Source organism: Lissotriton helveticus, chromosome 11 (genome assembly GCF_964261635.1).
Source record: "Lissotriton helveticus chromosome 11, aLisHel1.1, whole genome shotgun sequence".
NCBI lineage: Eukaryota > Metazoa > Chordata > Amphibia > Caudata > Salamandridae > Lissotriton > Lissotriton helveticus.
Window position 1 is genome coordinate 619781754 of NC_136072.1, and position 72089 is coordinate 619853842.

Sequence of the window (72089 nt, forward strand, 5' to 3'; positions counted from 1 at the left end):
GGAACAAGTAAAGTACCGTTAGGTTTTTGGACCAAAAAGTTACCTGATGCTGGTGAGCGTTATACACCTTTTGAGAAACAGTTGCTTGCATGTTACTGGGCTCTGGTGGATACCGAGCAATTAACTTTGGGACATGATGTGGTCCTGCGACCTGAAATTCCTATCATGCAGTGGGTTTTGAGTTCGCCGAAAACTCACCGAATTGGACACGCTCAGGAGGCGAGTGTGATTAAGTGGAAATGGTACATACAAGATAGGGCACGTGTGGGACCAAAGGGAGTTGCATCCTTGCATGAGCAGGTGGCGCGGGCGCCATCGGTTGAGACGGAGAGTCTCAACCGATAAGCCCTACGTTAAGCCCTCTACTGTTTAACGTTTATATGACCCCTCTACTCTATCTGGCGGAACATCTGGGAGCCAAGATAATAGCATATGCTGATGATACTCAGTTGCTATTCACATGGCCTAGGGGTGTGTCCGATCCATCAGCAGTCCAACATTGTCTGTCGGAAGTCTTTAGGTGGCTTGCACAAGTCCAACTTAAGTGCAACGAAGATAAGTCCGAGGTCTTATTCTTCGGCCCCTTCCCTGACAATTTTAAGGACCAGATTTGGCCCTCGGACCTGCCTTGTCCTAGTGCGACGGGAGGCCCAGCTAAGAACTTGGGGGTATGGTTCGGTCAAGATCTAAAATTTGCGGATCACATAAAAAAATTGACCGGCATCTGCTTTGGCACCCTGCGTGCCCTGAGGAAATTCTTTCCTCTTCTGCCTAGGGCAGCCAAGGAGTCTGTCCTTCGTGCTCTGATACTATCTCGGCTCGACTACGCCAACGCCTTATTTAGTGGTCTACCTGCGTACATGGTTCACCGCCTGCAGGTGATACAAAACGCTGCAGTACGTCTGCTTTTTTCCCTCCCAAGGAGGTCTAGCGTGCGTAGCCACTTACGCAGTTTGCAGTGGCTACCAGTTCCTCATCGAATTTTGTTCAAAATTCTTGTGTTGGCATTTAGAGCAGTCCATGGCCAGGGACCAACATATCTGCAGAAAAGGTTTTCATTCTACACTCCCAACCGTGCCCTTCGATCGGCCAACCTCTGTTTATTAACCACCCCTAAATTCAAATATGCACGTATGGGAGGCCATTCCATCTCAGTTAAAGCAGCCTCTGCCTGGAATGCTCTCCCCCTTTCTCTCAGAGCCTCGCCAACCATTGCTGTGTTTAAGAAAGATCTCAAGACCCACTTGTTCAATGCCCCTCTCATGTAGTTCATCCAGACTCTGTTTCAGCACTTCTGCTCTCAATTTCACTCACCGCGCCAGGATACCCCGTGGTAACAGAGCGCGCTACAAAAGTTTTAATAATAAAACGGAGAGTGAATGTTCCGTACCTATAGTACAGGAATCCCCTGTTAAGTGGGGTAAACCATTTGATGATTTGTCCGCGGAGGACAGAAACCATGTTTGGTTTACGGATGGTTCGGCAAGGTTCATAGGTACAAAACGACATTGGAAGGCAGTGTCCTATAATCCGATCACACAAAAGTTGCTGAGTACAACTGGTGAGGGAAAGAGCAGCCAATTCGCTGAGCTTTATGCTGTTTATCAAGTTCTGAAACAAGATTTACCTGGCACCTGTCATATTTTTACTGATTCCTGGTCTACTGCCAATGGATTGGCAGTTTGGTTACCGACTTGGCATTCCCGTAATTGGGAATTGCATTCAAAAGAACTGTGGGGAAAAGAATTATGGCAAGAGATTTGGGAAATGCTCCCGCAAAGTACTGTTACAATCTTTCATGTGGATGCTCATACCCCGATAGACTCCCTTGACAAATTCTTTCACAATATTGCAGATGAAAAATCTAAAATTGCAGAGGCACTGGTGGACATGCAGGATTCTGATATGGAAGGATTGGCGAAATGGGCCCACCAGAAAGCAGGACATTACCGAGAGAAAGTCACTAGCTGGTGGGCCGCTGATCGAGGAATTTATATTCCTTTAGATTTAATCAAAGACATTATTTTGCATTGTCCCATTTGTCAGCATGCTAGACGGCGGAAAGTGCCTCAAATTGTTAAAGGTCATTTACGTCGTGGGAAATTGCCCGCTCAAATTTGGCAAATTGATTATATTTGTCCACTCCCTATGAGTAAAAATTGTCAATACATTTGCACCATTGTTGATAAATACAGTGGCCTGTTAGTGGCCTTTCCTTGTAAACAAGCCACCCAAGTGAATACCATTAAAACATTGGAATTGATTATGCTTTATTATGGTGTCCCATTCCAAATTCAATCTGATAATGCATCCCATTTTCGTGGAAGATTGGTGCAGGAATTTTGTGTGGAAAATAATATTGAATGGGTGTTTCACATACCATATTATCCGCAGGCCTCGGGCCTGATTGAAAGATTGAACGGTTTGCTGAAAAATCAATTGCGAAAATTGACTGATGACAAGTATAAAAATTGGAGGGATTATTTGTTCCAGGCACTGTTAATTTTGAATAATCGTCCCTTTCTAAATGCTGAATCTCCATTGATGCGTTTGTTTCCTCCGAATGTTGATGCAAAGCCCAATTCTATTGGTGACACTGTGATGTACTGGGAAATTACCCCCGGAGCACTGGCTCCATGCAGAGCAACCACGGGGTCGGCAGGTCTAGACCTGCATGCCATGAATGATACTATTATAAAAAGTAAAGATCGAGTCATCATTGAAACCGGTGTTGGTGTCTGTATACCCACTGGAAATTTTGGATGAATCGCACCTAGATCGGGGCTGGCTGTGAAAGGTGTTCAAGTACTCGGAGGAGTCATTGACAGTGACTATCAGGGAGAGATTAAGGTGCTCCTGCTGAATAGCAGTGAGGTTGATTTACCGATACATAAAACTGACCGGATTGCTCAATTGTTGATAATGCCTGTTTTCAGTGGTGAGATCACAAAAGGCACTGCCCCAACGTTGCTAACTGTACGAGGACAAAAAAAATTTGGTTCCACGGATAATCCTGGAGCTAGAGTTTGGGTGCAATCGCCTAAGAATCCCCCTGAACAAGTGCAAGGGCTAGAGTAGTGAATAGAGCCTATTTATAAGGCACTTTGATATAATTCTGTATTCTCCTCCTTAGATTAGGGCTTACACACATAGGCTAGGGGATAGATTAGTTAGTATTAGGGATAATCCGTCCTTTAGTGAGGGTATTATTATACTTTCCATGGAGTTATGCTGAATTCGGGCCTGGTAGGCCTTAAACGGGAGAGACTCCATCTTTCTTTCTGCTCCTGCAGCTTGGGATGCTTCTAGGTCAAGTGTAATGTTTTAGTTATGAGGTGTTGTTCGCTTGGAGAGAACCGGTTCAGGCCGGCCCTTGTCGAAGGATTGTATTTTTCTTCATGCCGAAGACACAACATCAGGCCGGCCGGCTGGGAACGTGTCCTTGGTACGGGGAGGTACAAGAATTTGGTGGGCGGCAGGGTACTGGCCGGAATTTTCCATGAGGAGACACGCTTCTATATTAGTGAAAGCCCGAGACAGTTAGTTAGTTAGTCCGTAGGCGGCATCTAGCCGTTAGTAACAAAGCTATTACTTATTCCAGGGAAGACAAGCGCCATTCCAAAGGCGGAGAAGAATCGAGAAACAGATACTCTCTGAGTAGAACAGCCAGGGAAGAGAGAGTAGCCGATGAGAGGAAGGTTCCAGTGACTTGGAGAAAGGTGAAGGGAACAGCGCATAGCGGTGCAGACGTGTACCCGTGATTGCGGAGGTGTGACTTCAAGACGAGCCAAGCCACAGACGAGAAGGGAACCTAGATGACTGCTGAGCGCAGACTTCATATTAATAAGGTGATGTCGACCCTTTCTTACTAGAGTGCACAGCCTAATCTTTCACTTTTCTTTGCAGGTTATGTGTTGTAGTGTGGTGTTATATGATTGTTTATTGTAATGAGAAATAAAGTACGCCAGTTCTTTGTGAACCGACATGTGCTTCGTATTCTTGTATGAGAGGGTAACCTATTCTTCTAGTCAGATGCAACTATGTGAACAGATGCTAACCCTGATCAGGTAAGTGGTAACTGAATAAGGGAGAGAGGAGCCCCTTGAATTAGAGAATGAGTTGTACATTATCCAAATTGGCAACCGTTGTGTGATCGGTAATACTATAGTTCTATACCCCTGATGAATAGTGAGATTGATCCCTTTATGTAATGGTAATCATAGGATAAGCTGCTGCCGTCTGGGTAGGTTGTCTGGGTTCGTATGGGACCGCGAGATCGCCGCTGATGCTGCCGTCTGGGTAGGTTGTCTGGGTTCGTCTGGGACCGCGAGATCGCCGATATTGCTGCTGCCGTCTGGGTAGGTTGTCTGAGTTCGTATGGGACCGCGAGATCGCCGTTGCTGCTGCCGTCTGGGTAGGTTGTGTGGGTTCGTCTGGGACCGCGAGATCGCCGATTTTGCTGCTGCCGTCTGGGTAGGTTGTCTGGGTTCGTATGGGACCGCGAGATCGCCGCTGATGCTGCCGTCTGGGTAGGTTGTCTGGGTTTGTCTGGGACCGCGAGATCGCCGATATTGCTGCTGCCGTCTGGGTAGGTTGTCTGGGTTCGTATGGGACCGCAAGATCGCCGCTGATGCTGCCGTCTGGGTAGGTTGTCTGGGTTCGTCTGGGACCGCGAGATCGCCGATATTGCTGCTGCCGTCTGGTTAGGTTGTCTGGGTTCGTCTGGGACCGCGAGATCGCCGAAATTGCTGCTGCCGTCTGGGTAGGTTGTCTGGGTTCGTATGGGACCGCGAGATCGCCGCTGATGCTGCCGTCTGGGTAGGTTGTCTGGGTTCGTATGGGACCGCGAGATCGCCGTTGCTGCTGCCGTCTGGGTAGGTTGTCTGGGTTCGTCTGGGACCGCGAGATCGCCGATATTGCTGCTGCCGTCTGGGTAGGTTGTCTGGGTTCGTCTGGGACCGCGAGATCGCCGTTGCTGCTGCCGTCTGGGTAGGTTGTCTGGGTTCGTATGGGACCGCGAGGCCGCCGATTGCTGATATTATAAGAGGTCTGGGTATGTATCTTAGGAATTCCCTGTCCTTAGGTGGTAGATATATGTTGAAAACCTTGTAAATAGGCCCTAGGGAGGGGGAGGTGGTAACGTTCTGGCTGAGTTGGTAATGCTCTGATGAGCTGGTCCTATCTAATCTGAGAAACCAGGCAGAACAAGGGCATGGATGGCATTGGATTGGGGTGATTTTTGTGTGTTTTTCGATTTTTCTGGGTTGTTGTTGGGGCCTGGCCATATGGGTGGGGCCAATTTGAGGCCTGGTCCAGGCAGGGCCTGGCCATGTGGGTGGGGGTCAAGGGGACATTTTGAAGCCAGGCATTGTGCTTTGTGCCATAGGCCTGCACCCAGTCTGCCTTGCTTTGATCCATTATGCCCAGGGGTACTCAGTGGTGCATGGACCAAGGCTTTCTGTGGGCTCTCTTGAATTTAAACATCATTTAGGGCATGGATGGCATTGGATTGTGGTGATTTGTTATGTGTTTTTCGATTTTTTGGGGTGTTGTTGGCGCCTGGCCATGTGGGTGGGGGCCATTTTGAGGCCTGGTCCAGGCAGGGCCTGGCCATGTGGCTGGGGGTCAATGGGGCCATTTTGAAGCCAGGCAGTGTGCTTTGTGCCATAGGACTGCACCCAGTCTGCCTTGATTTCATCCATTATGCACAGGGGTACTCAGTGGTGCATGGACCAAGTCTTTCTGTGGGGTGTCTTGAATTAAACATCATTGAGGGCATGGATGGCATTGGATTTGTGGTGAATTTTGTGTGTTTTTCGATATTTTGGGGTGTTGTTGGGGCCTGGCCATGTGGGTGGGGGCCATTTTGAGGCCTGGTCCAGGCTGGGCCTGGCCATGTGGCTGGGGGTCAAGGGGCCATTTTGAAGCCAGGCAGTGTGGTTTGTGCCATAGGCCTGCACCCACTCTGCCTTGCTTTCATCCATTATGCCCAGGGGTACTCAGTGGTGCATGGACTAAGTCTTTCTGCGGGGTGTCTTTAATTTAAACATAATTGAGGGCATGGATGGCATTGGATTGTGGTGATTTTGTGTGTTTTTTTCGATTTTTTGGGGTGTTGTTGGGGCCTGGCCATGTGGGTGGGGGCCATTTTGAGGCCTGGTACAGGGCCTGGCCATGTGGCTGGGGGTCAAGGGGCCATTTTGAAGCCAGGCAGTGGGCTCTGTGCCGTAGACCTGCACCCAGTCTGCCTTGCTTTCATCCATTATGCCCAGGGGTACTCAGTGGTGCAAGGACAAAGTCTTTTTGTGTGTTCTCTTGATTTTAAACATCATTTAGGGCATGGATGCCATTCGATTGGGCTGTTTTTTTGTGTGTATTTCAACTTTTGGGGTGTTGTTGGGGCCTGGTACAGGGCCTGGCCATGTGGATGGGGGCCGTTTTGAGGTCTGGTCCAGAGCCTGGCCATGTGGTTGGGGGTTTAGGGGCCATTTTGAAGCCAGGCAGTGTGATTTGTGCCATAGGCCTTCAACCAGTCTGCCTTGCTTTCATCCATTATGCCCAGGGGTACTCAGTGGTGCATGGGCCAAGTCTTTCTGTGTGTTCTTTTGATTTTAAACATCAAGTTGGGCATGGATGCCATTGGATGGGGGTGATTTTTTGTGTGTATTTCGATGTTTTGGGTGTTGTTGGGGCCTGGTCTAGGGCCTGGCCATGTGGGTGGGGGCCATTTTGAGGCCTGGTATAGGGCCTGGCCATGTGGGTGGGGGTCTAGGGGCCATTTTGAAGCCAGGCAGTGTGCTTTTTGCTATAGGCCTGCAACCAATCTGCTTTGCTTTCATCCATTATGCCGAGGGGTACTCAGTGGTGCATGGGCCAAGTCTTTCTGTGTGTTCTCTTGATTTTAAACATCATTTAGGGCATGGATGCCATTGGATTGGGGCGTTTTTTTGTGTGTATTTTGATTTTTTGGGTGTTGTTGGGGCCTGGTCCAGGGCCTGGCCATGTGGGTGGGGGCCATTTTGAGGCCTGGTCCAGGGCCTGGCCATGTGGGTTGGGGTCTAGGGGCCATTTTGAAGCCAGGCAGTGTGCTTTGTGCCATAGGCCTGCAACAAGTCTGCCTTGCTTTCATCCAGTATGCCCAGGGGTACTCGATTCATAAACTTTATTCGATTCAAAATAATAGAATCACAGAAGTATACAGACCTTGATTTAGAAACATATTGACACCAATAGGTCAGGATAATTCATTCTACAATTTATACATAAAAAGTCTAAAAATAGAGGTAAAAATTTCCAAAAAGAATTTATACAAATATTACATATCAATTATCAATTAAACACACCCTGTACCAAAGAATATTATTATACCATATAACCAATTGCACCAACATATGACATTGATTTTTAGTGCATTTTATACCGACAGCAAAAAAAGGTATTAACCAAACTAACAGTGCCGTTTCCTAAATTGTAGTGACAGTCGTATGAAGCTTAACATGGCGCAGCATCATCCAGGTGATGATAACGATAACAAATAGTCATAACCCTCTTTATAGTTACATGGTCACCGACCTTTTAGGATAGGCTTAATAAACCTGCTTCTTGGTTCATTATAAAGAGAACAAAAAAGGACAAAATGAATAGTACTTTGACTGGTTTTGTTATCACAAGGACAAGGGGGCAGCCTCTCACACCAACCCCCTTGTTTTGGAAAGGCAAAAAGAAAGTGGAGTGTGTTTAATCTAAACCTTGTCAGATAAAAGCGCCATTGCTCATGAGTAGTAAATGTTAAATAAAATTGGACCTTCAATTTACCCGAACAATTTGTTGGCTGATCTGAATGTAACATACTTAAGCTATTACGATAACTTGTTTTAATTAAAGTTTTTAAATCCCCCTGCATATTTTCGGGATTGTCATACAAATGGCCCAAACCAATTCTATGCAGGGTGTCACTAACATATGAAAGCCATGGGATCTGCATTGCATGTTCAAGATTTTTGCAGTCCTGGAGGATGTCTTTTGAGAGCTGAAGGTCTTCTGACGACCATACTTTACCCCATAATAGTAAAGGGGAAACGCGGATGATGTCAGTGACATATTCCATTCCCATCTCAGTGTGGCAGAAACTATTAGATGAACCTGGTGGGATTGATAATAAACGCTTTAGGAATTTACTTTCCATGACCTGGATCATGGCTGGGCTTTCTATCCCCCCAAACCCCTGCCCCATAAGTGGCCACAGATAGGCACTTTGCTCTGTACAAGGTTTTTAAGTGTGGAACTGCTTTTTGTCCTAATTTACTGCAAAAGCGAAATAGACCCTCTATACATCGGCTAGTACTTTGTACACGCGCCTTCATCAAAGGAACCCAGCTCAGTTTGTTGTTAAATAAGTTTCCCAAGTAATTAAAATTGTCAACTTTGTCAATGGTAGAATTAATTACCATGAACTTACGGGTCTTTGTCCCTTTGGGACCACAGACCATTGCAAAAGATTTTGCAAAGTTTACCTTTAGGTCCAGGTCCAGCATAAAGTTGTTAAATGCATCCAAGCAGGTCTGTCTACTATTAGCTGAAAGACTCATTAGATACCGTATCGTCGGCATAATATAACATAGGAATCTTCTTGCCGTTTACTTTTGGGAAATACGAGCAATGTTGCAACTAAAACTTTTCCAGGCCATTAGTGTAAACTAGGAACAAAAAAGGCACTAAAATACAGCCTTGTCGCACACCCTCGGTTGAGGGGATAGATTTTGTTTTTTCCCCCCCTGGCCCAAATCTTATGGCCACAGTTGTAGCAGCGTGTAATCTGCGGAGCAGGGTAACCAGGGGTTCTTCAAAGCCCATGTCCTCCGTCATCTGCCATAGTTTATTTCTGCAAACAGTGTCAAAGGCACTGGATAAGTCCATGAAGGCCAGGTGGATAGAAGAACCCCTGGCCTTCATGTACTTACCCATAATTAGTGCCAAATTTAAACACTGTTCGGTCGTTCCCTTTCCTCTCCTAAACCCATATTGGGAGTTTACAATTAGGCCCATGGAGTCTGCCCATGTCTCCAATCTGGCCAAAATTATCCTCCCCAGTAGTTTACATGATGCATCAATTAATGATATTGGGCGATAACAACGTGGGTCGCACTTATCACCCTTCTTGAAAATCGGCACCACCACTGCCTCCTTCCAGGATAGGGGGATGCGACCAACAATAGCTGCTTTAAATACATTCAATAGCAATGGGGCCCATACAACAGTATTATGTTTAAAAAAGTCCAACGGCACCGCATCTGGGCCAGGGGCTTTTAGTGGGACACCTTTCCTCAAGGCCTCTTCCACTTCCAGGAGGGTAAGCGAAGAACTAAGCGGAGAAGTTGTAACCGGGAAGTCCACATCTTTTATTTCATCCTGCAGACCTATAAGGGGTACAGACTTAGGATGAAAATTTTTCCCATAATGGGCTTCCCATGTCTCGCCCGTTATCTGCATCACCACATTATCCTTGCCATCACTAGAAATGAAAGGACGATTTATCACTTCCCAGAAAAGCCTACTATCTTTTAAATCTGAGGCTTTCTCTAGGTCATCCCAAGCTAGCTTTTTTAAATCTAGCTTCTGTTTTTTAATTGCCTCTTTATAGGTGCTTCTCGCAGTTCTTACCAACTCCTTATTCCTTGGTTTTTGTTGCAAGGCCCTTTTTAATCATTTTTGAGCTGCGGAGCAAACAGCATCAAACCATTTAAAGCGCTTGGACTGTTTATTGACCATTGGTTTTTTAAGATGCTCTGCCACATTCCCACACAAAATTTCTAAATTCCTGATTATATTTTCAGGGTCTGTGATTGGTGACAAACAAAACTTAATTTCAGAACTATTGGCACTTAAGACCTCTACCTCCAACCCAATTGCATCTACTTTCTCCCACTTCAAAGTAACACCTTTATTCCTATTATATGTTATTGGTTGGTCCCAGATTGGATGCTTTGTAATAACGGGGGGGGGGCACAGAGTTAAAATTAGAGGATTATGATCGCTCACCGGATTTACATGCGTATCAAATTTATCAATATAATGTAAATGGCTACTAGATACAATGGCGAAATCAATAACACTCATAGAGCCTCCAGTTCCCTGGAAAGTTGGTATGGGAAGTAAATTTGGGGCAACCCATGATTCCATTATGCATAAGTCATTGATGACAATAATATTGTTTAACGCGTCACCCAGAGGTGTATTCTTAAAGTGTTGCATAGGGTGATCATTTAGATCTGCCAAACCACAGACATTTGACCCACCGAATTTACACAAGGAACAATCAATATCACCCACCCATAAAATAAATAATGAGGGTAAATTACTACGCGCCTTGGATATATCCTCCTGCAAATTCACAATTACAGCTATCTCATGATTATCAAAGACATTGTAGTACCAGTTAATCAACAACAAGGGGACGGGGAACAGGGATTGTAACAAAAGTAATTGATACCAGGGGGTATCCACTATCTTGGATGTTGTTAAATTATTTCATTTAAGTGAAATTGCGGTCATGATACCACCTTTTGCCCTGCCTGCCTGCGATGGCACAGCTAATACATTAAAAGATTGGAATCTATCAAGATCCTGGTCAGTTCTACTCCATGTCTCCTGGAGACACACGATATCATGGCTTCCTACATAATTCAGCCATGCATCATACATGAGGGGTACTCAGTGGTACATGAAACAACTCTCTCTGTGTGGTCTCTCTCTCTTCTATTAATTTAAACATCCATTTTGGAATTGCAATTTTTATTTTGGGTCTTTCCGTTTTTGGGTGTGTTGTGTTAATAATAATAAATGCCCAGTTGCAAATATTAATTGAAGCACGACATATGCAACATTTATTTAACTGATGTTCCTCTGGCTTCCTTTGTTTTAAGTGCACAAAGACTGACAAAATCATCCTCATCTTCATCACTTGCTGTAGTGCCAGGAAGAAGTCCTGCTGTGGTGTGTGCACAACGTCACGTGACGTCACGTGTGGTGTCAGCAGACAACTCTGCAACTCGTGCAACAGCGTCCTGCTGTTCTGACACCTGAAGAAGATGGGCCCAAAGAAAGGTGGCCGTAGCTCCTCTACCTAGAAAGTTGCCAGTGCCACTGCCCGTAAGAAGGAGCAGAAGAAGCAAATGGTGCCACTTACCAAGGAGACTGGTGTGCCGACAGACACTTTTTTGTAAGAAAAAAAACTACGCCTGCAGCAGCGGTGTCCGCCGGGGACCACGCTGGGAGCAACACCTCCGCTTCATTGGTCTCAGTGCCACCACGCCAAGTTAGGCCCAAGTCCATGAGTGCCGCAGAGGCAGCCTCTTTAATTGCTCTTTCACCATCGACCAGTGATGTTGGTGTTGACTCATCGCAAAGTAGCATCCAATCAACGCAGGGTGTAACTCATCTGACGAGTGTTCGACCACAGCCGCAATGACAACCACAGGTGCAACAAGGAGAGGCAGAAGGAGAGGCGCAATGAGTGGCGCAAGGAGTGGCACAAGGAGTGGCGCAAGGAGTGGCGCAAGGAGTGGCGCAAGGAGTGGCGCAAGTAGAGGCGCATGGAGAGGCACAACTTCCCACAATGCTTGTTCCTCCAGAAGTAGGGGCACATCAGAAAATCGAGATTCAAGTGGAGGTATCAACCGAGCAAGCCACTCCTCCTGATGATCCATTGTCTTCCAGATCCCCAGCAAGAAAAAGGTCAAAGAGGGCTAGTACAGGTTCTTCTTCAAGCCCCCTTCCTTCTGATGATCTAGAACTTTATTGGAACCCACCAATGCAGTCTGAGAGGGAGGCACGCCATGAGCCGACAAAGGTAGCTAAAAGGAAGGTTCCCGCAAGGCTTTCACTTATGGGTGATGACGACGAACAAGAAGTAGAAGTGGTGTATTCTGCTGCTGAGGAACAGTCTGACAATGAAGACCCAGTCATCACAGTCGTCACTCCAGCCCCAGCGGGCATGCAGCAGACAGACATTTTTACCCTATCCCGAAATGCTGCTGTGCAGGATGTGAGCGGCGTGGCACTGGTACCACCACCAACACAGGTAACTACTACACCAACACGATCTACAGCTTCCATATTTTCTCGTCAGAAGGGCCGGCAGGGACCTCCATCCAGCTCGACCTCCATTACCTCAACTAGTGGTGCTGTAAGTGCACAACAGAGTCAAATTAAGCCATGCCCATCCTCCACTACATCTGGAATTGAAAGTAGCACCTCCACCACCACCAGAAATCTCCAGTCCCCAGTTTGGGACTTCTTTAGTTTTAGCAAAAAGGCGGAATACCTAGTCATTTGTTCGATTTGTAAACAAGTAGTTAGTTGGGGTAAGCTTGGTACCAACTATGGTACCGGAGGCCAGAGAGGTCATCTCAAAAAACACCACATTATCCAGTGGGAGGCGCACCTAAGTAACATCCGGAAAGCCAAAAGTACAAATCCAAATGTAGACATTGATATTGCATCTGATGACGAAGAGGAGCTGATCATGCAGGGGGGAGGTGAACAACCGAGAGACATTTTTTCTGGTACACACAGTACCCCTGGCAGCAGCACTGCAGTGGTAGCACCCACACCCTCCTCTGCTCCAACAACATCAAGGCGGCACAGTAGTCTGGTAGAGACACCAATGCGAAAAAGTACATCAATGAGCCTAACTGGGTTGAAGAGGTCTGGATCCTCCTCATCACATATGAAAACGGTCCAGACCACCATTAAAAGCATGTTTTGGTCGGAGGCGCCAATTGAACACAAACACCCATCGGCACGTCTTTATAATGCAATGCTGGCTAAAATGTTAGCGCTGGACCTTCTCCCTTTTTCTTTCGTGGAAGGGGTTGGTTTTTGAGAATTTGAGGCAACAGTCTGCCCTAAATGGAAGGTTCCTAGCCGGTCCTATTTTGCCAGAGTTGCGGTTCCAGCACTAGATCAAGATGTGCTGGAGGTGATTGGGGCAGCTTTGCAGAAGAGTGCTGTTCACACTATCCACCTGACAACAGACATGTGGACCAGTTGCCAAGCCCTTGATTACATGTGCATCACTACACACTGGGTCTCTTTTACAGGGGTTAGAGACAAGATATCTGCAGGTGTTGACACTGCCACACTTTTTCAAGCTAGTCGGAAACATGCAACAGTAGCCATGTTTGCCATGGAGAAATCTCATACTGCAGTAAACATTTTGGAGGAGTTTAACAGTAAGGTTTTCAAATGGCTGCATCCAAGAAAGCGCATGATTGGTTATGTTTCCACGGATAATGGCAGTAATATAGTTAGGGCCATGAATGATGGTGGCTATTTCAGAGTGCCGTGTTTGGCGCATAGTATTAACATTGTTGGTCAAGATTTCTTGAAAAAAGAAAACAAAGTCAGCAAGTTACTGACCACCTGCCGAAGAATCTGCACACATTTCAACCATTCTTTTAAGGCCCGGAAGCAGCTGAGGATCATTCAACGTGACTGTAGAGTGCCAGTCAGAGGACTCATCCAGGAGGTGGCAACACGTTGGAACTCAACCTTCTAAATGCTTGAGCGTCTGTTTGAGCAGTGCTTGGTAATCAATGAGTATGTCTTTGCACAGGGTTCTTCTACGAAAGACATGAGGCTAGAGGTGGAGGAATGGGACCTAGTTAAAAGCCTGACAGACATGCTTCGTCCTTTTGAGGTCTTCACGCGTGAAGTCAGCAGGGAGTACTTTGGACAAAGCTATACCATTGTTGCGCATACTGGAGCACCAACTGAAGGCGGTGTCTTCAACGTTCAAAGATGATACTGACAAGCAAGGCGCATATCAGTTGGCGGAGAGCTTACTAACCCACCTACTTGACAATGCAAGGCTTAATGGAATACATTGTGATCAACATTACATTTGTGACACTATTCTGGATCCACGGTACAAAAAGGCACTGGCCAGCAGTATATTAATTCCTTTTAAAGAAGCAGATGTTTCAAAGTACAAACATTGGCTAGCTCTGTCAGCCAGTTCAAAAAAGAGCGGCAGGAAATTGAAGGAACCGGCAGAAGTACTACTGAATCAGCAGGCCATCCGGCGTCAAGGTCCACTTCTGTGGCCGAAGGCAGTCACTTTCCCTCAGAGCCGTTACTGACAGCAGCAACCGTATCATCATCATCCACACCTGCACCAGGCCCAGCCATAATATTGTCGGAAGTGGATTGGATAACTCATCAAGGGTTTGCTCATTCCAGTGCTGATGCAAAGGCCACAGATGGTATGCAAAGTGGAGCAGCCCTGGATGACCTTGAGTGGATGGTGCAGGCTTATCTGGATGACCTAACACAGGCCTACATTGATCACAACTCATTGAAGGATTGTATGGGAAAAGGGGTCAATGGCCACAGATCAACAAGCTGGCTCTAAATTATTTGTCTTGCCCACTCGCAAGTGTGTCTTCTGAACGTGTTTTCAGTGCTGCTCGTGCCAATGTAACTTCAAAAAGGACCCGCCTCTCACCCAAAAATGTGGAGAGGTTAACAATGGTAAAGATGAATCAGCACTTCATACCATCAGATTACAAAATACGTGAATCCACGCAGGAAGAAAAGGAGGACACCGACTTAGGTGACGGAAGTTCTTCTCTGTTAGCTGACCTACTCCCGTTGCAAGTCACAGAGTTTGAGGATGAGCTCTATTTCCCTGACACCTAGGTCTGAAATACTGACTTCCTTTTTTTTATCCTTATTCACTTTTATTCCTGTGTGTCTTTCTTTGTTTTGCAACTTTTACCACAAGAAAACTCTAATCACAACAAATCCATCACTAGCACTGTCTTTGTCTTATTTCCTTATTGAAGGTGCCGCTGTCTGCATTCCTGACGTTCACAATTTCACAACTCAGTCATGCTCCTCTATACTCCTCCTGCAGACTCCCCCTATCCATTTCCCTCAAGGCAGATGGCTGGATTATGCATAATCAAGAAACTGTCGCTTCGTAGACGAGTCCCCTCAAAAGAAATGGGACTGGAATTACTGACTATATGCTGATTGCTGATGCTGACTGTTACTTCGGAAATTGACATGAGAGGCTGCCCTTTGGGCCTGAACTTTAAGAACAAGATGCGGACAAAAAGTGGAACAGGTAATGAATAATGAGATGGCATGCAGTGGACAACACTGGCGGTCTGGCTCTGTTGAAAGCAATTGACGTTTGTTTGTTGTGCATGAAATGAATCATATTTGTTCTGTTATTATTCTTTTACACACTAAATCTAACTCAAGTCTACTCTGTTTTTACGTTGTTTAATTCAAATTGTACTTCTACTGCAGGGGCCACTATGTGGCATTCTTTAATATGGAAAATGTCCTTGGACTCACTTTGTGTAGACTGTGACTGCATGAACAACATTGAGTTTGCCAATATACCAAGATAATGAGTCTTGATGACCAAAGTTACATAATATCTTTATTCTTTGCAGTCACTCACTGGGATGGATGCTGGATCATCATCGTCGGTTTATGGAAGAACTATGGGCATTTCGTGAGTGGCAAACAGGTAAACAAGTCAACAACCACAGCAGAACTACATGTCTGTCTAGTTGTGGTATGGAGTGGCCGAGCCGGTGTAGTTATGTTATGCCAGAGTCCAGACAGCAGTTCATGTAAAATTGCGGCTATGTGGGTTGCTGCATACAATTCGATATGCTTTGTCTGTCAGTGTCAAAGAGGTATGCTACATCAGGTTGGTTCACTCAGTGGTGCCTGCCTTGACCGTCTGCATGGCCCTGGCCTGCTGTGTGCTAATTACTATCCTTAAAAAGGAGACTCAGAGTACGCACTTTAGAAATGATGCTTGTTGTATGTAATACTGTTGCCTCTGAAACTGAAAGTGTTATTTTTGCACTACACACCATACCTTATATTTTTTCTCCGTGGTGTTTTAATATCACTTCCTGTTTTTCCCTCAACAATTACTTCCGGTTTTTACCCTGTTACGATGGTAAAAACATTAACTCAGGCTTACCATTAGCAATCCGCAATTCCGCTTCTGCCAGGCAGGCAGTGGACAGTGTGTCTGGTCACCAAGATTGATCAACGGAGCGTCAGATGGAATGGAGGAGTAACGCGAATAAGAGGAATGGCTGGATGCATGCAACTTCCCAAATTGAACAGGACAACTACAACATACAGTTACAGTACCCTCTTCACTTCTCCTTTTATTTTAAATAATGCTATTGTTGTGAACTTCTATGAGTGTTACTCTGTGCATTTGCTCTCTGCTTCAAATTCATCCCTACAGCTATTTGATAAGTTTCTTTGCTATTTTAAAACTAATTTAACGTACTAATAAGTGTTTATTCTCTCTGAGGGCATATAGGCAAGTGACATTGCGTAATTACAGCAGCCCTGTACTGTCAAATTCTTTATTCATAGTTAGTAAGTTGTAAGAAGTACTACTTTTCAGTAACCTAACCATCCATTTAGCAAACAACTACATGCATGCAGTGCACTTCCTTTATGTCCCTTAAAAGATTTATGGATATCTTCGTATCCAAACATTTGTTTTTCTTCCATGCTGTGTTTTATTTTTCCTCCCTCCACAAAACTTTCCCTAAAACCCCCATCCCCATCCAATTTTCAAACCCTAACCCTCTTCCCCCGGGCTGTGTGATTTTCATTGACGTGTGACTAAATGACAACAATAATTCCACACACTTGCTGGGGAGGATAAGGTCAAAGCAACAGAAAATCAATTTCAAGGCTGGTGAAGGAATCCGAGGATATATTCTTATTCTGCTTGACACACACCCATAAGTATTTGCAAATCAAATCAGAATTTCATGTGCGCCATCAAGTGCATTGATCATCAACAACATCCTCCTCCCACACGTCACGAATGCTTACGCTGCTGTGTCCTTCACCTTCAGTACTATCTCTTGTAGTACCCATACTCCACGCAACTAGTAGTTATATTTTGAATACTTTAGCTTTGCTTAGGCTACAATTTATGGCACTGTTCTTGTGTACTGTGCTATCTATTGTACTGTTCTAATGCACCGCTAAGGCCACTCAATGTTTCATTTCCTTTTTTTCATATGCTGCTACTGCCAGTGTGTACCCCTACTACTACCACCAAAATGATGACATTTCATCCATCCAGGATTCCATAGCCAACCTTAATCGCCCTTTGCCATGCAGCCAGCCCTGTGCCTAGCCCTATTCTCAAACACGAATCACAGGTAAGATAAGCATTGTGTGGGAGGAAGAATAATGGAGTAGGAGGAGACGAGAGACTGACAGTAGTACTATTAAAGTAGTAGGCCAATTGAATTCACTAACTCTGTCAGTGGCACTTTTGTACAATTTAGGGCGATTAGACAATTTGAATCAACCAGCCAGTTAAGTTTCAGGAAAACAAACATACTGTTAACCCCCCTGTCTCCCCCACAAAACAGTGAAAAAAACACGTATGCTATGTTTAAGTAGAAATAAATAATTATTGGAGCCCTAACAAAAATAAACTATCCCACAAGAATACCCGACCCACCCCCCTCCCTAACCCCAACCAATCTCCATGAATCAAATCAGTCCCCAAAAGTCCAAAAACCCCAACTCCCAATTCCCCCCCCCAAAAGTCTTTAAAAAAGGGGCAAGGGACAGTCTCTCTACTTCTGCCGGTGGTGTACTTTGGCCAGGTGGTCACGCAGCTCTCTGCGAAGGTCCTTGAGCAGGGATTTCTGCCTCGCCACCTCCTGCTCAAGGTGGGACACTCTCAGGGTCAAGCGGTGCTCACGACCCTTGCACTTGCAGGTACTGTGAGGGGCAGCTGTTGTTTTTGCTGCTCGGCGGTGGCGAGTGGCTGCCGGACCCCGGCTCCGTACCGCTGGAAGTTTGCGCTGACAGTATGACCCAGGGGCAGGGGAGGAGGATGCAGCTGTCGTGGATGTCGTTGGCTGCGACTGCGTGTCCTGCTCCTCCGGGGCCACCAGCCGCCGATATTTGGCGACAATTGCCTCCAGCTTCTGTTGCCGGGCCCGTCTAGCCAACTCCTTCCTAGTTAGTTTAGAAGGAGTATCTATATGAAGAAAGAAAAACATACTTTAACCAATGCTAGTTAAGATTAACACAAAATAATTCAGCAGAAAGTTGTGTCACAGTAGCAATAGCAACTTGCAAGCACAGTACATAACATTTGTGGCATGTATCTATCTAACCTCCCACTTCATCGGCCTTTGCTCTAACTATAGTGGGAGTTTCAGGAATTCTACTAGCACTATATGAACTCACTACATTAGACTCAGACAGTACACCAGTCTTCTTCTTCTCTCTTGTTTAGCGAAATTGGTACATAAACTTGTGGATGCCGGCATTATGCCAGCACAGTCAACTTGCTCCCGAGAAAAACAGGCGCAAGGCATGATGACACAGACTTGCGTTACTGTTACCAGTCCAGTATATGCAGGTGGTGAAGCTCTTACATTTGTATTATGGGTGGCACTGGCCATACTCTATTACAAGAGCTACTGCTCAATTAATTTAACTTTCACACTGGCCTGCCCCTGACTACAACAAAAGGAAAATGAAGAAGATAATATGATCATCTATCCCTTCACAGGATTTTTTCTTACATATGGGATGACTTTAGGTGCTTTGTTTTTGATTGACTGAACACCGATAGGCCACACATCAATGTCAATGACAGAGTTGTAAAAAAATTATTAACAGAGGTATTGAGTGTTCCCCGTAATCGCCGGATATATGCTGTGCTTGCAAACTACTGTTACTAGTTATGGTAGTATTCTGAAAAATTACAACTTCTTTCCTCGACTTTGCTACTCTGGCACGGAGGTGCGGTGTTACATGCTCTTCAAAGTAACACTCTTCATCCAGTGACCGTTTACTCTGTCTACATACACCTATGCTATCCATGAGAAATATACCATCCCGGCATCCATCCATTCAAAGTAAATGTCAATCACTCTTCATAATGTCTCAACTGGACTAACCTTACTTTTTCTCACCGAAAAACAACCTTTTTATTTTATTTTGTAAACCGGCAGCCATGCATCCGTGCTTGACTTGCATTTGAATTTGAACCAAAGGATATATTGCGCACACATACAGTTTCAGTTTCACCCACCCAGGCAGTCCTCTTTTCTTTCTCCTTCCACCCATCCTTGCTTCAGCCTTCAACCGGCCATGCATCAGATTCCCAGCCACCTCGGGCAGCATTCAAAAACACATATCATTCTTTGCCAGTCATTAATTTTAACTCGCTCGTCCTTCCTTACACCCTTCTTCCCCTTTTTGTTCATCCCATCCATCAAGTTCATCTCTGATCTGACTTGGCTGCTCGATAAAACTTTCACAGCTGAGTTGAAGTCAAATTTAGAGGAGGCCATTGGTTACTGGTCAACTCCCGCTGCTAATTCTATTGATAATGAGAAGTCAAAGGTGACTGTCTTCTACCTGGTTGACAAAAACTTAGTTCTAAATTTGTAAGTCTTCTTAACAGTAAAGTGTACTTGTACTGTACAACAAATACACCCCTTCAGAGAGCCCACTCTGCAATCTCAATAAGTAAGGAATGATCAGCTAGATTCATCATAGTCCCGTTTGGCGAGTCCTTAATAGCGATTATTAAGGAATCGCTATTAAGGACTTGCAAAACGGGATTCATGTAGGAATCGCTAAATAAATTGCGATTCCTACACATTCCTTATTTGCGATTAGCAAATTGCTAATCGCAAATAAGGAATAACTCCCCATTCATTCCTATGGGCATAAAGGCCCATAGGAATGAATGGGGAGGCATTCCTTATTTGCGATTAGCAATTTGCTAATCGCAAATAAGGATGCGATTTCAAGGGTGCCAGGGGTGTCCAAAGGACACCCTGTAGCACCCCTGAAATGTAATCTACACTGGTGTTGCGCACACACATGTCCAAATGCATTTTTCTAAGTTTTCGCTATTTACCACGAGGTTTGACCTCGCGGTAAATAGCGGCCCAAAATTGCGATTTTGCAATTTTAAAATGGTTCATGAATTGCATTTAAGGAATCTCAAATAGAGATTCCTTAAATGCAATTCCTCGCAAATGTGCGAATTCTTTATTAGCGATTTTTGCATTTGGGATGATGAATCCCAAATGCAAAAATTGCACTCGCAAAGGGCCAGATTCTCAGAATCTGGCCCTTTGCGAGCGCAATTAAGCTTGATGAATCTGGCCGATAATAGCTTACCACTACCGTGGCATCCCCCACAGCAGTTCCTCCTGGCTGTGGCACCGCATCCGCCCCTGGAGTGCCCACCTCCGCGCTGGCCCCTGCACTGGTGGATGGCTGTGCCGATGGTGTTACACCTGGAAAACACATTTAATATTTTTAGATGCCATATACACCCCTCCCTATTTTGTCTAGGAATAAAAAAAAATACTAGTACTACATAAACAAATGTAATAACTTGTGACTCTCTAGTCTAAACAAAAAATGTCCCTTTCTTCAGGGAAGGGCGTTTTTTATTTATGCTTAGCCATAACATGTGATGCTACACTTTTTGGCACAACTGATGAATGGCTTGCTTTTTAACACGCACCATTTTTCTCCTAACAAACAGAAGCTTCCCTTCTATGAACAAGAGCAAGATCATGAATGTTAGTCGGAGTCGTCAACGATTCATCCCACCACTTTAAGTTCCAACCAGGTGAGGGCTCTCCCACAGTTAATGTGTGAAATTAGCCACTTTTCAGTCGTTCACCGTATATAAGTTGATTTTAATAAATGTTTTTATATAATGCACAATTCAAATTTTTACAGAGTACACACAGAGCTAGTTGTTTTACTTTTAATAAAGCTTTAAAACTTACATAGACTCCGTGGTTTTGGTCATGAGTGAGTGAGCGAAAGGGTTTGCAATTTGCAAGCATGAGTCTGTGACTCTGAGAGGTCGGGACTCTGATTCCGTAGTCTTATGTTCTGGGTTGTATAATCATTGGGGATCATCGCTGCATTTGGGAGCTAAATAAGGACTCTGACACACCAGCTAGTTAGTAAGATTGGGGGTTCAACTTCTGTTATGACTGAGGTATGTGGAAAGTCTAACTGCGCCTATTATCACCAATGCCCTATTTCTTGTCCATAGTTCTGTTTGTGCAGAATAGTCCCTGCAACAGTAGTAGTATGTCCTCCTATCCAATCAACAAGTAAACTAGTACCTTATTCTTGGTGGCCATTGACATTTTATTTTTGGGAATTGTCAAAGCATAAACATTTAGAAGACTTTAATAGGCATTATGTGGAGAAGCGTGGCTCAGTGGTTAGAGGCGGCAGACCCGGAAGCTGAGATCGGCCGTGGACCAGGGCTCGATTCCCCGCCTCGACTGGTCTCGGGTTCAAACATTCCACGGACTCGACAATTCTCGCTCCGGTGCCTACTCAACTCACGGGGTCACACTCTGCGACTCTGGGCAATAGCTTGCTCAATCTCCACTACGGCCCCTCGCGGCGGAATGCCTGGCTTTCACCTTGTGGATACCCTGCCGGTGTATCTCACAGGGGAATACCAGGACGGGTTCCCTAAGCAAGCGCTTAGATACCGGGTCGGTGATTTGCGCTATATAAATACAGGTACATTTACATTACATTATGGGCAACCCAGAGGACTGCACTCAGTGCCTAGAGCTATTGCTGAATAGGAGTTTTGTTTAACACCTTTTGCCAACTGTGCAAGCTTAGCCAGCTACACAGACAGACTAACAATGATCTAGTAGTAGCACAGACAGTCATAGTAGAGGCAGGATAAGAATTTAGAAACAGTCTACAAGAAGATCAAAGGCGATTTAGGAAAAAATAGAATTATGAGGAACGTTTGGAATAAATAAGTGCTGTAAAAGATAGAAAGGTATAATTAATAATATTAACAGGAAAACTTACTGGGACCAGCAGAGGAGCCCTCGGCGGACCTATCCTGGCCTTCCTGTTGTTCCTGCTCTGCCGGCGCTGCTACCTCCTCCTCTGTCCTCTTGCTCTGGGGGGAGCTGATGTACAACATGAAAGAACGACACAAAAATGGATGATTGTTGTTGACCAAATCAAACATTTCAAAAAAACAATAACAAAATATTTCGGGGATATAGACAACAATTGTACTAAATGTATTGACCTATCTGATGTGGTCTACTAGGATATTAGTATTGCTGGATTCGCGGACCGTCTACTTGGAAAGTTATGTAACTCACTAAGCCAACTACAAAAAGGTTCTGCTAGGACTGGCATGCTGCACTCCGCAGCACGCGAAGTGACAGACACAGTCTAGTGTCTAGCATTGCACACTTCTGTAGAGTACACTCATACATAATCACCCAGGCCAAATGAGCAAAAAATGTAAAACAAGTAAGCATAGTAGCACCGCCAGTGAGCAGGCGAGCACCTGCAATCACAGAAGCTTTTGAAACATAATTTACCTGCAATGTATTCTCTAGTGTCTAGCATTACGCACTTCTGTAAAGTACACTCATACATAATCACCCAGGCCAAATGAGCACAAAATTGAAAACAAGTAAGCATAGTAGCACCGCCAGTGAGCAGGCGAGCACCTGCAATCACAGAAGCTTTTGAAACATAATTTACCTGCAATGTAATCGGCAGCATTCTTGCTCTTCGGAAAAAATAAATATTTGCAATATCATAATAACACAGAGCAGGAGAAAACAAAGTAGTGATTAAATAGCTACTACTACTACTCACCAAGCCCAGGGATCTCCACGCCAAGCAGGTCGTGTTCCCGGTCCAGGATGTCGGACCACCGGTGCGTCGCCTGGTTGTAGGTGCGCCGGACCCCAGACTCCCGATACATGGCCTGGCACACCTTGCCCCATAGCTGGCGATGCTCCCGGAGCCAGTACCCGGTACCGGGCCTGCCGCCTGCCGCGACGTTCTTGGGGAGGTGGCGCTGGACAAAGAAAACCAGTGCGGCCACCTCCACTGCGCTAAAGATCTCCCGGGCAGTTACTTCCTCCCCCCTTAAGCGCCCGCAAGGGAGACGGCTACGGGGTGTGGGACCCTTCCCCTTAGACTTGCTGGCTCCCTTTGCCATGGTCCTGGGTGAAAGAAGAAAAGAATAGGGAAAAAAAGTAAATAAATGAAAAGAGAGAGCTAAACAAAAAAAGTAGTTATTTAAGTAACAAAAAGTTGAAAAAAACACAAAATATAGATGTAGAAAAATAGAGGTATAGGTAATGAGTAAAAAAGATTTTTAAAAAGTTCAAACAAGCAAAGGATTGCAAAGATTAAAGCAGGATAGAAAAAGCATGCCCAGAACCATAGCAATGAATGAAAAACAAGATGGCCGCGCCCATTTCGACCACGTGGGTACGTTTGTGCGATATTTTCCCCGTGAGCACGCAAAAACGGTCGCGATCAAGTAATTGCGCCCGCACATAGGAAATGCCCAACGTGAGCATGCAACTAGAACCCGGAAACAGAAATATGCAACACGAACACTGAAAACAAGATGGCCGCGCATGTACGACCGCAGGGGTAACTTCGCGGTAGCTGCGCTGAAAAAAAATCCTGCGAACACGCAAAAATAAAAAATCCGCAAATTCGCACAGATTCGCGAATTTTGCATACCGTGAGTCCGTATTCGCACGAATTCCCGTACCGCGAATTCGCAAATTTCACCCATACTTAAAAATCACAAAAACTAGGAGAAATAATGCATTTCTCCTCGTTGCACCCTGTTAAGAGCATTTTTTTCCTGTTCTTAATTTTGGTGCTGCTCCATATTTACGCCACCCTTGTAAATATAGAGCAGCGTCAAAATCAATGGGAGTTGCAGCGGAAAGCCCATTGCAACACCCACTGCCCACCCTTTTCACTAAGTATCGCAGGAAAGGGGGCCTTATTTACAAGGCAGCGTTAAGCCACGTTTAGTGGCTTAACTGACTTGTAAATAAGGTGAAGCCCGTATCGCCACCACAACGTCAAAAAAAGTGATGTGATGGTGGTTGTAGGGGCTTGTAAATATGCCCCTACTTCTCTCCACTTGAGACATCCAAGACATCGACTTAGAAAGGTCAAATCGCAAGTAGGTAAACTCGCTGACCTTCTCTAGCGGACTGCCGTCCATGTTTACAGACGCCCCTAAAAGATGTATGCAGTCATTGTATGGTTGATCACCAGCCCTCTCTTGCTGCAGAATATCTAATGTTTTTGTTTTGGGCAAGAAATATATATTTTCTTATTTGTGTGACTATTATGTGATTGTTATTTTGAAATGTGTATTGTATGTTTTGTCCCTTTTTTTGTCCTCATTTGACTCTTTCACACCATTTCACTTGCCTTACCAACTGAAATGTCCGAATCCTCATATGCTGAAGGAGGTGCAAGTGGTGGGTTCACTTATTGTCGCCCTTGGTTTGTGATTCCCATCTTCTTTCTTCCAATACACACCATCTCTATGTGCAGGCCTGCCACTTAGAGAAACAGTGTCAGCTGAGGTGGAGAAGGGCTTAATCATTGGACCCCTAATCTGATGGATTTACTGGTTGCCCACACCAACTCAGTAGGGGTACCCAAAAATATTAACTTCTTTGGCCCTTATCCGAAATGTCCAAATTTGCCACATTCCTCACAGAAATTAACCAATCCTCATACCTTGGCGGAGCCTGTGACACCCACTGTTTACAGATTTCTCTACAAGCCAACAAGATAGTATAAAAGACCAACTTTGCATTATTATTCTTACTTACAATTTGGGGATCCAAACCTCCAAAAATAACTAATAAGATGCTCACCTTGATTTGTAACGTCAAGGAATTTTACAAAGCTTTACTCACGGCCTCCCAAAATGCTTGAATCCTTGGGCAGAATAGGAACATATGGAGATCGTCTTCCTTCATGCTACCACACTTTGGGCACGCGACATCTCCTCCTTTCCCGAACTTAGGTAGTCTTTTGGGACTCCAGTAGGCCCTGTGAATGGTTAAAAGATAATTCCTTCTCAGGTTTGCAGGTTTTACTATTTTGTATAAAGTAGACATAGATAATTGCCATTGATCTACCAGCATAGACACCGGCAAGCATCTTCCCCAAAGGTCCACCGGGAGAGTGAATTTCCCATCTTCCATCTCTATCATCAGCCAGTACCACAGTGCGACTTCTTTCTTTAGAACAACCCCGCACATAAGTGTTTCCTCAATTTCATTGTATTCACCTATTTTTGTATCTGAGGCCTGAAACCACCTCTGAACCTGAAGGTATTTAAATCTTGAAATTCTTTGATCAAATTTCTGCTTACACCATTCCCACGAGACCTACTGGTCTTCGTGCAAGAGATGTTTCCACTTTAATAAGCCTGTCTCCCTTAATGGCATAGCCTACTCATCCTTGGTCCATTCTGGTGAGCCCAGAGAGTCCCAAATGGGGGCATACTGAATGAAATATGGCAGTTTTACAGTTTTCCTATTTTTTGCCATGTCTCAGCCATGCCCCTTAAGATATTCAGCCTAACCTTTTTAAAGTATTTTGGATCCGCGTATTTGAACATGAAGCCACCTTCCCCCTGCTTTCTTTCTTCAACTGAACCTCAAAAAATCTGCCAATCTCTGATTTAGTGGATGTGTCCAAAAGTATTTTCCCAATATGTGATAAAAAGACCAAGAATAAAAGAGCAAATCAGGTAATGCTAGGTCTCCTTTCCCAAACCTTCTTCACAGCTTTTTCCAAGCAATGTGTGCCCTTTAGAGGACTAGGGCCTAGATGTAGGTAATAGCAAATTACTGAATGGTAAATACCGAATTTTACCGATTCGGTATTTACTAATCGGTAATTGCTATGTAGGTAAAAAATTCGGTAAAAATACTGACTCGGTAAGATTCAGTAATTACTGATTCGGTAATTGCTGAATCAGTATTTGCCCTTGATTCCTATGGGCCTTGAAGCCCATAGGATTCAATAGCAAATTACCGATTTTACAAGGGGGACAGGGTGTCACTTTGACACCCTGTTGCACCCCAGTTTCTGGCTTGTGTGCCATGTGACACACAGACATGCCCTTAGGGCATGTCTGTGTGCCACATGGCACAGGTGTACATGCACAGATGTGCATGTACACTGGAATTCGTTATTTACCATGGAATAGTATTCCATGGTAAATAACGATTCGGTAAGGGCCTGTGGCACTGATTACAGTGCCACCTACATATTGATTTACAGAATCTGTAAATTTACCGATTCTGTATTTTACCGATTCTGTAAATTCACCGAATCGGTAAATATACCGATTCTGTAAATAAAATGCACCCTACATCTCCATTTGCAAATACCGGTCGGTAACGGCCGAAATCGGCCGTTACCGAACGATATTTGCCGACCTACATCTGGCCCTAGATGAAGGAACTAATCTGACTATGAATTTTTACAAACCACTCTTTATGAAAAGGAAGTGGGATGCACTCAAAAAGGAAGGTACACTTTTGGAGAATTACCATCTTTATAAGGTTGACCCGATCAAACAGGGTTAGGGGCAGATGTGCCCAATTCTTCAGCAAGACACCCACCTCTTTCTTAACTAACTCTAATTTTTCTTTTGTGAGGCTTGCAATATCATGTGTAATCTTAACCCTTGGATACCTCATTTCATTTTTACATCTGATCTCGCCTACCTCCGAGTTCCAGGCCATAACCTTCCTTTATTGTTTGTTAATATCGTACCCTGAGATTTTCCCAAAGTCTGCATTAATTGTTAGAACACATTTCAATGTTCTAAGTATATCCTTAGTGAAAATCAAAATATCATCCGCATATAAGGCATTTTTTTGCTCCAGCCATTATATTGGAATGGTAGAATCTCAACGTTGTGCCTGAATCTTCTGACCAATGGCTCAATATACAGATTGGCTATGGGAGCAGCATAGATTCCTTCCAGGATTCTACAAATATTAGGACCGAGGTTAAGAGATTTAACCACAGTTTTAAAAAGACCCAATTTAAGTTGTCAAACCTTTTAGCAGCATCTAGTGCTATTACTGCTAAAGGGAGCCCATAGGGAGTGACCAGGTCTATTGCTCCTATAAGAGTAAATGCCAGTTCTTTCAGTGTTCTTCTTTGGATAAATCCCTTTTGATCGTCGTGCACCAGCAAAGGCATGACCCCATTCAGCCTTTCTGCTATGGTTTTTACAAAAAGCTTATAATCACAATTTAAAAGTGATATAGGTCTGTAAGAATCACAATTGTTAGGGCATGTACCAGGTTTTAGGATTAGAGTGATGGTAGCCTCTCTCCAGAAGTCTGGTAGTCTCACTCCTGTCAAGAAAATTGCATTGAACAGTTCAATCAGAATGGGGCTTAATATATCTGCAAAGGCCTTGTAAACTTCGAAGGGCAGAACATCTGGTCCAGGTGCCTTCCCTTTCTTACCCTCCCCTATTACTTTTTGTAGTTCCTCAAGATTTATCCTCTCATTCAGGTGCTCACTTTAGGCTCGGCAGGATCTTGGCTTAGCCAGTGCATCACCTCATCTTTCGTGAAATCCAAATCCTCCTGGTATATTTCCCCAAAGTATCTATGGAAGGCTAATTCAATGGCCTGATTGTCTCTGAGTAATATTTCCGTTTGTTCACACCTGATCTCTTTAATCATGTCTTTCACTTGTTTACTCTTGACTTTCCAGGCTAGTAACTCACTACAACCTTCTCCATATTCGAAGTGTGCCAGGCGACTTGTCTCCCTCCTTTTCCTGACCCTATCGTGTATTGTTGCTGACAGAGTTGCCTTTATTTCCATTATTTTGCTCAACCTAGTATCTGTTCTCCCTGGTTGGTTGAGTTAATCAGGTCATTTTCAAGAATCTGAATTTGCTCTTCTAAGACTAGAATCTTATGATATGATCTTCTTTTTGCTGCCACTAAAGTGCCTAATCTACCTCTCAAATAGGCTTTGTAAGAGTTCCAAACTATAGCCACAGAAGAAGAGCCCCAATTGCTGAAAAAAATTATTTTGTCTCTTTTTTTAGAATCCCAATAGTTTCTTCATCTAATAAGATGGTGCAATATAAAGGCCATCTTTATTGGACCATCCCTTCACCCAATTTTGGGGCCCATTATGATTGTGGATAATCCGCATCCTCCCGGCCGGGGGAAGCCACCGCCGGGCCGGAATATGCGGATTATCCGCTGCGGACTGAAGAAATACCCCCCATCAGATTAGGATGGCAGGGGGATATTTTTTCAGTCCGCAGCTTTTCCGCCGCGGTCGCCTTCCGACCGCGGCGGAAAAGCTCTAACATGTCTGGCGGTGTCTATCAGACACCGCCAGGCATATTAGGATGTCTGCGGTACTATGCCTTTCCACGGCGGCATTTCTGCCGTGGAAAGGCATACGGTCTTTTGTTTAGGGGCCCGTTGCGGGCACCCAGGGGTGAAGGGGGGGTGGGGGTTGCACATGGGGGGTACCTATGGTACCCCCCTGCCTTTGCGTGCCCGAAGCGGCAGGCACCACGCGGTGCCTGCCGCTTCATGCATGCAAAGGTAAACATGCATTTTTTAACCTTGCGGCGGGTGCTGCTTGAAGCAGCATCCTACGCAATGTTAAAGGTAGGGGATGTGACCGCCAGGGTGGCGGTCACATCCTAATTGCCATGGAGGGACCGCCGCTGCCCATGCGGGCAGTCCCTCTTCCTCGTGGGTGGCGGACGGACGCAAGTCCGTCCGCCATCATAATAGGGCCCTTTATCTGGAGTATTATAGCTGAGTGATCTGAAAGATGTACACCTATGTGTTTAATATCTGATACTGAGACCTTTAGCTTATTATTAATTAAAAAGTAGTCAATCCTAGAATGATGTCTGTATTTATTGTTATGGAATGTGAACAGTTTGTGAAAACCTACCCTCTGCCACCAGAAGTCACAGAATCCCTATTGTCTTGTCACTTGGTGTATCAACGCCGCCATTTTAGGATTTACCACTGCCCTACAATTTAGGGATCTATATAGCATTTGATCCATTATGGCATTAAAATCTCCTGCCATAATAATTGGGTCAGGAAAATATAATAACTCGGCAAATGGAGCTTCCAGGGGGTCTGTATTGTCTTGATTTGGGCCACAATAACCCACCAATGTATATTTATGCCCATACATTTTTACGTACTTACCATGCAATGCTTGAAACACTACCTTCTACCATGATAATCATCCCCTGTTTCACCAACATCGCCACCCCTTTAGTGACTGGCGACTACTTTGTAACAATTGCTTGAGAGATCAATTTTGTTGCCTTAAAAAACTCCAGACTCTGTCAAATGAATCTCCTGCATAATAATAATCTGCGCCGGCCAATCCGTTAAGTACTGCAGTATTTTCTCACATCTTGCTCTTACCTGCAAGCCATTCACATTCCAAGATAAGATTTTTATCTCATTTGTACCTCTCATAGCCATCACCTATAGGGTCCCTCTTACAGTTAGCCATTGAATGCAAGTTAAAAACCAACACGGCAAATGAGGAATTGTTTTTGTTTTTTCCTGTTCATGATCCCCACCCTGTGCCATCTGCACCCTCCCCCCATGGAAAACCTTTCCCTGACTTTCCAAGGCAAAAGCCCTATGGGTACCCCTCCTCCAGAGTTTGCATCAAACACCAGTCCTAAAACCACTAATTAAAAAGAAAAAGGAAAAAAAAAATTCAATATACCAGAATGTAAAATTAGTGTTCCGGAGTCTGCAGTTAATCTTCTGTATCCTCATTTGCTAACACCCAGGCTGCAGATTTTCAAAGAACTTAACAACCTCTTCAACAAAACGGAAGGAATGCATTTTATTAAGCATCACCTTCCACCTCTATTTCAGAAGAATTCACTTTCTCTACTTCTTTAAGGCCCCTTACTTCCCCTTCTAGGATCACAGTTCTCAAGCTCAAGTCATACATTTTTTTCTCCAAACCGTCACACACCACCCTGATTTCTTTTTTACGTCTCAAATCGATTATTTTTTTCTAATGTGAGTGTTGTAAGCAGAGCGCTAACAGAAACATCCTCTTTATCCAGGTTTTTTGAAACAGCTTGAATATATGATGTTACCACGATTGCAAGTTCCACGCATGGCATTACCACGCGAATTTTAGTTCGCAAGTGGCTTTACCACGCTGGAATTTACAACAATGGATTATAACACGCGTAGAAACGTCCACTAAGCACAAATGAAACATAATGAAATTGATAGGCAAAAAAAGTATGTCTAGAGTTTGTAGTAACTGCTTAACCCATTCGATCGTTTTTTTTCAACATTCAAAAACAACAAATTACCCTAGATTTATAAATTCTTTTATTTTACTGTGCGCTTAAATATTTATATATTTTAAATAAAGATTATTTACTTACCTTACACCTTCCCGTCTTTCACCAGCAGCCCTTCCTTCCATCCACCATCGAAACAAGCGTCAAAACACGTCTACCAACATTAAAAACGGACTGCATTTTGAGATACACGGCACGTCTTTGGGGGAGGCACTTTCCTTTTTCTTCAGTGGTACTGAAGTGCGTATTTTTATTTTCGAAGTAACCTGCTCCTTTGTTTTTGGTTTTTTTTGGGGGGGGAGACCCCCCCAGCCCCCCCAAGTACCCCCCCCCAGCCCCTCCCCAGCCCCCAAGCCCACGCAGAACGACTGGAAGGAAGGAATACCACGTCTCCCCCCCCAAAGCCCACGCAGAACGTACTTGCGTGGTAGTGGAGGTCGTGGAAGGCACCCGCGTTTAAAAGACGTTTTCGTGGTAAGTGACTCGTGGAAAACGTTATTAGTGGTAATTACTTCGTAGTAAATGATGTTTCCCAAACAGCTTGTGCTTTCTTGCTGACCCAAAGCTCATTTGCTTCCTTTTCCCTAAGGAGTGCAGTGGCTGGAGACTCCACAGTGAGCTCCATATCTGGGGCAAGGACCTGATAGCGATTAGGGGTTACATCTTTAGACCAGTCTCCCATATTTGGGAATTCTTAAGTGTTGCGAGTTATCCCTTACTCACTCTGAACAGCCTGAAGACCCTTCGACTCCATCGTACTGCTGTCTGTTAGGACACTTTCACTGGAAGGGCCTCTTCACCCAGCACTAAGGATAAAAAATGAATTGATCGATTTAATAGCTGCTGAAAAAAGATTTCGTTTATATTCAAATGACCACAAGACTGAAAATTAAATGTATTTAGGCTCCCAGAACACTTCAAACACTTATTTTGTAAGCTCTTGTCAACATAGATTTGCTAGAGTCCCAGGGTCGAATAAATACAAAGAATATAAGTATTTTAAAAATGCTAATTGTCTCACTAGAATTTAGCTAGTGAGCCCATATTCCAGTCATACATTAGCATTTCAATTTTTTTTCGTAATCTTAAAAATAGACTTAAAAACTTGAATTTGTAGATTGTTCTAAAGTTTGAAGTCTTTGCCATGAAAACATACTCATGCTCATAGGACAAAGAGGGGATCAGCTTTACCTTCATTGTTTTTAGTAGGTACTCAAGACTGGGGCATGAAAGCTCATCTCCCAGTGTTTGAAAGCAAATGAGGGTGATGTGACCTTGGTCTTTGGATTAGTAAAATGATTGCTAAAAGATAGTCTATCATCAAATGTAACTCCTAAATACTTTTAGGACATTACAGGTTCAATCAATAACCCGTTTACTTTCCATTTTCACATTCCAGCTTTATATTGACCTATCAACTTTATTATTATTTTTTTTTTACATTCATTCGTAAACTTGGCTATAATATAGTTGTTGAATGATTCTCTTAGCCTTTAGAAGCCTCTTCGTGTATGACTGAGCAATATGGTATCATCAGCGTTCTGTAGGCATTTTTATATTGAAACTGAGAGATTTGGTGAATGAGCATTCACTTTCTGCAAATGGAGTGTAGGTCGGCCATAAAAAGGTTAAAGAGACATATGGAGCTAATACACAGGCTTGTTTCATTCTGCTAAATGTTGTACGGCTGCCATCCCCCAATGTTACCTGGACTGATGTGTTTGTGTATAACAGTATTATCATGCCTACTAATTTCTGGGGTGCACCCCATGATGCCAACTTTGACTGGCCAGAATAAATTGTGGGGAACAGAGTCAAAAGCAGCTTTCCAGCCTACACAACAAATATATGGGATGCAGACAGAATATTGAGTTGGAAATGTCTACTGGCACAAATATCGAGTTGGAAATATCGTGATACAGAAATAGTGACAGCAAGAATATCGTGGTCAAGAATATCGACTTCAAGGTAAGAAATATCATCAAAAGTCATTAATATTGTTTGCAAAAATATAGTTGTTTAAAATATTGATTTTTTATTTAGTGTTATGTATTTTTATGTATAAGTATTGTTTTTGTTTTTTATTACATGTGTTACATTTTTAGTAGTAATCAATTTTATTTTAATAACATTTTGCGTTTTTTTGTTCCATAACGGGTTGTGGGTTTATAAGGGAATAGGTTAGGAAGTAATTTAATTATAATAAATTAATGATTATTTTATATTTGGTCATATTTATTTAATTTAGATTTTATAATGTTAATTGTGGGAAGTAATTTATTATTAATTAATTATTAATTGGTTCTTAATTAATATTAATTAATTGGCAATTAATTATGGTAATTGTGTTATTTTTCTAGGAGTGGGTTGTGGGGTTCATAGGGGTAAAGGGTAGGAGGTCATTAAATTATCATAAATTAATGTATTAATACTTATTTCATTTAGATTGTATAGTGCTAATTGTAGGAAGTAGTTTAATTATAATAAATTAATGATTATTTTTAATTTAGTAATTTGTATATAATTTAGATTTTATAATGTTAGTTGTGGGAGGTAATTTATTATTAATTAATTATGAATTGGTTCTTAAATATTATTAATTAATTAATTGGTATTTAATTATGTTAATGGTGTCATCTTTTTAGGAGTGGGTTGTGTGGTTTATAGCAGTAACGGGTGGGAAGTAATTTATTTTTAATTAATTAATAATTTTTTGACAATTAATGCAAAATAATTTAACATTTAAATATGCAATTGTGAAATACATTTTAGGTGTGAGTTGTGGGGTTTATAGTGGTAAAGGGTGGGAAGTAATTTATTTTTAATTAATTAATGAGTAGTTGTTAATTGATATATATATTTTTATTTATTAATTATGGAATGTATGTAATGATTTTTAGGTGTGGGTTGTGGGTTTTATAGGGGTAGAGGGTGGAAAGTAATTTATGTTTAATTAATTAATTATTAGTTGATCATTATTAATAATGTATCAAATGATAACTAATTAGGGTAAGTGTTTATTTTTCGTGTGTGAGTTTTAGTTTTATAGGGGTGACGTTAGGGAAGTAAATTATTTTGTATCTGTTTCAATTTGTTTATAATCTTTCTTTAATTGATAGTTAAGTATGTTAATTATGGAGATACATTTTTGTTTAATTTAGATGTGTGTTGTGATATGTGTGGTGTTATACGGATTACAAATAAATCATATTTAATTTATGTAATAAATAATGTTTTTGTTTACAAAGAATTTCTAATTAAAGGTAGATATTTGTTTGTAAATTATTTTTAAATGCATTCAATATAATATTTTTATGTATTTGCCATACCTATTTAACATTATAATATGTGTCTATTTTTTAGATTTTTTAAATATTTGTATATGTTTTTCATTCTATTTTTTTGTAATATTTTGTGTTGGTGATATTTTGTTTGTTTTTAATTTGGAACAGACTGGAGTGTGCATTTTAACTTTTACCCCTCTGCTATCCAACAATTTCCCTAGTGTTGCACTCACTGGAGTGGGAATAGTCATTTTTACCCCTCCTCTATACAACACTTTCCTACTGTTGCACTCACTGGAGCGGAAATATTAATTTTTACCCCCCCCGCTTTCCAACACTTTCCCTAATGTTGCACTCACTGGAGTGGGAATAATATTTTTTACCCCTCGGCTATCCAACACTTTCCCTACTGTTGCACTCACTGTAGTAGCAATAGTAATTTTTACCCCTCCCCTATCCAACACTTTCCCTACTGTTGCACTTACTGGAGTGGGAAAAACCATTTGTATTCCTCCACTATCCAAACCTTTCCCTACTGTTGCACTAACTGGATTGGGAATAGTAATTTTTACCCCTCCACTATCCAACACTTTCCCTACTGTTGCACTCACTGGAGTTGGAATAGTCATTTTTACTCCTCTGCTATCCGACACTTTACCTACTGTTGCACTCACTGAAGTGGAAAATTTAAGTTTAAAGACTTCTAAATAGTTTAATGTTTTAATTTATAAAATAATGTTTTTTTATTAGATTTCATGTTATTGATGTATGTATATATATTAGATTTTTTTATATTACACTTATTTGTTATACTTGTTAAAATGTATATTAAATCTAATGTATTTTTAAAGTTAATTTTATTATTTAATATATTTAATATTATTTTTATACATATATTAAAATCGATCTTTTTTACAACTATAGTTTTACATCAATATTTTAATTCTAGATATTTTTGTACTTGCCGTTAGAACTCAATATTTGTGTATGGGGATATTTTGGGGGTGTATATTCTATCAGTGAACCCAAATATATAACTTTTGGCTTTTATGCTTTGCCCTCTCTGCTAGCAATGTGAGGGACAGTTAGGGCCCCATTAGGATAGCGGGCGGAAAACCACCCGACCGCCATGGAGGCGGGAAACAACCGCCCGCCGGGGCAGTGGATAACCCGGCGGCCAAATTAGGATCAACTACCAACAAAGACCGACCGCGGCGGTAGCGGGCCAACCAAAACGGTCCGACGCGGGCGGTGACGGCAAAAAAACGACCGCAGTGGTCGGAAAAGCAGCTGAAAAGCAACAACCCGCCGCAAGCAAAGCGGAGACACCACACGGGAAATTAGGATATCCCCGATGGTCCCGCAGACGGAATCGCTGTTTCCGACCGCCGTGCCGCACATAGCCACCGCAGCGGACGGTACATGAAAAATATGCCGGACGATGCCAAAACACGGCAGTGATGCAAAACATTGCACAAATCAAAGTAGCCATGCCCTCCAAATACATAAAACACATGCAAATGAAATATATAAATGCAAAACAAAAACAAAAGCCCAGGTCAACTCCCACAACACACCTGACAGCCAAATCCCACTTGGACACACCCACAGAGATACTCATCCCATGCGCCCTGGACTGGGTGTTCTACTGTGTTTGGAGCGTCGAGAGAATCGAGCGAGAATCGAGCGAGCGGTGCTGAGCGAGCAGAGTGAGCAGAGAGCGGCGCGGAGAGCTACCTTCCGACTGACCTTCCGACCGCAATCGAAAACTGGCAAGCGGTGAGGGAGAAGGCTTGTGCGACAGGAGAAGGGAGGATTACGGGTCCATCCTCCTCCCTCCCCCCTCCACCCTCCTCCCGCAGAGCCCAAAGAGGGAGAGAGAGAACGCCGGTACCTGCACCAGCGGAGGCAGACGGGCGGCACAAACAGAGAGATCCATCCGGGGTTGAGCCGAGGTGAGCCGAGGTGAGGTGACGCCCCCCCAACCCCTCCAACTCCTCCGCTTGCCCCTAGCTTATCTGAAAACCCACACCTGGAGCCCCAACGGTGGTCGTTACTACCCACTTCAGGAAAAAGCTGACTGTGCTGACTGGAAATGTTCTTTTAGCTCCCACGCAGCTGTGTTTTGACTGCGCTTGACAGCAGCTGACTGCAGCTGACTCACTAGCGGACTTACAAGCATTCGCCTCAGGAAAAAAAAGAGAGAGAGATAAAAAAGTGAGACCCAACCCATCTTCCCCTCTGTCCCTCTGTCTGCCCCTCACCTGCAACCCCTACCCACCTTCCGCTGCCTTTACCAGTCCTCCACCTGCACCTTCATCGCCCCGCAGTGTCCCCGGTTCTGCGGCCCAACTGGGTGGTCTCAGGCCGTTGTTCGGTTCAGCGGCTCGGGGTCATAGGTGGCACCAGCGGGTGCCTCGCAGAGTGAGCCTTGGAGGATCGTACAGGGCGGGACAAGCGGCACACGTGGTATACAAGTGGCGTACAAGTGGCACTCGTGGCACACGTGGCACAGGGCAGATCGCGACAGGACGCGTGGCTAGCCCTGGGAGAGGAGGTGATCTGGCCAGACAAGACCATCAATCAGAGCATTAAGCAGTGCATATAGCTCAGACCACCATTCGGTAAACCCATCAAGAGGAGAAGAAGTAGAAGCTTCACTACATCCCTTAAGAATAATAGGATATAACTGGAGCAACATCGAACTCCAGTCACAGTCAGACAGACCATTAGACAGGCACCACACGCAACCACACGCAACGATCCAGGCATGAGATCCGGCAAAGAAAGGTGGTCTGTTACGACAGTGATTAGTAACCGAAAAAAGAAAAATAAGATCCTCAATGTTCCTGCTAACACCCAGGAGAAATCAATAAGAACGGATGCTTTGAGTAATATGGAGGATGAAATCCTAGTGAACCTGGACTTGGATAGGGAAAGAGAAGCAGAGGGACCTGCCCCTAACCAGATCAAATCAAAAAACAAAACTCTATTCCAACCAAAAATCTACTCCAGATTTTCCTTTATATAAGACGCTGGGGCAGTGTTGAACCACACCAGCCCCGCACAGAAGGACCTTCCCTCCCCCTTGTGCCCGGAAGAAATTCTCATAAAAAGTCCGGATACATTAGCTTCAGGGACGGCATGCACCCTGAATAACGATAAAACAATAAAACACTCTCTGAAGTCAATATCCGAACTCAAGACTGAAGAAATCAGAGATTAGGTTATTGAAAAATAAATGAACCAACCCAGGTTGCAAAAGGAAAACGCAGATTGCAGCAAAGAAGACCCCCAACCAGGGGTAGACACGAAAGAAGAAAAAGTCGAAGAAAAAGTTAAAGAAAAAGGCCACAACCAAATCATGCAGAACGTTATAAATAAGCCCCAGTTAGTACCCCCGGAAACACCAAGAGTGGCACTGGAACCAACCATCATAATTCAATCTAGCACCTTGAGCCAAATACAAACAGAAACCCAACAACAGATCCACTAACAACAGCCGCAAAAGGCTTTCTTCTCTCCCCACTTTCTCATCACCCTATAGGAGCACAGGAGAGTTGCAACAATATTTTTGTACAAGAAAGAGAAGGAGACAGAAGATCCCAGCGCCCATCAGCAGATAAATCTACAGATAAATCCTCCTCAAAAATTTAAACAAATGGCAGCTGGAACCAGGCTAAAACCTCATCCCCAGATAAGAAGTGGATAAACACCCAGCAGGATCAGTCATTAGGCACAGCCGGAAATAATTCATCCTTCCTGACAACGGAAGAGTGGGAAAAAATGGTCGATACCTATTCCCAGGGAAAGTGCGGTACATCAACCCAGGATCCAGAACACAAGATCCATAAAGCCCCAACGGCTCTCACTGAAGAGGAGAGCGGACTATGGGCGTCCCTTCTAAATACAATGAATCTTTCGTCAAAAGCAATGGAATACCACTCGGACAAGATGGATATCCAACTAACTCTTCTAACCCGCCTAACCACACATGTCATCAACATCGACAACAAACTACAAAACCTGAACAAGCTGATTAAAAGAGCTCAATCAGAAACTGTGATCAACCCTCCAAGTTGCACTTGTTTCACAATTATACACAAACTAGCCACCCTTCCGGCCGTAATGAGCGATCTTCTCACAGATATAAAGTATGCAAATCACTCGCAAAGAGGAGGAGAAGCAAAGGTCCTCGGAAGTGAACAAAGAAAAAATGTGGTTCATGCCCCAAAGCAAAGAACAGAGGAAACAAACCTCGGCGGAACAACCAAGGATTCAAACAGTATAAAAATCCATCCTAACGAAAGGTACGAATTGAGCATAGTCCAAGAGGGCACTCAGGACAGACAAAAAACACAAATGACCAAAAGCCGGAGACCAGAGCAAGTGGGTTCCTTACACTCGCCCCATCAAGGACCGCAGCAACTGACCAAATCCACAGAGCTGCTGATTATCCCTGAAGAAGGAGACCAATGGCAAGGCAGAACGCAAACTTCAAAACAACGACGGAAATTGAAGAGAAAAGGGAGAAACAAGACATCCACCATAAAATCTTTCTTCCAACAGCTGAACAAGACGGCGGTTAAAGGAAACACTACCGACGAATTAAACTCAAACTCCAATCTGAGCCCCATTACCGACGTTGGACTAATGGGACCGGAAACAACGTCCCCACAGATCAAATCTTTGCAAGACAACAAGTCCAATGGACCAGAAGAGGAAGAGGACAAGCCAGAATGTCCGGAGATAAAAAATAAGAGTGCAACAAACTCCCCAGGAGTGCAAAACGTGGGAACCAAAGCAGTTGGATATACAGCCTCACAAAAAATAGGGGGCTCAGACGTCCAGGTTCTCGCCAGCAACATGGGCCCTATAACAAGAAAAAAGAACCTGAGGTAAAGCTCAACATTGAATCATTGAACTGGAGAGGGCTGGCCCCACAAACCACTGGAATATCCCAAAGAACAGTACAGGAAATAAAACCCGAACAACCATTTGTCAGCCCCAATTTCACCAATGATAATTCAACTTTCAATACGGAATCACTGATTAGGATAGGGCCAGTCACCAAAGCACCCAGAACGACCTACAAAGCAGAATTCGACTTAAAATCCAAACAACCTCGGGATAATACCAATCTCGCCGACCACAAATCAATACTTTTTATCCCAGTGTACAAATCCATGGGCCGAGAGGACTTTCTAAATAGAAGTAACATTCTTCAACTATTAAACTCAATCACAAATCTGGGGATAGTAAGCTCCCAAGATTTGGAGGCCGTAGAATTCATCAATTATAAACACCTGTCGGAACAGGAAACAACAAAAACCACCTGGATCACCAGAGATCTGGCAGAAAAAATTCTAAAAGAGGAAAGGCAACTCGAGGCATGGGGGATTCGAATAAAACCTTATCAGAGTACCGGCTATCCCGAACCCTTACTCCGCAATTTCCAGGAATTCTCTAACCGAACTCAGGAAAATCACTGCCCTGGCCTACCCAAAAAAAACATATTAAGAGGAGCCCGAGGAAGCTCAGCTGAGCGAAAGGACAGAGACCTCCCGGGGCGCAGAAACAAAGGCGAACCGGACCAAAGACAAGACTGGGACTGGGTAGCAAAAACCATTAACATCAGACATATCGGCCCATGACAGTCCGAAGAACGATTTAAGAAAGTGTCAAAAAGAAAGCCACCGCTAAAACTGTGTTCATGGAACATAAATGGACTAGGTCCAAAAACCACAAACAAAGATCCATTGTTATACTTCCAGCAGTACGACCTAATTTCACTACCAGAAATGTGGTTGGCAGAGCCGTTTCACCTCCACGGCTATAAAACATACCATCTCCCAGCCAGCAGAACCTCCAAGTTTGGCCACCAGAAAGGAGGACTAACTACATACACCTCTATAAAAACAATAAGAACAGTAAAATAACTGCTGAGTAAAAACACATCGGGAATAGATAATGGACTAAAAATAGAACAGCTGGAATTTTCAACCGTGGAGAAAAATAAACAACAGTTGATCCTGGTCAATACCTATTTGCACCCGAAAGGCAAAAAAAAACGGTGCGCAGTCCTTGGTATCAGAACTGAACTTATAACGGAAGGAGAAACCCCGAATGTTATTGTAACGGGCGATTTTAATATGTTCCTTTCAAAAAGCAAAGAAAACAACCACCCAATAGAAGAGAAGCTACACGAAAGGGGGATCCCCTTATTGGACGAGTGCCCGTGGGGAAAACAAACAACTTTGTCTAAAAAGCTACTAAACGACCTAACAAACTTGGGCCTCATTTCGATAAATGGCTGATCTCCGGCGGATCGACCCCAAGTTGCAACCTTCCACAATTTCAACTCAAGCACAGCGATAGACTACACCTTTCTAACGTACTCACTTTTCCCATCAGTACAAGATTTTAAAATTGGCACATCTGACTGTACCGATCATCTCCCGCAAGAACTGACACTGATGGCACAGGGGACAGCACTAACAATTCCAACTAATATGCAAAATTTAAGGCTCACGGCACAGTGTAAAAGAATCCAATGCAAAATAAGCGATCCAGAAAAACTTGCGAAAGATGCTAAGATCTGTTGGGAAAGTGTTAAGCCATGCAATGACAACAACATAACCGCCTGGGAAACCTTTCTGAAAACCTTTGGTCTAGCTACCTCAAAGAGTAATTCCTCACAAGAAATCTATGCACCAATGAAGCTAAAAAATCAACATGCCAGGCTGACAAGTAATCCAAAAACTCAGCCTCAGACACCCGAACCTCCAAATTAATACAAATAAAAAAAGCAATTAATAGAACACTCCGCGGTCTGCGGAAAAACGGGAGTGACGAAAACCTAGTGACCGAACTGCGGTCATTAAAGGCCAACAAGAATAAGATCCTGTGGCGAAAAAAACAGGACTCCACAGACAAAACTTGGACGAAATTGCTTTACAACACAAGAAGTAACAACAGCGCGAGATTCTGGAACACCGTTAGCAAAATTGAGAATCCTAAAACCCCTGGAATAAACTCCCACATCACGGAGGAGAACTGGGTAAAACATCTAACCAATCATTTTAACAATAAAACCGAGAATGTAATACAAAACCCAGAGATCTGGGAGGAGAAAACGAAGGGCCTAAAGCAACCAGCCGAGGAGACCAACTTCCCAGGCTCAACAACACAGATCAAAGGGAGAATCGCGAAAGGCCAGAAAGAGGGAGCCTCGGGGCCAAACGGAATTCCCCCCGCCTTCTACAAACAAGATCCAAATTACTGGGCCGAGCAAATGCTCCCAATCTTCACGAAAATCTGGGTGGCCGAACAAATCCTGAGCTCTTGGATGGGATCAATTATCGCCCCGATCCATAAAAATGGCAACAGGAGCGAAGCAAAAATGTATAGGCTCATTGCCCTTATTGACATATATGCCAAATATTTTTCGGGGCTCTTACTAGAAGAAATAACTGCTTGGGCATCATAGAAAAACTTAATCCCCATTAACCAGACTGGGTTCCAAAAAAACACAGGGACAACAACAAATATTTTGGCCCTCTCCCTGCTAATATATTCTACAATTCAACACAAAAAACAGCTATATGTCTGCTTCATTGAATATTCAGCCGCATTCGACAGCATAGACAGAAGAAAACTCTGGGCCAGGCTCTCAAGCTGGGACCTCAAACCCAAACTGTTGAACCTACTGATCTTATTGCATACCGAAACCTGGATCCAAATAAAATTGGGGGCAGGTAACTGTCTATCAAGAAAAATAACTACCACAAAAGGATTGAAGCAGGGGTGCGTCCTCGCACCGACCCTGTTCAACCTTTTTATGTCCGATCTCTCCAACGACCTTGATAAATGCAATCATCACGCCCCAAAGCTAGGGGGCCTCACTTTGTCGAACCTGTTGTAGGCGGACGATTTAATACTAATAAGCCAAACCCCCATTGGCCTTCAACATCTCATTAATACAACGAGCAATTTCTCTGAAAAGAACGGATTAAGCATAAATTTGGGGAAATCAAAGGCGATGATCTTAAATCAAAAATCTAAAAAGCCGCACCCACAATGGTTCCTGCGAGATCAGAAGATGGAAACAGTCAAAGAATATAAATATTTGGGCATAATTTTTTACTCAAAAAGGCTCGTTCAAACAACAAAAAATGGCAATTAAGACCAGAGGGATATCCCTGGCAATTGCTCTAAAGAGCATTAAGAACAAAATAGCGGGACCAAATCTAATCCCTCTGTTAACCGTTCTACAAGCAAGACTACTGCCATCAACAACGTATGGTAGCGAATGTTTGAGAGGGAGAGATGCGCCCACATTAAACAAAGCAGTAGCAAAATCAATGCAAATACTCTTCAGTCTCCCACCGTACACCTCGCCAGCTCAACTAAGGCTAGTGTTCGGCCTACAGAAACAACAAATAGCCCATAAGGGTGCTTACGCAAAATGCTGGCACAAAGTAAAGAGCTCCGAGACGGGCACCCTGAAAACTTACCTATGGAGAGAGCTGGAAAGAAACATGAACAGCCCCGCAATGGTCTATCTACAAGCAGCAATAAGCACCCTTGCGCTAAAAGATCTTTGGGATACAAGATGCACACACACATGCTTCAAACGGCTCATTCACAAAACTGAAGTATCAATACCTGGAACAAGACAAAGCAGCACTAACTAGTAGAACTCGCGGGTGGTTCGTGATTCAGAGCTACACCAGGCCCCATCCACAGGCCTATCTAGGCACTGGCTTCTCAAGGGCGGTGAAGGAATCCTTCTTGCAGCTGAGAATGGGGGTAATACCATCAAAAGAACATCTTCCCCCGTGGAAACGCTCGGAATCGAACACTGTGCAGTGCAGACTCTGCGAAGACCCAAAAGAGGACGCCTTGCACTTGTTATGCAGCTGCAAAGCCCTAGACAGTGAACGAAAGAGACAACTAACTCAGCTGTGGAACCAAAGATGTCTGCGAACCCGTCGAGAGGCATTGTTGGCATGTTTTAACAGGGAGGACATTCAATTAGCCTGCAGACTGGTTCGCTTCATGAAACTAGCAAATACCGCATTAAACCCAGCCGTTAGTCCATGATCCGGAATAAATATGACCAGCGAAAAACCCTTACATGAAAAAAAACTTTCATTTGCGAATGTTTGACAGTGTCCTTTTCTTTCCTGCTATAGCAAGCAAAGAAATCACACACCGATAGTGCCTCACAGGAATTCTTGGCCTTTTAATTCCTCTCTATTTAAAGATAGCACAAGATTCTTTTTGCACATACTTATTTACAAATGTATTTGCACAAGATTCTTTTTGCACATATTTATTAACAAATTTATTAACATTGCTAAATCTTGAAATGCTTTTATACGAATGTGACTGCAATGAAATGTATTCCTTTTATCCTTTGCTATTTTATGTGCTTTGCAAAAGCGCTCAAGACAAGCACCTTTTATATCAATTGCAAAGATTTTTATTAATCATACAATAAAAGAATTTACTTACTTACATCCACATAGCTGAGTATAAAACCAGCCCCTTCACTGACCACAATCCTTTGCAATACTCCAGAAGAGAAGGCCATGCACCACATCCGACAGGAGAGGCAAAAGAGCAGAGCACACACACACCACCACCACCACTATCACTACCACCATTACACCAGCACCAACAATCCCCCAGCACATGGTTGTTCTGGTCTTACCTTCAATCTCCCTCAATCTCAGGATAGCAGATAGCGCCAGGACACCCATGGGTAACAGCCGCGCTTTATAAATTAATGAACATAACATAACATAACATTCTGCCTTCACATTGGCTAAATACTCATTTTGTATGAACTGTATGTAGCTGTTGATGTGTCTCCTCATTGTAGGCCAAAGTGCTTGCGCCACATCACTGATATTTGTTTGTGATATTTCACCAGATGCAGCAACAATGGATTAAAATGACCCTGTGATCAGAAGCTGTGGTACTGTCTTGTGTCTGTTTATTGGTTTAAATGATGTTGGATTACATTTGTGAGGTAGGCAACATGACTCCAGCTGATGATATAAGCCTCATTTTATGTTGCCTATTATGGGGTCGATTCCGATCTGGTAAAATGTGCTCCGAATCGTCGTACGGAGCGTTTTTTCCCCGTACGAATCGTACCCGTAAACGTCCCGTACGTACGACGAAGTACGATCCGTACCAGGAGCCGAACTCCGTACGAGTCGTACAGGACTCCGTACGACTGAAATCTCCGTACGAGTCTCACTCAGAACCCGCTGTACATGACATCACTACTGTTCGCGGCTGGTTTTTATGACCCCGCAAGTACGATTCATGTCGGGTACGCACCGTACGACCCTTTTCCTACGGGAGCCGAAAACACAGAGTTCGCACCGAAACAGGTACGGAACGCCCCCCCCGGGTACGGCACGTACCCCCCATGATCGCAGGGGTACATGCCGTACTCCTGTGATCATGCGGGGTACGTGCCGTACACCCAGCGTACATGGGGTACGCACCGTACCCCATGTACGGTGGGTGTTCGGCACGTACCCCATGTACGCTGGGTGTACGGCACGTACCCCATGTACGCTGGGTGTACGGCACGTACCCCGCATGATCACAGGGGTACGGCGCGTACCCCTGCGATCATGGGGGGTACGCGCCATACGGTGTGTAGGTGATCGTGCGCTTTTCCGTAGGAATCGACGTGTACCGTACGAATCGCGTCCGGGTCGGCCGATCGGGATCGGAATCGTCCGGTCGTACGGCGTCCGTACGAGTCGTACGGAAACGGCTCCGGATACGAATCGTACGGACGGGGATTTTACCGGATCGGAATCGACACCTATATGTGTACCCTCCTGCCATGTTGTTAAGGTCTGCAACTGAAAATGTCATCAATGACAGAATATTTGAGTGATGTCTGATGTGCTATATTTCTGACATCATGTCATCCTATAATTGGAACAATGGAATAAAGAGATTATAAGACCAGACTCTTGTATGTATGTGTTGGTGTGACATGGTTTTGAAGCTGATCCAGTTGGTAGCTTTGCTCTTTTTGTAATGCTTCATTAAATATATAGTGTAGGTTGAGTTCTGCTAGTGTGAATTGGAAGGCATTGTGCCATCCTCCCACTGCACTGTTAATTTTGGCTTTATTTGCCAAGGTGCTGTCATAGACATTCTACCATGGTCTTTGGAATTTGTGTTGGCATCTGTGTCCAGAGCAATACAGTCTGTCAACCCAAATGTCAAAGTGATCAATTAGGAGGCTTAGTTCATGTTCACTTGAAATGATAGAAATGGCTTTCTATTAGTAAATTGTAGTGGTTAGCTACCGCTGTGACATGGAAGCTGGTTAAAGCCAATGTTGTTTTTTATTTCAAAGGCAAATTGACTGTTTGTAGCATATTCTACAGTGCAGACGGTTGGAGGTGTGACCACATGCTTTGATTGAAATGGTAGTAACAGCCTTTCTATGGCTGTGTGGAGGTACATTCCTAAATGGCTTGAATCATGGCTTGTTTGATTGTTTTTGTGGGTAGTATATGTGCTTTTATGTTTGATGTGGTGTAAGAGTTCATAGTAAGTGCTACTTTGTTTATTTGGTAGTAGTGATACATATCCAAAGGAAATTTCTCTTTTGATGTTCACCATATATGGTGTATATCTGAGTAAATGATTTGGGACAATGGCTTAGTTTTAGTAAGGTATTCTCTATAGAAAATATTAGGATTTGTTTATCATTGGTTAGGTTGTCATATAACAGGAAGAGTTCCTCATTATGTGTCACTTTAAATGTTTAGGTAATTTTATATCTTGCTATTTTCTAGGGGCAGGAAGAAAATCGCTGGTGGCTTTTTCAGTTTGTGGAATTAAACTTATTAGAATGGGCATAGGTGATAGTTGGCCTGTGATGTGTTCAGGGACTTTAGGAAGTATATTTTGGGGGATTTTGGGTGTAGGCTGCTGGGAGATAGTGCTTGCCTCATGTATATTCTATACTTCTACTCCTGTCACATTAAGGGGGTGGTTGTGTTCCCTTACATTAATTACAGCATCATGTAGTGGCCCTCCCATAGCACACTTTATCAATCAATCAATCAATCAGAGTACTTGTAAAGTGCGCTACTTACCCATGAGGGTCTCAAGGCGCTGAGGGGAGGGTGGGGGGTGCTGCTAATGTCCGAAGAACCAGGTCTTGAGGAGTCTTCTGAAGGCGAGTAGGTCTTGGGTCTGCCGTATGTGGGTAGGGAGGGTGTTCCTGGTCTTGGTGGCGAGGTAGGAGAAGGATCTGTCGCTGGAGGTCGTATGTTGGATGCGGGGGATAGCGGCAAGGGTGAGGCTGGCGGGTGGGTGTGTGGAAGCTGAGTCTGCTGTTCAGGTAGGCTGGTCCGGCGTTGTAGAGTGCTTGGTGTGCATGGGTGAGGAGCTTGAAGGTGATCCTCCTGCCGACAGGGAGCCAGTGTAGGTCTCTCAGGTGGGGGTGATGTGGCTGCGGCGGAGGGCGCTGACAATCAGTCGGGCGGAGGCGTTTTGGATGCGTTGTAGTCGTCATTGGTGTTTGGTTGGGATTCCTGTGTAGAGTGCGTTGCCATAGTCCAGTCTGCTGCTGATGAGGGCCTGTGTCACCGTTCTTCTTGTTTCGGTCGGGATCCACTTGTAGATCCTGCGGAGCATGCGGAAGGTGTTGTAGCAGGAGGAGGAGATGGGGTTGACCTGCTTAGACATGGAGAGGGAGGAGTTGAGGATGAATCCTAGGTTGCGTGCATGTTCGGTGGGTGTTGGTGCTGTTCCCAGTGTGGTAGGCCACCAGGAGTCATCCCAGGCTGAGGGGGTGGGTCCGAGGATGAGGACCTCCGTCTTGTCTGAGTTCAGCTTCAGACGGCTGCTCCTCATTCAGTTGGCGACAGCCTTCATTCCCTCTTGGATGTTGGTTTTGGCGGTGCGTGGGTCCTTGGTGAGGGAGAGGATGAGCTGGGTGTCGTTGGCGTAGGAGATGATGTTGAGGTCGTGATGACGGACCACTTGTGCGAGGGGGGCCATGTAGACGTTGAACAGCGTTGGGCTGAGGGATGAGCCCTGGGGAACGCCACAGATGATGATGGCGGCTTCGGATCGGAAGGGTGGGAGGCGGACTCTCTGGGTTCTGTCTGAGAGGAAGGACGTGGTCCAGTCAAGTGCCTTCTCTTGGATTCCGGCTTTTAGGAGGCGTGTCTATAGAGTGCAATGGCAGACCGTGTCGAAGGCGGCTCACAGGTCCAGGAGGATGAGGGCTGATGTTTCGCCGTTGTCTAGTTGGCACCTGATGTCGTCTGTGGCGGCGATGAGGGCTGTCTCGGTGCTGTGGGTGCGTCTGAATCCAGACTGGGAAGGTCCAAGATGTTGTTGTCTTCCAGGTGGCGGGCCAATTGCAGTTCTTGAGGTCCTTGGGGTCCGCTTTGGGCTTCTTGAGGAGGGCGTTGATTTCGGCATTATTCCAGCTTTCCGGGAATGTCGCTGTTTCGAAGGAGATATTGATGAGCTTCCGTAGTTGGGGTGCGATGGCTGTGTCTGCTTTGTTAAATACGTAGTGTGGGCACGGGTCTGACGGAAATCCTGAGTGGATGGAGTTCATGACCTTGTGTGTCTGATCGTCGTTGATGTTGGACCAGGATGTCAGGCGGTTGTCGCTGGTGGTGTTCACAGGGGAGGTGGAGTCTGGCGTAGTTTGGGCGGTCATGGTGTTGAAGCTGTCGTGGATGTCAGCGATCTTGCGGTGGAAGAAGATGGCTAGTGAGTCGCACAGTTCTTGTGAGGGCGGGATGTCGTTGGCGTTGGCACTGGGGTTGGAGAGTTCCCTTATGATCCTGAAGAGCTCTTTGCTGTTGTGTGCATTGTTATCCAAGCGGTCTTTGAAGAAGGATCTCTGGGCTAATCTGATGAGGTGGTGATATCTGCGGGTGGCGTCCTTGTGGGCTGCATGGTTGTCCGGTGTGCGTTTGTGCGGCCATATCTTCTCCAGTTTCCGGCATGCGCGTTTGGTGGTCTGGAGCTCGTCGGTGCCATGGTGGCTCTTACCTCCGTGATGCTGTGGTCGCTTCTGGCCTGCGCTGCACAGCTGGCCCTGGGTTGCGTGGTAGCACGACACCTGGGTCGCTCCTCCTCCACGCAGCTTCGACTGTGTGCCCCTGCTGCCGCTGCCACTGCGGCTGGTAAGTGTCCTCCGTCCTTTTTGCCTTCTATACCACTGTTTCCCCCTCTCTGTGCCTCCTTTTCTCCTCTGTGTCACTCGTTTCCCCCCCTTGTGCCCCCATTTTGCTTTTGGTAACACTGTTTCCATGCTGCTGTGCCCCCTGCGGCCCCGCCCCCTGCCCACTCACTGCTCCCGCCTCCCAACTGCTCCTCCCTCCCACCTCCCCATATATGAGTGTGGAAAATTAGTACGGTTTGGTAAACATTATCTGCGCCATCTTGCCTTTCTCCCTGATGCCACACTTTTTGTCGTGCGCGCCCGCCATTTTAAAGTGCCTCGATCAGAACAGCCCCCCCCCTTTTGCATGCCACTGGCCCCCGACATAGCCCTTCGCCCTCACCAAGCCTGCACGCTGACCAACCCCCCCCTCGCTCGCACATGCTTTGAGTCATAAACCCCTCTTCAGCGCAGCTCTGCCTCAAAGCCCCATCCTGTTCCCAGAACGACCCCTCCCTTCATTCTTTTCATAGTCCCCGGCCCTTTGATACAAAAACCCCCCCTTTTCCTGCGCCCGTTTGTCTTCCTTGTCCCAGGCCGACACCTAGCTCTGCCGATACTATTCCTTGCCCCTCCCCGTGCAGTAGAAAGCTTCCCTCATCAAAGGACCCCCGAGTTGATCAAAGCCCCCACCCCACGAGATCCGATCGAACCCCCACATTCCATGAATCGGCGGAATGTCCAGCTGCGCGATAACCATCACCTGTTGTGACCGGGGTGGGGACTTCTACTGTAAATGTGTGTGGGAACGGGCCCGAAGGGGAGATCCCGGGAATGTCTTTCCGTACATCAAAGCATTACCATGAATATGTAAACTGTAATAAAGCCACAAAACCTGTATATAAGGGACCAGGCCTCAGAGATGAAGTTAGAGCACCTCATGACGATACCTGCTGTCTGACTTGTTGTGTTCTCCTCCGGAGAGAATAAACCTTGTTTCCTGCCTTCCCGTCTCCAGCGCCTGCCTCTTCATTGGTTAATAATTCGTGGGTTACAGAGGCAATACCGCCGGGCAACTATCGATTGTCCCCGACCCTAGTTTCTACAATTGGCGTCCCAAGCGTGGGGCCCATCAGCGACTCGTGGATCCAGTGGGAGAGGTCCTGACGACAGAGTGAACGACTGCAACGATCGGGAGAGCTCTTGCTCAATAGACCCTCGTCTGGCAGCCGATCATCCAAACTTCACTAGTTCCGAACAGACCTCTCTCGAGTGATCTACGGTCCTGACTGGGAACCATTAGGAGTGCCGGGAGAAATACGAGAAAAAGAGGACGAACGGGCGCTGGATTCGGAAGACAAGAAACTGTCCATACGGTCCGGGTAAGGTCGTGTAAACACGACAAACTGCAAAATAATTGTATTGGTTGTTCAGAAAATACTAGTATTACTCTTTATTTGACTTATTTGGAGATTCACTGTCTGCACACGGAGAAACAGTAGGCTCTTTCCCTTTTGCAAACAGTGAAGGATAGGTAACGCAGCCGTCGTGCCTATTTTTCTCCCCCACTGATTCTATTATTTATTAACGCTTTTTGGGAGATTCCCTCTCCCACACTGATTAACTGGGTTCTTTGACCCCGAACTATTGTTCACGGATCGTTTTCTGGAGATTCGCTGTCTGCAAACAGGAAATAACAGATTCCTCTTTACGGATAGTGAAAGGGTAGAGGACGCAGACTTTTGCGCCCTACTTATTCTCCCCACTGATTTCATCTTATTTTATTCTATTTTTTTATTTATTGGTTGTTCTTTGTTATTGGTTCATGAGGTATTCACTGCCTGCAAACAACGTAGAATAGAAATATTCTGTCTAGTCTTTGCGCACAGTGATAAGATAGGCAGTGCTGACTTTTTGTCCCTCGCTGCGAGCCGTCATGTCTGTCTTCTCCCCACTGGTTGATAGCTGGTTCAGCCCGGACCGTTTATTAGAGGTGGATCATCTAGCTCCACTAGAAGGCACCCCTAATAAAGACATGTTCATAAACTATGGATTAGTTACCATAGCCTATAATAAATTGTGGCACAGGTATACCAAAGAAAGTCAAGACAAACAGTGGCCACTGGTAGGATCCTTCGATCTTGATAAAATAGAAACGTTAGAAATAGCCCTTCGTAATAATAAGACAACGCCTATTATGCTCGACAGTCTCGGTATGTGGCGCAAAGAGGCAGTACAACGAAAGAAAAGAGACGAGGACAGAGCAGGTAGAGGAATATATCAACAGGACAACCCCTGGACACCACGACCCGAAGGTTATCCCCCGACACTACGCACAGGACGGCCAGACTTAGGGCAAGACCAATGTGCTTTTTGTAAATGTGTCGGACACTGGAAAGCACAATGCCCGACTTTACTGAACGAGGGTAGGAATAAAGGACCGACAGGAATAGCAGTCCGGAAGAAAGGAAAAAAGCGCCAGACAAAGAAGAATCAGACCGACATGGCCAGGCCAGATAGAACCACCACGTTTGATTATGCCCGATGGCACAGATTTCGCCAGACCGATTTCAGCGACATGTTCGAGTTTTCATAGATCGGACAATGATAAAACGGGAACCCAATCTAGCTCTAAATCAACAGACAGAAAGAGATCATTATGGCCAATCACTGTTTTATGTTTGTCTTTGGATCTCGTGTGTCATACTTTTACTGTCTCCCCATCTGAGTTTGTGTGTACGTAATGTATGAATCTGCGTCATCCCCCTACATGTGCTTCCGTGTTACATAAACTCTGTTAACAGAAATTTTAGCATGAAACAACCTGGAAAGAAAGGAATGGGAAACGAAATCAGTAAGCCACTGATGAACACGAACTTTTATTTAACATAACAAACAAGAAACAATAACTTTAGAAACAAGAACGGTAAACTGTAGAAAATAAGAGTCAGCAGAACACCCCCCCCATTCTGGAACCTTCCAAAGTAGGGCAGGGTTACGGCTACGCCCAACTGGCGGCAACCCATATAAGGCGGGCCCTGCTGCCAACACTCGGTCAGGAAATCTTAACATATGGGGGAGCCGAAGGAGAGGCAGGGGCCAGCGGAGTCCGGCCGCAGCGGCCCTGGATAGCTGCAGGCAGTCCCGCCACATGCCTTCCCGGCCCGGCCATGGTGGCGCATGGGAGTTTCAGGTAGTCCCGCCACATGTCCTCCCGGTCCGGCCACCAATGGCTAGGGACCGGGGCCAACTGAGTCCGGCTGCAGCCGATAACCTAAGGAAGCCCGGCCCAGAGAAGGACGAAACACCTCTTTCTTTTCCCCTCCGTGACAGCCGCAGCAACTCTGGGCGGCGGGATGTCCTGTCCATACCTCTGCAGAAATTTGTCCAAGTTGGGCTGGGAGGGAGAGGCGACGCGGACGAGCCTCTCCCACCTCCACGGATAGGAGGTTTCCCAGCCCCCGGCCCAACGCCGAATTCCCCCAGCCAGGCGGTGGTGCCAATACTTGCGCAGCACCGAACATGCAACGGTGCCCATATTTTCGGAGCACCGAATATGCAATGGCTGCACCGATACTTGTGCAGCACCGAATGTGCGCCGCAGGTGGCCATACTTCCACAGCATTGAGCATGGGCCTTGTGGAGCACAGGGTGTGGAGAGACCATCGTGCATGCCCATGAAAGAGAGCGGCCTGGAGTGCACCGGGAGAAGGAGACGGCGCGAACAAGTCTCCCTCGCCCCCAGGTGGGGGCATCACAGCTGCACCCCAGCCGAATGTCCCGCTTCCACGACACAGAGTTCCATTCCCTATTTGTCCTCAGGAAGGTCTCTTCCACTCTTGCAGACTCGACGAGAGGGGACTGCTGCAGGGCCTCAAATTGGCGTCTGGGCCCGCTGGAAGGCGGCTCTCGGCCGCTACAGTAACTTTGAACAGCAATATAACTCGGTCGCTCGCCCACCGGAGCACGAGCCCCCACCTCCGACAGCATCTCCACAGCCTTGAAGATTCTACAAAGGTCCCCGGAGGAGCCCTCGGCCCTTGCAGGCTTCCGGTAAAAGACAACTGCCTTAATCGCTAGCGAAATAAGCATGACATAGCCACTCCTTCTGTTAGCATGAATTCTTGAACTGCCGAAAAGGACTCTGGTCCAACTGCCGGTTGTAGGAAACATTTTCCCTGATGCTACTTCCGGACTAACCCGGCCCCGCCCAAAATGGCGCCGGTATCGATAGGAACTTACGAACACCTCGTGGTGTTCCTTTTTACTAATACAAAACTTGATGTTCTGAGACATATATGATCCTTTGTACACTTGACAAGAAAAAAAAAAGGGGGAGAGCTCACTCGACGAACATGTAAAAGGATCCCGTTAAAATGATGATTACAAATGTACGATGTATTATATTTTTATATATAGCTGATGTATAACCTCGCTTATGACGCACGCACACAGTATGCATATAGGAAATCTGATTGCAACTAGTCTGACTATGCTTCTAAATTATGAAATAAATGCCCCCGAACCCCCAGCCAATTGATAGACGTTTTTAGTTTGCTACAAATGAATTGATAAAACTTTCTAATGTTTTTATTGCTGCAAAACAACACCCCCCACTGTACGCACTTTAGCCATTGCCGTGTCCGGCCAAATACGACTGCACCCTCATAAATCCACGTACTGGAATGATTTTGCAAAATAAAGGTTTTCTAAATTATGAACGGGTATTGCATGCTTTATTTAAACATATGGGATCGGCGGGAGAGTTCCTTTCTGTGCACCCTACTCTGCTCTCTCTTTAAGGTTAAAAGAAGATGGTTGCCCAGCCCCGGATGGAGGATCGAATCTGAGACACGACACTCCGCCGTCAAAAATGCGACTGACTCAGGGACTCGCGCATGGAGAAGGACTCCGACTCCCGGGGATGGGTAAAGGCGAAATGGCGCAATTTAAAGGATGGGTAAAAGTGAAACGATGTAAATAATAGAATATTATAAAGATACGACACTCCAAGGTGCTAGGGAACAGAGTTGACCGAAGAACTGATAAACCTTGAAACATCACGGCATTGAAAGAGATTTTAGGACCCCGATAGTTAAAAACACCTACCAACTAGAAACTTCGCGCTAAGTGCTTCTGATTCTCTAACGTTTTCCTTCTCACAGCCCATAAGGACACACTGCCCCCCCCCCTTTTTTTGACTCCAGAAACCACAACCTCGGGGATTCTATCCCAAGGAGATAAGACTAGTATGAGGTAAGTAAAAGACTTTCGTACCCGTGCTTTTAATATGCTCGAATGTTGTCCCCTTCCCCTCTTTTTTCCTCCCTCTGCAGGTTATCTCAGAGATCACAACCGAGGTATGGCGAAGATCTGAAGCCTTGCCATGTCTGATACACGAAGCAGACTAGCGCCGCAAGGTGGCACCTAAGCACACCCACAAACTACTAATGTAACAAACAAACCAACAAATAGTATGACTTGATGAAAAATGATCACCCTTAATCCATGATGCGTGAATGGACACATGTCGCGTGTGTATGAAACTATGAGAGAATGTTTGTGTGTGACTGAAGCGCTGACTCAACTGGTCAAAGGGCCAAGAATGCAAGGAGTACGACACGATGGTGCCCCCTTTTCCTTTTTCTCAACGCATGTCCCCTGTACCCGACCTAATGCTCGCCCGTCCTGAACCGCATGCTTTCAAAATACTAACACAGACCTGCGATGTCTTGTATCAAGTAAAGCGCCGAATAATCTACCTTAAATACACGGCCGCTCCCTATGTTGCACGTGTGCTATCTAGCCTATTGTTGCACATCTCTCTCTCTCTCTCTCTCTCTCTCTCTCTCTCTCTCTCTCTCTCTCTCTCTCTCTCTCACTCTCTCTCTCCTCCACACTCACGCTCTTCCGAACGACTAGCTCCTAAATTGGCAAACCGCCACCCCTAGCACACCACCCAATTGGCTTCAAATACCGCCAGTATTTGCTCAAAACTTGTCTTTAATGCAATCACCCTAACGCTGTGTCACTACCTCTCCTTTCCGAAAAATATTTTGATGAAACCGAGAATTGGCCATAAGGGAAAGGACAGGTAAGACGACTGAGGTTCCCTAATCTGACCCGTAATGAGGGAACTACATGTCAGCGGCTCCTATGATGAAATAAAATGCCTCAGATGACGCGACCTTCCCCGTTCCGAATTGTCGCAATACCCAAACCGTAAAGGTAATCGAAACCTCTCCATCTTCCCAGGACGCACCCAGTATTGTGTTCAGCTGCCCCAGATAAGAGTTTTTTAACTATCCCTCACCCCCGATTGTAAGAGATGGGTCGACTTGCGACTAACGCAGGCCAGCTGTGGTTCCTAGAAATGATTTTTTTGATAGGCCAATTTCAGAGTTTGGAATTCGAGAAATGTCACTGAACGCTCACCAACTGAACTGTGGCCTTCTGCCGATAATGCCCTTATAACCCAGAGTAAGACGATGCCCCCCACCACAGTTTTCTATGTCCCTAGTTATTTTCCCATGAGACCCCTGTCTTTTCTAATTTAGTAATCAGGCCGTGAGAGGCTGCATAGGAACCAGAATGATGTTTTACAAAGTTAAAGATTAGACCGAAGCAAAGAAGACCATTACAATGAACCTTGTTGAAAGCGAAAATGTTTAGTTAAAAGGCAGGATGCAATTATAAAATGAAAGATGTTTAGATGTTCGTCCCTCAGCGGGATACCTATTAGTACCATGTTGATAGCTCACAACACCCTTTGTAAATATAAACCCCTAGAGAGCGGTATAGCTCTGTCAGGCTTGTATTACGAAGGTGGGTCTCCATCAGATGAACTGTCGTGACTGTAATAAATAGTTGTGAAGGAAAGTCATAGTAAATCCGGCAGGCCCACCATCGATCATTTATATGTCAGTTGTGAACCCTAATATAACGGACGTTTCTATTCTCATTTACCTGGAGCTGGGAGAGAAATAGACTTATGTGATTACCTTCCTCTGCCAATTCTCTAAAGACTGTCTTTTCAAACTCCTTCAAGGGTACGACTGTCGGAGGAAAGAAGGACCGGATGTGGGAGCACGTGGCCTGACTACAGACTATGGAACATCTGCGACATTGGCCAAGGCGAGACCGCGACAGAACGGAGTTGCAGGACGAGGCACTATTTCCGACAAAACGAGAGGAGAGGGCTAACCTGATGCCCCTGCCCAATGTTCAAATATGTGCCGAAAGGTCCCCGCTCCCTAAACTCGGTCATGAGCCCGCCTACCTGAAATTTTCCGTTCCCCTAGTCTGTTCCCGATCTGGCCTTGCTCCATCCCCCCCCCCTTTTTCTCCGACCTACCCTATGGACTATTTATACACTCTTCTTCCATCTGAACTTTTTGACTATCGACTCCAAAAGACACAGGGCGAAAAATGACCTTTTCGACCAGAAACGCGAGGAAAAGGTCGTGCCCTGCAACACGGGACCTAGAAAAGAGCTGGACCCTTAGCTCCACCGCCGGTGCTCCACAGCGCCAACGAAAGACGACAAACAATACTGAGAACTCATGAACTTCGAACATTGACACCCTCAATCATCGTTTCTGCTACGTCTCATTTCTCTCCCAGCCACCATTGTATTGATTATGCTCCAACCAAATATATACGGAGCCTGTATATAATGACCTGTCAGTTCACATTATGCAATGTACTCACTGCTCCCACTACAGAATCGTTTTTGTATTACATTACTATGACTTTCCTGCTAACAAGTTTATCAAAGTTTATCAATAGGCCCGCCTCCTAAAACTAGAGATCTTAAATGAAATGTTTACGACTCCTTCACCTGGGTTCCTACTGTTTTTTCTTATGCCCACCATAATGGACCTGAATAGGAAATAGTCCAGCAAGATGTCTTGAATATGTTAAAGGGAGGACTGTGGAAAATTAGTACGGTTTGGTAAACATTATCTGCGCCATCTTGCCTTTCTCCCTGATGCCACACTTTTTGTCGTGCGCGCCCGCCATTTTAAAGTGCCTCGATCAGAACAGCCCCCCCCCTTTTGCATGCCACTGGCCCCCGACATAGCCCTTCGCCCTCACCAAGCCTGCACGCTGACCAACCCCCCCCTCGCTCGCACATGCTTTGGGTCATAAACCCCTCTTCAGCGCAGCTCTGCCTCAAAGCCCCATCCTGTTCCCAGCGCGACCCCTTCCTTCATTCTTTTCATAGTCCCCGGCCCTTTGATACAAAAACCCCCCCTTTTCCTGCGCCCGTTTGTCTTCCTTGTTCCCAGGCCGACACCTAGCTCTGCCGATACTATTCCTTGCCCCTCCCCGTGCAGTAGAAAGCTTCCCTCATCAAAGGACCCCCGAGTTGATCAAAGCCCCCACCCCACGAGATCCGATCGAACCCCCACATTCCATGAATCGGCGGAATGTCCAGCTGCGCGATAACCATCACCTGTTGTGACCGGGGTGGGGACTTCTACTGTAAATGTGTGTGGGAACGGGCCCGAAGGGGAGATCCCGGGAATGTCTTTCCGTACATCAAAGCATTACCATGAATATGTAAACTGTAATAAAGCCACAAAACCTGTATATAAGGGGCCAGGCCTCAGAGATGAAGTTAGAGCACCTCATGACGATACCTGCTGTCTGACTTGTTGTGTTCTCCTCCGGAGAGAATAAACCTTGTTTCCTGCCTTCCCGTCTCCAGCGCCTGCCTCTTCATTGATTAATAATTCGTGGGTTACAGAGGCAATACCGCCGGGCAACTATCGATTGTCCCCGACCCTAGTTTCTACATGACGGACGATGCGCTGTGAGGTGAGCGACCCCTGACCCTCTTGGTAGGTCGCTCCCCCTCCATGAAGCTCCGACTGTGTGCCCCTGCTGCCGCTGCCGCTGCCGCTGGTAAGTGTGCTCTGTCCTTTTTGCCTTCTGTACCACTGTTATCCCCTCTCTGTGCCTCGTTTTCTCCTCTGTGCCACTCGTTTATCCCCCCTTGTGCCCCCATTTTGCTTTCTGTACCAATGTTGTCCCGCCGCAGTGCTCCCTGCAGTCCTGCCCACTGCTCACTCGCTGCTCCCGCCTCCCAGCTGCTCCCCCCTCCCACCTCCCCATATATGCCGGAAGCTGCGCGGTGAGGTGAGCGACCCCTGTCCCTCCTGGTAGGTCGCTCCCCCTCCAGGCAGCTCCGACTGTGTGCCCTGCTATAGCTGCCACTGCCGCTGGTAAGTGTCCTCCGTCCTTTTTGCCTTCTGTACCACTGTTTCCCCCTCTCTGTGCCTCGTTTTCTCCTCTGTGCTACTCGTTTCCCCCCTTGTGCCCCCCTTTTGCTTTCTGTACCATCATCATCGTCAAAACATCTTTATTCGATTCATCCATACTAATATTATAAAGAGAGAGCCCAAACCTTTGAGGCGGGTAATCTCAGTAACCACAGCACCAATCACAACACCCAATACAGCGTTGGAAAGGGCAGTTGCAGCAGAAGGACATAGGCTATGCAGATGGCCACCATATATATATATTTTTTTTGGCTGAGTTTTATGTAGCGCGAACTTGACCCGAACTGAATCAGGTATCAGAGCGCTTTACATAGCACCAGTCACGTTACATGAGGACACACATTCATTTTTGTTAGGCATGGGGAGATTAAGTATATATATAATAGAAGGGGGTTCCCCAGGGTTTTTTTTTTTATAGTGGGCAGGAAAGAGGGGAATCAGTGCATATAAAATAAAACAAGATTAACCCTGCCACATAGATATAGGAGGTCCTATTACAGGATCCAATCAATGAACAAATGGGGTGAACATGAAAACCAGAGCCAGAGACTTGACCGTTTCTTTTTAGTACATGATGTTTTTATTCTTTATTTTTTTATAAAAAATAGTTTGTCTTTTCACAAAAGAGTTCTTGGGTAAAGATACTATTGATACATAATGCATTTTAAAACGGATAAGGTATGTAAAGGGGTTCCTCACATTCCCAGACACTCAAAGAAAATTTATATATACATCATCACTCAAGATATTCATTCACTTCCTCATTCATTCAAATTCACTCACATACACGTACATCTATGCCTGCAACAATAGGTGGAAAAATAGTTGCATGGAATTAAGGTGAAAAGGGCGGACAAAACCAGTACGAAAAGGTTTTATAAAGGCTCAGGAATTGCCGTCCAATATATAGCGCTGACGCGCGTTTCGGTGTTGGCCCTATTTGGGCAGCACCTTCTTCAGGGCGGGAGTGTACACTCAGGGGGGGGAACACATAAGCTGTGAATAAAAAAACAATTTTCAATATCTCATTGATAATACATTTGAGCAATACATATAATTGGTCATAATTTACTTTTTTTCCCCCTTTTTCATTATCCTTTAGTTTAAACATTGTGGTTCAGTCAAGGCTCTGTTATCAAAAGGTCACTCCTCAATGGTCAAAATTTCCCTAAGATAGGGTAGTTAAATGGTCGTTTCTTAGACCTAAGTTTAGGTGGACATATCCACATTCATTCAATTCCAAGGTCCTTCATTCATATGCTTCATTCATTCTAACTCTTAGGTGTGGCATAGGTACATTATACTAAGGATGGACGTTTTGAATGGGCAAAAGAGCAATCATGTCCATATAATCTAAGGTGCTTTTAAACAGTCATGGTGTGTAAAGAATATATAGGTCCAATTCTATGTACCACATGGCCAAGGTACAATCTTACCCACATAGTCTAAGGTGTTCTAAAAGACATAGGGTGAGAACGGATAAAGGTACATAACCCAGGCACTACTTGCAGGGTAGATCAGGGGGTTTCAAGTAACCTAATGATAAGGTCTGATATGTTCTAATGAGCATACAGTACAGTTTTCTTTAGACGTGCTATTGAAAGGATTACCTGAGATGGGATCACTGTAATGTCCCTCTCGTCGTTCACAGAATCAATAGATCCTGAGTCGCATATAATCTGGTGGGGTAGAAGAGAGGATAATGAATGTACCCCATATAAAGATTAGTGTGGTTTGTTAGCAGTGATCGACGAGATATTTAAAAAAAGGGAAAATCAGTAAGAATACCTTAGGACAAGATGAAATTCAATCGCTAATGGGGTTCTGCGGCTGGGAGCAGCCGGGGTAAGGCTGCGTGGGTTCAATGCATTCCAACTGGGACAACTTCGGTGTTTCAATTCATTTAGTGATAATGTAGTCTAAAAACAAACAGGCAGGGCATATATGAAGTCCATTAGATAGATATCGACTAGGCGCTCATAAACGCTTCAGAAAATAAGAAGCAAAATAGGAAATCAGTGAAAATACCTTGGGACAAGATAAAAATCAGCCTCTAATGGGGTTCTACGGCTGGGGGGAACTGGTTTAGGGTTGCGTGGGATCAATACATACCAACAGGCACAGCTTCGGTTTTTCAGTTCATTTAATGATAATATGGTCTGAAAATGACAAGCAAGACATATATGGAGTCCATTAGATAAATATCGACTTGATGCTCATAAAGGCTTCAGAAAATACCAGGTGTGTAAGGTAATCACCTGATCCAGTGTGGTGTATCCACCTCTAACGCTCGGTTTTCCTAATGGGATCCAGGGGTCTGATCTGGGAAAGGGCGCTCCCACGGGCAGGCTCTAAAAGATATGGGGAGATTAAGTGATTTGCCCAGAATCACAGGATGTTTGGCGTCGTTACCAAGACTCGAACCCAGATCCCCAGGTCCGAGGTCGAGCGCCTTAGCCGTTAGGCCAACTCCTCTATACATTTAAAAGGTAAAAGAACCGTGCCAGCAAAGTAGTCCCTTGTGGGCGTGTCTGCGTTGTGCTGTGGGCTGGGGGCGTGACTAACACTGGGGGCATGTGGTGCGGCCATCACATCGTGGGCTGTGGGCGTGACAAACGCTGGGGGCGTGTGTCCACCCTTCATGCCATGAGAGTCGTACATACAAGCGCCAATTACGTTGCTGTGCAGCATCAAGGGGCACGCTGGGGGCGTAAGAAATGCTGGGGGCGTGTGTCCGGCCTTCATGCCATGTGAACGCAATTGAGCCGCATCAAGGAGCACGCTGGGGGCGTGAGAATTGCTGGGGGCATGTGCTACGTTCCGCCCTTCATGCCATCTGGGTCGTACATTAATCAGAAGATCGTCTGCTGTGGCCGTGTGCTGGGGGTGTGACAAACGCGCTCACCTGGAGGCCTGGTAAGTAACGTTACTGCAGCCTCTCCTGCGCGCTGTTACTGAACTCTCTCATTCAACGAAATTACACGCGCCTGCTACCATCAACCAGGGCTCTAGCCGGGCTCAGGCGGCAGATCAGTACACTAATTACAAGCGCCTGATAACATCAACCAGGGCTGCAGCTGGGCCTCAAGCGGGGAACACGCGCCTGCTAACATCAAACAGGCCTGCATCTGGGCCTCAAGCGGGGGAACATGCAAATGAGCGTTTCTGTGGGGACAATTACTGCATCCTCTCCTACTCGCTGTCATTCAACTATCTCATTAAACGGATTTACCCGCGGCTGATAACTCTGTCATTCAACGACATTACACGCGCCTGCTAACATCAACCAGGGCTGTAGCCGGGCTCGGGCGGCGGATCACTACACCAATTACACATGCCTGCTAACATCAACCAGGGATGCAGCTGGGCCTTCTCGTCCCTATTCTAATGAAACAAAAAATGTTGTCTACCGCGAGATTTTAAAATACATTTCCCTTGCCAAATACACACATTACACACATTCTATTTCATACCCGGAAAACGTCGGGACGGGCTGCTAGTAGAATCATAAAAGAACAAACAATACTATACTATATTTACATCGTTCCAATCCAATACAATAATTCTTGGGAAAATGGGTTGCAATTTTAAAAAACATTACATTTATGCAAATACGCGGTTCCAGAATAAAGTGCGACCAGTACAACAGGCAAATAGCATGACCAATAAGTTCTCGGTGCAATAGGCAGTTAGACTAATAAAGTGCAGTGCATATGTTTCATAATAGTATTCCCCAGGGATACATGTGCCCCTTGAGTGTTTGTCACAAAGTCAATTAAAATGGGAGAACTGCTGAGAGCAGAATTCCTTGTAAAATATTAAATACTATACACAATAAAAAAAATCAGCGACTTACTCATGCAATACACAAATAATGAGCTGTAGTCCACTGTTGCCGGATCCTAATTAAAATTTCAAACCCTTCTTCATTCTTATATAGTTCATGGCCAATACGAATCTGGAAACTCCAAAAACAATAAACTGGGTGTTATCTATTTTTAAAATGCGTAACATATCATTATATCCCTTAAAACCCAGTTTCCTGCCCAACGGTACAATCCATTTTCGTCAAGCTCTCAAATAAATTGGGCAAAATAACAGGACATGTGCTATATTTTTCTGCAAACCCAGCAGGCGCATTTTACACTCACTGTCTTCCACCCCGTTGCGGGACTTTTCCCATTTAATTGTAAAGGACTTAACACAGAGAGTCCCGTACCTGAATTTCAAATACAATATTTTCGCAAGTTGAGGTTCAATTTGGTCTAAAAATACCTCAAAACGGGGTTTAGGTTTGGCCATCAGGAATTCATTTGTGAATGAGGCAGCTCCACTATTTTGTAAAACTTTATGGACAAGTGAGTTCCAATACACCCTTTTGAGTTCCCTTTTTGAATCTGCAGTCAACCTTTCTGGGTGATACCAGAACTCACTAAGCCCCAAGTCCAGGAGCCGTCGACGTATATTAATCAACCATGGGAAAGTGACACGGGTGTCTAGTGCAATAAGTTCACTTAGTGCCTCCCTATAAATATGGTGTTCATCAGTAACCTATAACTTAATCCAGTATGACAAAGTCATCCAGACTGCCCTGTGCTCAATGCGTTTTAACCCCAAGTCATACATGTAGGGAATCACCGGTGTATTTTGGGGGAGGGGGGCCATCGCTGTTAAAACCCTATTTTCTCCCACAATTAAGGTGGATATTTGGTCCCTACCCCACAACTCGGAGCCATAAAAGCGGCAGTTTGGGCCCTGGATTTATATACCTCCAATGCTGGGGTGATAGACTTGGTGTAAGTAGCATGGAGTTTTTTCAGGATGGGCTCCGAATTTTGCATTAAAATGGTCCCAGATTTTCTCATATGCGGGCACCATGAGAGCTTAGAATCTAGAGTCACCCCTAGATAAACAAAAGTGTGGACCCTCTCTTTCACTGCACCATTCTGCCTTATATTCTTCTTAAAGCTTTCATATGGCCTAATGGACATGTATTTTGTTTTTGATGGGTTTATTTCCAATCCTTTTTGTTTACAATACACAACCAGCTTATTCAGGAGATTTTGCAATCCCCTTGGGGTCTGTGAGAGCAGGTTGGTGTCATCCGCAAATGTCACAGCACACACATGTCCACCATATCGTTAACATAGAGGAGAAACAGGGTAGGCGCCAGGACACAGCCCTGGCGCACCCCTCTCCTCACCGGTATCTCCTCTGTCAATTCCCCACCCAAGCCCCGATGCACTTTCGCAAAGTTATCTCCGTGTAATTTTATGAGTTGTACCAGTATGTTTTTGGGACCCCTTGTTTTAGAAAATTTACCCACAGCAGATCTCTTGGGATTGAATCAAAAGCGGCCTTTAGGTCAATAAAGGCCACATACAAATTGCCGGATCTTAGTTTGGTGTATTTCCAGGCAATGGTTAACAGACTAAATACCTGATCTATGGTGCTGGTTCTTTTTCTGAACCCTGCCTGGCACGGGGACAGTATGTCGTTATCAACTAGCCAGTCGTTTAACTTGTCCAATATCTGCTTTAAATAGACCTTTTGGGTAATATCTATCAAACTGATAGGTCTATAATTGGCGGGATTGTCCCTACTACCCTTCTTGTACATAGGGACAATCTCCGCACCCTTCCATGATGAGGGGATGGGCTGCCCTCTGCTTATTGCATTGCACAGTAAGTTAATGTACGGTGCCCATACCTCTGGATCATGTCTAAAGAGGTCCCACGGAATGTTATCTGGGCCTGGCACTTTGGACAACTTAATGGCCGCTATGGCCTGCTTGGTGTCTGAGATGCTAAAGTATAGTGGATTGATCTCATTAGACATTGTCAACTCTTTGATTATGCGTAAATTCTCGCTCGATGGGGAACCCGGACATGCATATAAATGTGCGAAGTGGCTGAACCATGTTTTAGGATCTAAGCAGTAAACCTGGGCTGGCTTACTAGACTTATTGCCATTTGCAATAATCCACCAACAAAGTGATTGATCTCCTGCCCTTGCTGCAGCTAACAATTCTTCCCAGCTTGCATCCTCCCAATTTTTGCATGCTAGTTTTAGTTTCTGATTGTAGTTTTTCCTCTCTTGCCTGATTTTAATCTGTTCTTTCAGCCACAAGGCCTTAATTAGATTCTTCTTTGCTTCTCTGCAAGCATCATTAAACCAGGGATTGGCCAATGTCAAATTATCCTTGGAAGAGGTTTTGCCCATCAGTGCTCTAGTGAGAACGGGTTCCATTCTTTCCACTAGTGTTACGTGGATTTGAGTGATTAGGATAGGGTTTAAATTCTCATTAGAAAGAAAAGAAGATAGAAGGTCACTAAAAATAGTATAAATGAAAGTAAGGGGTTCAAGTTTCCCTAGGATAATTGGCCATCTAACTGCCCTTTTATTGTTAAACAGCGTAGGCTGTGGTACCTGCAGACCTGGTCTAGGTTGATGCTGGAGATATTTTGCTTCTAGTTCTAGGCATAGGGGGAGGTGGTCACTTTCCCTCCTAGCCTCTACTCTAAAATCAGTCACGTACGCCCAATGTGCAGCACTTATCATAATATAATCTATGGCTGAGGACGATTGACCCCTTAAAAAAGTATTTGTCCGCTCAGTATCAGAGGGACATCTTCCATTGCAAGCCTGTAGCCCTTTTTCTACAGTGAGATTACAAATCTGCAGGGCTGAAACGGTACACCTCATTGGTCTTTCAGTGCTTAATAATGGGATGCCCAATGCTAGATCTTCTTCCTCCAATATGGTTTCCATGCCCCTTAGTGGTTCGTAACAACAATTGAAATCGCCACCGATTACAATGGGGCTATTATTTGTGATAGAATCAATAATCCCTCCTAATTGAGTAATTAGTGGTGATTCTTTGGAGTGATCTCGTGGTCTTATGAATATATTAAGGAATTAAATTATAGATTTTTTGGGGAACTTTAAACGTACTCCCTGGATGTCATCTTAACTGGTAGGTATGATGTCTATTTCGGCATTTACTAGGTTCTTAACCCATGTTAAAAGGCCACCTGAGGGTCTGCCTTTTTTTGGTTGAATTGCCTCAATACTGAATGTTCCATACCCCACCTTGTATCAGGGTTCCAGCGCCCAGGTCTCTTGGAAAAGGCATAGATCGTGTTTGTCTATATTGTCTTGCCAATAAGGTTCCAGGAGTTTTTTAGTAAGACCAGCTATGTTCCAGGACAATAGTTTAACACCATTTGTTTTGGGGGCGCTATTCTTTACTCTAGTTGGCTCACTGTCCCTAGCTGTATCTGGTCTTTGGTTAAAACTAAGGATAGGTTCGCCCTCAGCATCATCATAAACAGTTTGCTTGGTCAAGCTTGCTTCCTCTCGAGTCCCCCAAGGGAGGTGCTGTGTTCCTAACCTTATCGGAGTCAGGTCAGTAGATGAATGTAGTCAATATACCGCTTCGAGACCACTTTGAAGTATCGGAGTAATTCCAGGGGCACCAAGGCGAGTTTTGGTCATAATAGAGTTCAAGGCAGAACCACAGCTTAATCTATCTGTTTTATTTTGCCTGATGGAAATGTTTGAGTCAAATAATGAGTGAGTCCTTAAGTTCAGGGTTATCAGATTGTCAGCTATTACTTTGAATACAGAGTTACCCTAATGTCAGCTAGGCCCCCTCCTTCTTGCTGCAGCCGTTCAGCGCTCTTTTTATCAGATTTAATTACAGAAAGGCAGCGGCGTTTGGTCCTTATCCAATGTATAACCTTGTTAACCAAGGAGTCCACGTCCTCCCTGGTTGCCGACTTCAATCTAGGGACATTTGTATGAAAAACATTATGAGAGGGAAGACCCCCGCGGAGCTGGCGCAACAGTTCCATGTTTGATGCTTGTTGGGGTGCTTCTTTTCTCTGTCTATTTCCCCTTTCCCAGTCCCCCTTTCGCAAACTGGCAGGTGATAGACTATCAGGGGGCCTTTTCATATGCAAAGGGATTTGCTGTCCTCTATGTGCTCGATGCCGTTCCTGTGAAGTAGCCACTGGGTGTCCTAGGCTTAGTCGTGAGCTATGGGTATGGCCTGTGCTATGTCACCCATAAGGGTAATAAATTTGTGAGTTTTCTGCTCCTTCTGTTTGCTTCTTGGGCCTATCCGATCCAGTAATAATATTTTCCGACCTAAACACTACGGGTTTGATCGTATCAGATGTAGGAGCTGGACCCTTCTCACTTGTACACAAACTGCTGGTAAGAGTTTCTATAATTTTTTAATCACTCTGACCTCTTCCTCAACAGTACTCAGTTTATTAGTCAATGCTATCACCAAACTGTGTATTTCAGCAATGTGTGTTTGCACCTGAGCATGTGATGAAGATGGTATGGACAGACTCCTGCTGGGTGGTTGATCCCCCCCGAGTGAGGCCCTATAGTTGTTTCTAGGTTTTCTGCTAACACTGAGTATCTGTTGGAGCATTCAATTGTTATAATTTCGTCATGGGGATCAACATCAGTATCTAAGTTGTCTACTATTTCATTACTTGTAATGTTAGTGTTAGGTACTCTCTGTTCCACTGTTTCCCCGCCGCCGTGCCCCCTGCGGCCCTGCGCCCTGCCCATTCGCTGCTCTCGCCTCCCGCCTCCCAGCTGCTCCTCCCTCCCACCTCCCCATATATACCGGATGCTGCGCGGTGAGGTGAGTGACCCCTGACCCTCCTGGTACGTCGCTCCCACTCCACGCAGCTCCGACTGTGTGCCCCTGCTGCCACAGCCGCTAGTAAGTGTCCTGCGTCCTTTTTGCCTTCTGCACCTAGGGCATATTATGTCATGCACGGCAAACAGTGCATGTACTGACTGTGAAATGCAGGTCGTATTGTGTTTGGCGGTGCAGGAGCAAGGACCACCTCCATTGTCCACCTCTACCTCTCCTGCTGCCCCTGTGGTAGAAGGAATGGTGGCGGTGGAGGCTGTGCTGAGGTGGTTCACCTGCCCTGCTCATAATCCAGACCGCCAGGAATGCGGGTGGTCAGACTGCCAGAAAACAATGGCGGTTCACAGACCACCAAGGTCGTAATCAGGCCCTTAGTAATCACTTTCCCTTCTGGGATAGTATGTATCTTTTGCTTTCTGTCATTAAGTTGGAAAGTGGCGTACTAGTATAAATAATTAAAAATGTTAAATGCTTACAGTTTACACATAAAATTATGCAACTATTTTTATTATTTATACTTACATGTATTTCCTTCTTAGATGTTTTACACTTTCTTGAAGCTTTTCCACTAGGGGTGTTGTAATGTGGAGCAGGAGCTTTCTTTTTTGTTCAAAGAAAAAGCGAGCAACTGTTTCATTTTAAATTTTTAGTTGTTGGTCGGTTATAGAGGTTGAGGTAATATATTTTATCGCTTTAGGGGTGAGTTTCTGTTTTATAATAAATTATATATACTTACATTTTATGTCTTTTTTCTGATGGGTTATTGTAGTTATTTTTCATCTGGTTAGCACTTTCCGAAGTTATTATATTTTCTTTTAGTTTTAGTAAATACATGTAAAGAGATAGAAACTGAAGAGTGTGTTGGTAATAATTTGCTATTTTACATTCATTTAATTGCAAGATACATATATATAGATATACATGTATTTATTATTATGTATATGGTATAAATGTTTGCAATGTATGCGAATAATTATCTTTTCTTATATTGGTATGTATTTAGTTATGTTAGTTAGTTTAGTGGAGAAGTGTGGCTCACTGGTGAGAGGAGGCAGACCCTGATGCAGAGGTCAGACCCGGGACCAGGGTTCAATTCCTGACGTGGCAGGGTCTTGAGCTCAAAATGTCCACGGACTCGATAATTCTCGCCTCGGTGCCTACTCGAATCATGGGTTCACACTCTGCAACTCTGGGCAATAGCTTGCTTAATCTCCACTACAGCCCCACTGCGATGGGATGCCTGGTCTTCACCTTGGGGATGCCCAGTAGGGGTTATCTCGCAGGGAAAGCCAGGATGGGTTCCCAAAGCAAGCACTAAGAGACCTGTTGGTGATTTGGCGCTATATAAATCGAAATTAACATAACAATTAACATAACATATATTTTATTGGGGTGAATTATAAATATTTTGGTGATGTAAAACATTTTTTTATTCAATTGTGTTTATATTGTTAAATGTTTATTGTAGTTATTTGTTAATGTAAAAAGCAATTTTTTATGCTTATTAATGACAATATGTTTATTTTGGTGATATTATTGCAGTCAATATTGTGTGACGCTATAATTTTGACATATCATATTTTCTTTTTAAGGTGACAATAATTTTGTTTCTGGTATTTGGGTTTTTCATATAAGTAAAAATCGTCATTTTTAACAATAATATTTGTGGTTTTATTATTTAAGCATAGAAAATCAATATTTTTGTTAACAATATTTATTTTCCAATATTTTCGTGTTTTAATCTTGTATGCTTCAATATTATGTCAGTGATCAGCTATGCGATATTATGAGCATTATTCTCCTCAGTTGTGTACACTTTTTGGAAAAACCATCAGACTTAAAATCTTTACAAAGTATTCAATCCCCCTACACTGCCAAAAGAAAGAAATAGCAGAAGAAAACCTGTGCTCAAAATAGGATTGTGGGGGCAAATATTTGATAATATCTGCTTTTTGGGGGGCTTTTGCTTCTCAAAAAATATTTGGGAGAACATTCACTAACAAAACCTTGTTTTTTTCACCAAACGTTTCCTAAAGGCAAAGTTGTGTAAAAGAGTCTACAGCAACAGGTGAAATGCAGAGTTGCTTAATTACACCCAACATTTTCTAAGGGATAGCAGGATGAAAGGAAATGTTTAAGAAAACTGATTAAAACTAAAATAGAAAATTAACTCTGAATGTAAATCAAGAATTTGCATACATGTCAATAAATCAACAGGAACTCAAAGAAAAGATGAGAGATCCCCCATACATTAATAAACGGCCAATTGTCTCCCTTCTGTACACAGACGATGCGGTACTTATGGCCCGTACGCAGTTAGGTCTGCAGAAAGCCCTTGCCACATATACTAGTTTTATGGATAATCTAAGATTAAAACTAAACACGAAAAAACTTTTGTCATGACCTGCGGGAGGAGGAGAAATAAACGTAGTAGCCTACCATTAGGGGATAGTAGAGTAGATTCTAGGCATTTTATTTGAACATACAGGTTCCTGGGGACCAGCAGTTAAGAGTAGGAGCCTTCTTTTTATGAAGTCAACCGCAGCTGTTGTTAATTTTCCCCCTAAAATGGGCAAAAAGCCCCCAGAAATTCTTCTTAATATATATCAAGCGAAGTGTATAAGTATTGCGACATTTGAGGCGGGAGTTTGGGGTTTTTGTGATGTATCCCTGCTTCAACGTGTGGAAAATGCATTTTTAAGGTTTATGTTAGCAGTATATATAGCAGTATAGCGCTACGAGGCCTCCGGGTTGTTTGCGCTCTACAAAACTCAATTAATAATAATAATTAATAATAATAGTATCAACCAGTTCCTCAGTTTTTAATTCTCACAGCAAGTTGGGTATTCCCTACATTTCCGATGTTATCAAGGTGCAACCTGTACTACTTTGGCACATAATCTGGACCTCTAGTAGTACAGGTCTAAATAGAGAAATAATTAAGGATTTGATTAACCTGGACCGCGCAACTAAGGTAACCTGACTGAATAATTTAAAAAATGTATGATTGATCTTGGTCATTTAGATTATTATACTTCTCCAGAGATAATGAATTCCATTTCTACTAAGAGTTCAAATTAATCTGCATGACCCATTTAGAGACACTTAGAGCTGCCCTGGAGATGACTAAATGGATGGTAGCTCATCAGCAATTGACCCTGATAACCTATGATATTCAACCATATCTTTTATGCTGTACAGAGGGGTATGAGAGGTATGTTTTAACACCGTTCAGGTTTGGTAGCTTCCATCGATTAGTTAGTTATCCATGGCTTAATGATTGGTTTAGAGAACTCTGCCATTGTCCATTTGACAATGTTTCACCACAATCAACTATTCATGTGATTTTATTTTGTAAATGTTATGCAAAGGAAAGAGCTAGATGGATCGTACCATTGTTAAACTGGGGGGATGGAGGCAATGCAGACCTGCCTTTTCATATTTACAATTTTTGGATAGTGCCTTTTGTATAGCTGTTATGACTGGTTTCTTGAAAAATATATTGAAAGTAAGGAAAAGTATAAATGGTTAACTCACTCTGAAAATAGATCAGAATGTATTAATTTTGTGGGTCATCTAGTTTTCCTCAAATGTACCTTACGGAGATTAAGATGTATGGAATAACTATTTTGAGCGAGCTGTGTAGTATATTTGTTCTTTTTAAATTATTGTATATATGAAATGTACTGAAAATTGTCTGCTTTTGTGATGTTAAAAAACTAAAATCGAATAAAGCTTATTTTGATTTGCATATATGTCAATCAATCAATCAATCAATAAAATCTTTATTCGGTGGAGTCTCAGACCATAAAAGCACATGCAATAATGCACAATATCAAAACACATTAATACACTATCCTACAAGCAAATATTAAAATACACATTAGTAACCCAATGACCAGCTTATAATTTCATTATTTCCTTAGAATCAACTTCTGAGTAGTAAAATTTAAAACTGCAAAGTAGATCATGGGGGGTCAAGGCGTTGTAAAAAAATCTGGCCCTGTGGTTGCGATTTTAAAGATCTTCCACTAAGAATGGGGCAAAGGAATCATAATCCGGGGAAAGTACACAATGTGCAAAATAGCATAAAGTCCATTGACCGGAAACCCTTTCACAGGGGAAAAGAGGTAAACCAAGACCCCGAAACAGGAAAAAACCCTAAATAATGAATCTATTGACTCTGCAATAGGATAAATAAAATCTACGTTCAGAGTCCTTTATCCATATAAGATAGGACTCAAAACCTTTGTTAGTTGAAAGTGGTATATTAAAGTTAAATAAAATGCCCAGGTAGCTAACATTTGAAACTTTCGTTATGGGAACTCCTCTAATAAAATATTATTTTGAAAGGTTATTCTTTGGGTTGGAGATTAAAATGTAAGATGTTTTGTGATTGACCTTGAGCTTCAGCCCCCTCATAAAATTTTAAAACCCATTTAAAAGTGCTTGTAGGCCGTTAGTAGTGCGAACTAGACGCACTGTATTGTCTGTGTACAAAAGTACAGGAACCGTATGCAAGCCAACTTTAGGGACATCAAGTGTAAGACCACTTTAAAAGGGAATCTAGGGCATTAATATTAAATCAAAATAAAACGGGGGCCTGTATGCTGCCTCGTCTAACCCCGGGAGTGACTTGGATAGGTAACGTCTGATCCCCAATTTAGATATATCGTACCCTCATTTGAGAGTCATAATATAAACTTTTAAAAACATCAAATAAAGGTGGATATACACCTGCCCACTCCATAATTTCCGACAAAATGCTTCTGTCTAATAAGTCAAAGGTCCAAAAAGGCCATATAGATGGCTCCTCTCCTGGCCTTGATAAACTTGATTATAACAAGAGACAGATCTAGTGCTTCCTGTGAGGTACACAATCTTGGGAGGAAAACATATTGAACTACCGCGAAGAAGCATTTTTCCTCCGCCCTGGATTCCACTTCTCCAGAATCACTCTCCCAAATATTTTGACAGAGGACAAAAGCAGCGAGATAGGCATGTAATTCGGAGGGTCATTCTTATCTCCTTTCTTGTAAATAGGGACAGTCGCCAACTCTCTCCACGAATAAACCAGGCCTTAAATTATTAAAACTCTAAAATCATTTGTGAGTAATGGGGCCCAGAAGTCTAAAATTGTGCTTGAAAAGTTCTGCTGGGACTCCATCTGGTCCCGCTGTCCTTCCTGTAGCAGAACTTACAATAGCTTTTCTCACTTCTCCCATGGTGATAGTCTTACTAAATTTAGCTTGGGCCGAAGAATTAGCATCAGTGTCAAATAATACTGAAGAGACTATTTCTCATCCATCTTGTGTTAAAAACCTTGGAGAAATGAGAAACCCAATCTTACTCTAGGATATGGCAATCAGTATTTGAAGGTGTTTTACTTGAAAAAAAGATTTAATTTCTTCACAGGGCATGCACGTCATAATTCACATCTGTTCTGTGATCATTCTGCCCTTCAGTGACTTCTGAACTCAGTGAATACAGACCCTGCAAAATGTATTGTATTAGTAAATCTATCAAAACAGTATCACACCAGCCTGAAGAGGTTTGCTCTTGTCATGGACAAAGCAAGTCTCTAGAGGCTCAGCTCACATCATGGACCTGCGGATCTTTAGGAAATAGTGCAGCATCTTCGTTTTAACTGGATCCAGACACAGTTGCAAACTCATTCAATTTTTACTCTATATGGATCGTCCTTCTTTTGACTGTTACACATAATAATAATAGTAACATTTTCCTTGGCATTGATTATAATCTAATTAAAATTGGTAATTCGTTCACGAGGACCAGAAGTGCTACATTCTGATGCAAACATATTAGAATTTAACCATGCAGAACACAAATAAACTTGAACATCAAGCAATTAACAAATTGACTAATTTTATTGGAAGCACATTCGCAAAGAAGAGCTATTAGGGCTGCCTTTACTTTCATCCATGAAAAGAGATACGAAAACTTTCCAACAAAATTATGGCAGCCCGGCTAGAAATTGTTGATACTGTCCATGTAAATTGTATCTTCTGGTTGTGCAGTCCTACCAAGAGACATACTGGCTTATTAGCATGGCGGGGAGACTTTGTCCGTCCACCATAACCCCGGGAAATTGGACCGCCCGCAATGCATGCGGCGGTCCCGCATTTAAAATTTGGATGTGCCCTCCCCACTGGCGGGTGCATCCCGCATTTTTAACATGCGGCGGGCGGTGCTGCCAGTAGCACCCACTGCAAGGTTAAACATGCAAGTTGTACATTGGAATGCACAACGTGACAGGCACCGTGCGGTGCATGCCACGTTGTACATGCAAATGCAGGGGGGTACCATAGGTACCCCCAAGTGCACCCCCCACCCCCAAAATACCTGGG